The sequence below is a fragment of the Tetrao urogallus genome, assembly GCF_951394365.1.
Source record: "Tetrao urogallus genome assembly, chromosome: 3".
Classification (NCBI taxonomy): domain Eukaryota; kingdom Metazoa; phylum Chordata; class Aves; order Galliformes; family Phasianidae; genus Tetrao; species Tetrao urogallus.
Window position 1 is genome coordinate 33,287,309 of NC_136815.1, and position 71,724 is coordinate 33,359,032.

General features: G+C 41.3%; 3 protein-coding genes across 4 annotated transcripts in view; 2 read left to right on the forward strand and 1 right to left on the reverse strand.

Annotated features, from left to right (window-relative positions):
* Positions 1-127: 127 nt before the first annotated feature.
* Positions 128-12,114, forward strand: VCPIP1 (valosin containing protein interacting protein 1; the record flags this gene model as incomplete). The annotated part of the gene is made up of 3 exons (XM_079533507.1): positions 128-2,822; positions 8,486-8,572; positions 11,246-12,114. The coding sequence occupies 3 exons, from the start codon at positions 128-130 to the stop codon at positions 12,112-12,114; spliced, it is 3,651 nt and encodes a 1,216-aa protein (XP_079389633.1).
* A 15,404-nt stretch (positions 12,115-27,518) lies between these two features.
* On the forward strand, positions 27,519-49,642 carry MYBL1 (MYB proto-oncogene like 1; the record flags this gene model as incomplete). 2 transcript variants are annotated; one of them, XM_079533557.1, is made up of 16 exons in its annotated part: positions 27,519-27,718; positions 31,543-31,648; positions 31,767-31,838; positions 34,725-34,817; positions 35,854-36,074; positions 37,724-37,913; positions 38,126-38,200; positions 39,694-39,798; positions 40,961-41,194; positions 41,516-41,884; positions 42,319-42,461; positions 42,865-42,979; positions 44,659-44,775; positions 44,862-44,966; positions 47,841-48,020; positions 49,514-49,642. In XM_079533557.1, the coding sequence occupies 16 exons, from the start codon at positions 27,519-27,521 to the stop codon at positions 49,640-49,642; spliced, it is 2,454 nt and encodes an 817-aa protein (XP_079389683.1). The 2 variants fall into 2 exon arrangements, with proteins under 2 accessions (XP_079389683.1, XP_079389684.1); XM_079533558.1 differs by having other exon boundaries at positions 31,546-31,648.
* Positions 49,643-63,743: 14,101 nt separating this feature from the next.
* The window catches only part of VXN (vexin), a gene marked incomplete at both ends in the record, with an annotated part of 14,594 nt that continues 6,613 nt past the window's right edge, over positions 63,744-71,724 (reverse strand). The window contains 4 exons of the mRNA XM_079533102.1: positions 63,744-63,930; positions 64,169-64,251; positions 65,469-65,530; positions 69,327-69,471. Of these exons, the coding sequence (XP_079389228.1) occupies positions 63,744-63,930; positions 64,169-64,251; positions 65,469-65,530; positions 69,327-69,471 (477 nt within the window). The remainder of the gene's footprint in view (positions 63,931-64,168; positions 64,252-65,468; positions 65,531-69,326; positions 69,472-71,724) is intronic.

Consider the following 71,724-nt stretch of genomic DNA (forward strand, 5'->3'; position numbering starts at 1 on the left):
GTGGATGGGGCGCTGCGGCCGGCGGCGGTTCCGGCATCCGTCAGACGCCGGCCGGCGGTCGGGGAGGAGGGGATGAGCCCGTGAGGCGGAGGAGCGCGGGTGGGGCGAGCCCGGCCGGAGCGGAGCAATGTCCCAGCCCCGGCAGCAGCCGCCGCCGCCGCCGTCTCCTCAGCAGCAGCCGCAGCCGCCGCCTCCGGCCGCCGCCAAGAAGCGGGAGCGGCGCATCTTCTCGGGCACCTGCCCCGACCCCAAATGCCAGGCGCGGCTGTTCTTCCCGGCCCACGGGCCGCAGGGCGCCGGCAGCATCGAGTGCACGGACTGCGGGCAGCGGCACGAGCAGCGGCAGCTGCTGGCGGTGGAGGAGGTGACGGACCCCGACCTGGTGCTGCACAACCTGCTGCGGAACGCGCTGCTGGGCGTCAGCGGCGCCGGGCCGCCCCGCAGGAACACCGAGCTCGTCAAGGTGCTGGGCCTCTCCAACTACCACTGCAAGCTGCTGGCCCCCATCCTGGCCCGCTACGGCATGGACAAGCAGACGGGCAAGGCCAAGCTCCTCACGGAGATGAACCAGGGAGACATCTTCGACTGCTCCCTGCTGGGGGACCGCGCCTTCCTCATCGAGCCGGAGCACGTCGAGACTGTCGGCTACGGCAAGGACCGCTCCGGCAGCCTCATCTACCTGCATGACACTCTGGAAGACATCAAGAAGGCCAACAACAGCCAGGAGTGCCTCATTCCCGTCCACGTGGATGGAGACGGCCACTGTCTGGTCCACGCGGTCTCACGGGCACTCGTGGGCAGGGAACTGTTCTGGCATGCTCTGCGAGAGAACCTGAAGAAGCATTTTGAGGAGAACCTGAGTCACTACAAGGCGCTCTTCCACGATTTTATCGACGTGGCTGAGTGGGAGGACATCATCAATGAGTGCGACCCGTTGTTTGTTCCTCCGGAAGGTGTGCCCATGGGCCTTAGGAATATTCACATCTTTGGCCTGGCCAACGTGCTTCATCGGCCTATCATCCTGTTAGACTCACTGAGCGGAATGCGAAGCTCCGGAGACTATTCAGCAACATTCCTCCCTGGTCTGGTACCCCTAGAAAAATGTATGGGAAAAGATGGCATGTTGAACAAGCCGATTTGCATCGCCTGGAGTAGTTCAGGACGTAACCATTATATTCCTCTGGTTGGAATAAAAGGTGCTGCTTTACCTAAACTGCCTAGAAAGCTCCTGCCTAAAGCCTGGGGAGTTCCACAAGACCTCATAAAAAAATACATCAAGTTAGAGGAGGACGGTGGTTGTGTTATCGGAGGAGACAGAAGCTTACAAGATAAGTATTTGATGAGGCTGGTTGCTGCAATGGAGGAGGTTTTCATGAGTAAACACGGTATTCACCCCAGTCTTGTAGCTGATGTGCATCAGTACTTCTACAGAAGGACTGGGGTAATAGGAGTCCAGCCTGAAGAAGTCACGGCAGCTGCCAAAAAAGCAGTGATGGACAACCGCCTTCACAGGTGCCTGATGTGTGGAGCCCTTTCAGAACATCATGTGCCTCCAGAGTGGTTGGCTCCAGGGGGAAAATTGTATAATCTGGCAAAAAATACCCACGGTCAGCTGCGGCCTGACAAAAATTACAGCTTTCCCCTGAACAATTTGGTGTGTTCTTACAGCCCTGCAAAGGATGTGCTGGTACCAGACTACAGCCTGAGTAGTTTGACTACGTGTAACTGGTGTCACAGTAACTTAGTGCGTCGTGTCCGAGAAGACGGCTCTGTTTCGTATTTGGATGGAGACAGAACTAACACTAGGTCTACGGGTGGCAAGTGTGGCTGTGGATTCAAGCACTACTGGGAAGGTAAAGAGTATGATAACCTCCCCGAAGCGTTTCCCATTACTCTCGAGTGGAGTGGAAGAGTGGTGAGAGAGACGGTCTACTGGTTTCAGTACGAAAGTGACACCTCTTTGAACAGCAACGTGTATGATGTTGCCATGAAGCTTGTCACCAAACACTTCCCTGGTGAGTTTGGTAGTGAGATTCTTGTTCAGAAAGTTGTCAACACGATATTGCATCAAACTGCCAAAAAGAACCCTGATGATTATACCCCTGTAAATATTGACGGTGCTCATGCCCAAAGAGCTGGGGAGGTACAGCAAGGACAAGAGTTGGAATCGCAACTTCCAACCAAAATTATTTTGACTGGACAGAAGACAAAAACTTTGCACAAGGAGGAGTTAAATATGAGCAAAACTGAAAGAACTATTCAGCAGAACATTGCAGACCAGGCCTCTGTGATGCAGAAACGGAAAAGTGAAAAAGTAAAACAAGAGCACAAAGGGCAACCGAGAACTGTGTCTCCAGGGGCTGTTCGTGAGGGGCCATCATCTGCACCTGCTACGCCAACAAAAACCCCGTATTCGCCAACATCTACAAAGGAAAAGAAAATCCGAATAACAACAAATGATGGGAGGCAGTCCATGCTTACCCTGAAGTGCACTACCACTTTCTTGGAACTGCAGGAAAGCATAGCTAGAGAGTTTAATATTCCTCCATATTTGCAATGTATTCGCTATGGCTTTCCTCCTAAAGAGCTTTTGCCTCCTAAAGAAGGCATGGAAAATGAACCTGTGCCTTTGCAGCACGGTGACAGAATTGCCATAGAAATCCTGAAAGGTAAGGAGGAGAGCAGCCAGCCTGCTGCAGCACACTCAGCCCACGCCGTGAAACATGACGATGTGGCAGTGACCAGTAAAATCTCATCAAAGGAGCTGCAGGAGCAAGTTGATAAGGAGATGTACTCTCTGTGTCTTCTAGCAACACTGATGGGTAAGGCTGGCTTCAAGTTGTACTTTAAATTGCTTTTTTAAATAGAAATTACAATTTTACAAAATAGTGTTACATCCATCTAATCTGTAACTATGAACAGAGTAGTGGCTTTATTCTTCTTACTAGAACAACAGTTAATGTGCCATCAGTGATTTTTTTTTTTTTTTTTTTTTTTTTTTTTTTTTTTTAAGTGTTGTTACTTCTTAAAATGTGTACGTCAGATAGTTATTCTTTGCTATAAAATCCTCTTGAAACAGTTACTGTTTAGGAGATGGTGTATTTCCTCTTCTGACTGTCTCTCTACTTGTGATATCTGTTTGTTTTTCCAGGGTCAATAAAGCACACATCTGAGGTGTACCTGTGTGAGCTGCATACTGGCTCTCCTTATATCTCCCTCAGGTTACAGGAAATCAGAGCAGGTGTGAGAGGGGCATGTTGCCTGTCTGCTTGTGGGAAGTTTGAGGACTCAATTCTCACCTTTCTAGGATAAAAAGTCGTAGCATTTCTTCCCTTGGGAGTTGTGTTGATTTCAGCTAATCAATACAACATTTTCTCTGTAGCTGATGTGCTAATTTTGCATCAAGATCTGGTCTTTTTAAGAAGCTGTGAAATGTATCGTTTAGAATGCAAGCAGAGGAGAAACTGAAAGTAGCTAAATGCATATTTGAATCCCAAATGTAGACATAGGGTAGCAAAGCTATGCTCATAAATTGTCATTCTCGTAAATGGCCATTAATCATTCAAAGCAGATGAACTTCTCCTGGTTGCCTATGGTTTTATTTTCCTGTTTGGGCTCAGGAGACTTGGGCCTTCATTTGTGTGCCAGGCTCTCTGGATAACTAAATATTTTAATTTGGTGACTGACAAAAGACAGCTTTTCTTGGCTTTGCTTTTTTTTTTTTTTTTTCCTTCCTTCCCAGCATGTATGAGTGTGCTATTTTGAAATGACTTTTCTTTATTAAGTTGAGCAGTTCTTGCTGTTTAGTAACAGGAAGCAGAACAATAATTACCGTTTAGCTGTCTAAACAAGTTGAACGGTAATGTTTGTTGCAGTTGTTTTTGTTTAAGAGTGAGACTTCTCTTCTGCTGGAGGGATTTGGTGTGGCCAAAGCATGTGATGTTTTAGAAACAAAACCATGGCATAATCATAGAGTGACATGTCAGAAACTCATAATGCAGAACTTTGATTTTTTTTCCAAGCCTGCTTGTTCCCTCCCATACCTCTGGCAAGAAAGAGCATGCTGAGCCACTTGGCACCTCATCCAATGACGTTTGTGCCACAGTTCCAAAGTGCAGGAGAAGGCTAGGTTGGGTTTCTTGGTTTGAAAATGAAACTTAGAGTGTTTTCCCGTTCTCAAGAAATACTCTTGAAAATGTAGCTATTTATTGGCTTACAAAATACTCTGAAGTGCTTTAAAATATCTTACTGACTTCAGCATGAAGGTGTCTGATTTTTTTTATCGTTATTGTTATTTTTTAACGTATGCTTATCTATAAAGCGTGAGCTGGTCTTGTATTCCAGCGTCAGTTTTTGTTTCTGGCTGTCATTGCTGTGGGATTTTGCTTGGGAAACACAGGTTAGAATAGAGTTTACCTCACGCGCCCTTATCCATTTTGTGTTATTAGCACAACTAAAAGTGGCAGCAAACCATCGACCGACTAGTTGTAACAATGTGTGCAGCTATTGAGTAAGGTGCTATTTTTATGTAGTCGCTTTTCACATCAGGGCGTCATTTTCCTCCAGCAATACTTGTGGAAAAGATCCAGGCAGCCAACTACTTCCTATTGTGAATTTTCAGATGAGAGACAAGCTTTAAAAACTCCAAGTCATTACACTTTCATGATAGGATTCAGGTGCCAGTTCCTTAGCTGCTATATTCAGCCTTTCTGGGACAAGAAACCACAGTGTTCCTCAGTTGTGCTTTTGCACAGTTGAACAGTGCTGCAGAGTTTTGAGAGTCAGAGTATCCTGCGTGCTCTTGCTGTAACTTGTATTCCTTAAGTGTTCATCTAACGTGGTCAGATGAGAACATGCATTTCTCCTCTGCTATTGAACGAGCTTTGGACCAGACTAACTTTTTCTGTTTTGTTCCTCCCCCGCCCAATGCCCATAGTGAAAGTTTGTATTTGGAGTTCTATGGCTACTCATTCTGGATGTTTAAAAGATATGATTACATACAGAGCCTTCTCTTGTCTGAGTAGATGTTTCTTTCCTATTTTAGTTACTATGATTTTTCTTTTCTGGTCTCAGCTAGCTAACTCATTAAAATTTTAAGCCTCGGTATTTTGTTTTTATGCATATCTGTTGAAAATGAGCTTTGGGAAATCAGATACTGTAATTTCTGAGCTACTTACCATATTAATGCTGACTTTTTTTTTTTTAAGCTTTCTCCCCAGTTTTTGTTTAGCTCAAAATATACAGTCGTCAAGGAAATCAGTACAGGAAGTTTAATTCTGCATTAACATAGTAAAAACATAGTATTTTCAAACTGATGTAATTACACCCATGCAAAATTACCTGGATGTGTGCAAGCCAAATATGAATCTATTTTAGTCAGTTGTTTTTGCATTGATAAATCCATCAGTGCACATGAAATTCAAAGAACCTGGTTTAAATTAAGAGTATTGATTGATGCCAGGATTTGCTTGGATTGAAACAGCCTGTTTTAGAGCCAGATGTAGTTCCTTGTAACCTGTGATTACCAGCTGAATTTTTGGTTTGTTCTGCACTCCTGCATGTCTCCTCTGCTGTGCAAAGCGATGGTCTCGGCCATGGACTGGCAGAGGTTAGTGGGCACCTGCTCCTCAAAGCAGTGCATGGAGCACGCTTGCGGGTAGAATATTCTTTGTTGCCACTCCTCATGTTGTGGGGTTGAACTCTGGTCTGAGGGAGTGTGTGCTGTGGTGATAATAGCGTGGAGAACATCGTCTCTGATAAATGCAGCATCTGCAGGGAGTTTGTAATCTTAAATGATCTCCCAACTGAACTTGTGGCCTGTAAGCATCTTGCACTGTAGACAAAACCAAAACAAACAGTGAAACCCAAATGGGAGCAAAAATGTGTAGACCTCAAACACAGTCCAGTTCAATCTTACCCAGTAGTTACTCGAGTCTGGGAAAGTCCAGTTGCAATTGCTTTGGTTATTTTTGGTGTTCCAATCTCTAGCAAAACAGTGTAGGTTTTTTGTGTTTCTTTCGGTGGCTGATGCTTTTGTTTCTTGAGCCCTTCTCCCTGTACTTTCCAGCATGTAGTCCTTGTTAGTGTTGCATCAAAGGCTGTCTAAACAATGGTGCTTCTCTGGTGCAAGGCTTGAAAAAGCCGGCCTGCAGCACACGGATATCGTTTCTTCTTGGAAAATGCCTCTAATTTATAAAAGTGGGCCTTTACTAAAAGCCTAGTGGGGGTCTTGTAGGATCCCTGCAATAAAAATGAATTGCTAAACGCAGCAGAACAGGAGTCTGCAAATGGAGTCAGCTATTGTGGCTGCCGGCTGTGGCTTCTCCAAGCTAAAGCAGACTGAAAACTGTTTTACTGCTTATCAGTGTAGTGGTTGTTTTGGTTCCTGCGTACAGTATTTAAACTGACAGAAGGAGGACTTCAGGTTGCTGCTGCTTGAGGGGAAAGCAAAGGGCCACAGCTGTGATAGTGTGGAGCCACTGCATAGAGAGATGTCTGTTTCCAAATGTAATTGAGAACAGGGATGCAGGATAGCAGTGAGCCTCTTTTGAAATGGCAGAAAATAGGAAAATGTATTCTCATTGGTGAGTTCCCTCCCTCTGTGTGTGAAAAAGAGGGAAACTGTGGCAGTTGTGAGGAGGGCAAGAGACTGCTTCCTTGAGCTGTCTTTAGTGAGGTCAGTGAGAGCTTAGGAGGAGCTTTGAATTTGTGAGTGAATCCAGAGATGGGGGTTGTCAGGATAAGGTCAAAAGATAAGACACTCTTCTTAGTAGGTCAGGGAAGTAAGGAAGTAGCAGGTGCTCTCACTGGGAAGTGGACGTCTGACCGGATCAGTCAGCTGGTGAATCTCTGAGCTTGATGTGTGAAAGAATGGAATGAAATGGCATGTAATGCTTTAATGGAAAACGTTTATCATGAAGCAGATTGCGTAGGGCTCCTTTGTATATGATATCTAAAGGGAAAGCAGGAAGGTGTGCTGTCCTTTTTCGTAGAGAGCGGGGTGTTGAATAACGCCTGGAGAGTTATATCTTGAATAACGCCTGGACTGGAGAGGAGAGTAGCAGAAGTGTTCTGCTGGGGAACACAGCAAGCAGGGAGCGTACAGGAGGCCCTGCCTGGCAGGGAAGGGAGCTTGGGAAGTTGAGCAATGATTTAAAGGTCTCTGTAGCACAGGGCAGCACATAGTGCTGCTGCTGTGGTGGTCACCTGGCCTCTTACCTGAAGTGGTAGCTAACACAGTAGCTGCGGATACCTTGTGGGATGTGCAGTGAACAAAAGGGAAGAAAGCATTCATTCAGTATATTCAGCACGTGTAAGCTATAGCTTCTATCTTAACAACAAGCAAAGAAATTTGGATGGATGATATTTTGCATCCCCATGCCTTCCAACTATCTATATTCGATGTAGTAACTACATTCACTGATTTTAGTTGGTTATTTACATTTCCCTATTTTAATAGAAAACTGAGACAAATGGTTATTGAGAACTTAATGCCTACAAAAGGATGTAATTTGTATTTCAAGTATCTCAATACTTTCCCAGGAGGTTTGATATGAAGTAAGGAAAAGCCTTTTTGAATGAATGAATATCCTTTAATTTTTCTGCCTCAGGAGAATGGAACTTGCTAGCATTTGCACTACTTTGTCACTACACCATGTGTTGCCTCTGCAAGGCAGGTGAATGGTTAGCAAAATGAGCATAGGTTAAAGTGCAGCTCTTACCTCATTTATTGGGTGCTCTGTCAGGTCACTGCTGTTGTCATCATAGTCAAATTGCTCAGTTCTTTACATCCCTTACAATATTCTAGTGATTTTTTTTTTTTTTTTAATTTTATTTTATTCTTGTTCATTTTTTTTTTTTTAATAAACTTCCAGCAACGTTTAAAGTTACCATGTTTAAATGCCATTTCTGGCATCTTTGAAAACTGCAAGTTCTGTGGGGCTGGTGGGTCCCCAGAATTGCTGTTTCATTTGTATGTGCCCAGAAGAGCACAGCATGGCCACAGCTCCTACCTGGCTGCCTGCATGGAGACCAGTGCTGCAGCTGCAGGGTGAAGCCTGTACATCAGCTATGTAATGGAGACATGGTTTTGGGAAAGGTGTAGGCGTGCACAACTGACATACAAGGATATGTACTTGTATTTTGGGAGAGTCTTAGTGATTTTCTAGCATGAGGAATAGGATAGGAGGGGAATGGAGACTTGAGTTTACAGCTTGGCAAAGAACCAGGTGCTGCAGCTTGGATCAAATCAAATTTGGAACCTTTGTACTAGAACCTAAGAGGTTTGTCTGCAGACTGTGCTTTTCTTGAAAGCTGCTCAGGTGTCCTGGGTTCCCGTTGTATAAGTTGCAATAACAATTCAAATTCTTAATAGCATTGACGAGTGAGGATTCAGCTTTTACTCAAGCAGTTATGTTTTCCAGCCATTGCCTATAAACTTAAAATAAGAGCATTTAATTCTAATGATTGCATTTGACTTTTACAGGAGAAGACGTCTGGTCTTATGCAAAGGGCCTTCCTCAATTGTTTCAGCAGGGCGGAGTATTCTACAGCATAATGAAGAAAACCACAGGTATTTTTTTGTTTTTGTTTTTCTCCTTTTGTTTGTCTGTTTTCAAACCTTTAACACCGTAAATTGTTGTTTATTGTCATGGTACATCTTTGCTTTTTGTAATATTAAGACTTTTGTAATAATAAGACTCCTTGTACACTGTCTTGTACGACTGAGGAATCAGATTATGACTGGTTCATTCACCTTATCTTGCAAATAACCATGCATCTCCATTTAAAGTTACTGACTCGGATGAACAACATCAGCAAGTCAACTGGAAAGATAAAAAAAAAACAAAAAAAAAAACAAAAAAAACCAAAAAAAACAAGAAAGCCATGGTCTGTTCCTATTATGCATTTAAACACTTGCTGAACAGGGAGTTCATCTTTTTAGTCTGCTTCTTATTAGGTATTTTATACAGGGTTAGTGTGTGTGTTTGAAGTGGTTGGTTAAGTTTGTTTTTTGTATTCTTGAGATTGTTGTTCAAAAGGAAAGCTACCCCTGCACTTGTGTAGATAAATATCTCATTTAGAGCTGTATGTGGAATAATGTAGCAAACAATTACAGTATTTAATATGTTAGATTTGAGATGGCTGTAAAAGTGCTACCTACAAAGAGTAACATCTGATTCTTTACAAAGCATTTAGTATTGAGTTCTTCATTTGAAGTTTATTTTCTTGTTGAAGTCTTTGCAATTGTAGCTTAGCTCTTTTGATTTCATCTGTTATAAAGCTGCTTTTGCTGCTTTCTTACTGCCACTAAGCAGTTTTATCAACTGAACCTTGGTTATTTCTGGAAACAGGTGTTTTATCACATCATTTCTGTTACGTTTGCAATAATTAAATGTGTCATGTACTCACTGCATGCTGCATCTCACTGAATTACTAGTCTGAGAAATAAAATGGACCTGCAGGTGTCTTACAGCAAATCTGCTTTGTTTTAGTTCTCTTCCTATTACTAAGCTTGTGCAGTAAAGGTTTTATTTTTGTGGCAAGTGATTTAGCTTAAACGATGCCCAATTCTGGACTGATTAATAACTAGCTGGATCTGAGAGCCTGAAACAAATGCAGGAGATGTTAACCCAGCTAGTCATTAACTCACAGAAAATACCTGGCTTAAAAGTTATTTTTGCCACCTGACTTGTAAGAACTAAGGCCGTGGGAGGTGACGTGCTGTGTTTGAATGTTATTGCATTTCTGTTTGTTCAGATATCTTGTGCTGCTGACACTTTGGTAGGGAGAACCATGATTTCAGCATTAAGATACTGGCATGATTTTAGCATTTTATAAACTACTTAATTTCCACATCAAACAACGAACTGTGCAACTTTTTTTTCACATCAAGAAGCTCCTTACATGTTTGTAATGTTTTGTTTAATGCAGTGATGCAACTGTTATACTGAATATTTGGAGCAAAGCTGTCCATCCAGCATAGGTATAGTAATTGATTCAAGTTTGATTTAGCAGATACAGTTTGAGAACTCGTTTGGTTTTCAGGGCTGGTCACAGAAGCTCCTACGGGCTTCTTTTGCAAGTGAAGGTTGAATTGATAAATTAATGTTGTTCAATTTTGTTCTTCAGGCTAACTTAGGTGGTTGGAGTTAAAACTTGCTCTGTACTGTGTTTTGGCTGGTTGGCTATCAGTTCTCATGATATGTAAACACAGGAGCTCTGTCTGAAGTTCTTGAAATAAAGAAAATATCTGTAGATTTCCTGCAGTTGTAGGAATGTGTGAATTGGAAGCCTTGGAGGCAGAACTGGACTGATCATTTGGGTAATCAGCATAAAAACTGTTTAATTACATTTCATATTATTTCAGTGACCTTTTTATTGATGCTTAGAATATTTGTTTGGACTCCATTTTGGATAACAGAGAAAGGGTTTTGTTGACATCTACTCTGTGTAATTCCTGGTGTTTTTTGTTTTGTTTTGTTTTTTTAGTGATTAAAAAGCTGGAAAACTGATTTTTTATTTTTTTTTTTTTCTTTGAGACAGCAGTTTCAGAACTGAAATTTTCCTAGTGAACTCTCGATTTAAGCACATCTGTCGAAGTAGAATACTGAAACAAAATAATGCCTCATGTTTGTTTTGTAAAGGTTAATACTTACAATCTCTAGGACTACTGAGCATAGTAAGTTTGAAATGTTTTTTTTTTTTAAGCTAGCAGCACTTTCTCTCTGAGAAGGCAAGAAATAAGGAATACCAACTTGTTCAGGTTTAATTATAGTTGTACACACCCAAACCCTGCTATTTTAACTGCTACAGAAGGGATCTTAAACAATACTTCTCCAGATTTGAAATGTATAGTGATTTGAAATGTACTCTCTTTGGATGTTTCCCATTGGTGGGTTTTGGGGCAGCGAGCTCTGGGTGGTGATGGTTTTTGGCTTTCCTGGTGTTACTGCAAGCTGATACTGTTTCTTCAACTTCAGTTGCATTAGACCTGCTGGTCCTGTCAAGTTGGTTATTTTATTCAGTAGTACTGCAATCCTGTCAGTTCATTAGAATGAGCACAGAAAGCAGCACCACTGTGGATGGTGACATCATATGGCCGTAGTTGTTTTTCCCCAACAGCAAAAAGTTTGTTTTCTCTGGTTTGGATGCGATAATTTTAAGTACAGTAATTGCTGTGCATTGTGAGCATGCCTTTAAAACACGGCAACGTTTTGAGTAACTTTTTTTTTAATCCTTGTAGGTTTGGTCGATGGCAAGCACTGTACTTTTCCACATCTGCCTGGTAAAAACTTTGTGTACAACGCGGCGGAAGATCGATTAGAGCTGTGTGTGGATGCTGCTGGGCACTTTCCTATCGGTCCTGATGTCGAAGACTTGGTTAAAGAGGCCTTAAGTCAAGTGCGAGCAGAAGCTGCTTCACGAAGCAGGGAAGCAAGTCCATCTCATGGAATGCTGAAGCTGGGTAGTGGTGGAGTAGTGAAAAAGAAATCTGAACAGCTACATAACATAACTGCATTTCAAGGAAAGGGCCATTCGCTAGGAACTGCATCTGGTAGTCAACAACATGATCAAAGAGCCAGGGAAACACCACTTTTAAGAAAGCATAGTACAGAAACAGACTTCAGTCCTGCTAAAATTGAGCCTTCTGTATTCCCAGCTGCTTCTGGTAAGAGCGAGCTGATCCGAATAGCTCCTGGAGTTGTGACAATGAGAGACAGCAGGCAGCTCGACCCTACTTTGATTGAGGCACAGAGAAAAAAGTTGCAGGAAATGGTCTCCTCTATTCAGGCTTCAATGGATAGACACTTGCGGGATCAGAATACAGAGCAGTCAGCAGCAGGTGATGTATCTCAAAGAAAAGTAGAGGCAGTGAGTTCAACTGCTAAAACTGGGAGCTTTCAGGCTGGCTTGCCTGAACCGTTTTCTGCACCGGGTGGTACTGAACACTTGAATATTGAGTCAGCTGTTGATAACATGGTGAATTCTGTGGGAACAACTTTCCCTGCAAGGTCTAAAGCACAAAAGGGAAATTCTGTTGAGGAGCTTGAGGAAATGGATAGTCAAGATGCAGGAATTAGTAATGTAACTGAGCCAATGGATCACTCTTGATAGGTTAAAATCTAATAAGGATAGAAGAAATTACTGTTCAAATGTAATGTTTATTGGCTGGGCCACACAAAGTGATTAGTTATTAAATCTTGTACGTATGTCAAAAAAATTATATCATCTTATTCAGTGCATGATAAGCAAGTGTGTGATTGGCAATAGCTTTTAATATTACCATACTGCTACCCAGGCTGGCTCTGTTACCTGTAAATTAGTTATTAGGAAATGCACTGAGATGAATATCTGCTGTAATGTGGGTTATTGAAAGTTCTTTGTAATTTTTAATTCCATGTAAGTCTTAAAATTTAAGCCCATGCGAGATTCTTACTGTGCTAGTTGAGGCTACTGGAAAGGCTAAACCAGGCAAAACTAGAAACTTGACAAGGTTAATCCTGTCCCAGGTACTTAATTCCACTCAAGAATACACTATAAACATGAGCTACACATGAAAAGCAATTGAAACTAAACTTGTCTTAAATTTTACAGTTTGACATATACATTTCTTTAATTACATTGTACTGGCACTTCCTCAGATGTAAAAACGTTTTCATTCATACAGCTGTATACACTTGTCAGAAATCTTGGAATAAGTGTAACTGTAGTCAATTCTATTTTCTGCATATGTCAGTTTAAGCAAGTTAAGAAAGTGTATGGTGAAGATAAAGTGAACGTGGGGTGGTTATGCGTGGCTGTCTGAGCCAACACAGCCATGTTGATGCTCTGGTATATTTCCTCCCAACTATTGAGCTGGTTCAAACGTTTTATGACTTTAAATACAACAGCGGGAGAGAAATTGGCAATTGCAAGAAAAAACAAAAGTTCATTAGCAATTCTGTTTCTCTTAAAAGGCTTCAATTACTAGCATTGGTCAGTAACTGGCAAAAAAAAACCCAAACCAAAATAAAACAAGGAAATAACAAAGAACCCAAACAAATAATGGCTGCCCTCTTCAGAGCAAATTAGTGATTTATTGGAAGGAAACGACTCTCTAAAACACATTTTCCTCAAGCATTTGTTAGTAGTTGAGCTTTTGGAAGCTAGCTGTTTACTCAGTGGCAGCAAGGAATGTAACAAGGAATACATGTGTTTCATTGGCTATAAAGACTACCCACCTTGATTGGCTTCAGTTTGGGGTGCAGGTTTCCCTGTGTCTGTAATATTATAGCTGGTATCCACATAAGTAGTGTGTTCATCAGACCTGCAGTGCTAATTTTTAAGAAGGAGCCATTATGCTTGCTCCCTAAGGATGGAATGTTTATCTGATATTGCACTTTGCTTCCTATCTTCATAGTCACATTTAAGTGCGCTGTTGTTGCTTCTTCTAATGGTAAAATAACATTGAATGAATGAAAGATGTTAATACAGCTTCAGAGGAATTAAGAGCATTTAAGATATTGAAGTCAGTGTTTGTGCACATGTGGGTTTTTACCAGTTCAGAAATGTTTGTATTGTATATGTTTGTATTCAGAAAAGTCCTCGCTTTTTACATTTCTAATCACTTAAACTGTTCTGAGCATTAGTATGCAAAATGCCCCATGAAGATTTATTTTTGTATGTTTTAAAGAAAAACAAAAATTAGCTGATGTGATCCACTTAAAGGATAGGCCCCCCATTTTGTGGAAGTCAATTTGAATTTCTCTCTTGACTACCTTCTTATGCAGAGGGAGTGAATATGTTACAATGTATAGGTTTAGGTAAAATAGAAGAATCACATTTTCACAAATAAATGCAAAAACTGAAGGCCTCCAATCTGTAAGTTAGTGACTTGGCAACTTGAAATGTATAAAGTAGTCTGGCACACCAGAACCAACCTTGCTGATGCATTGATTAACTGGCAGTGCTTATTCAATGAGAAACAGGATGCACATGCAGCAGCTGGAAGCTTGCCACGACTTCTGAAAACATTTAGTCTCCCATGAATCAGTCTAGCTGTCTGAAGGCTATTTCTGTATATAAAATGTTGAGCAGAGGATTGTGCTTTGTCACAGCTTGAGGTTTAGAAAAGTCTGGCAGTGGAGCGTTCCTGGGAAGGAACTTAAGTGAGGAGGGGCTGAGGGGAAGGAGTCACCTGAATCTTTTGCGTTTTAGAGAAGACTGCTATCACTTTGACACTTTCAACCTTTCCTTTGCAAAAATCTTCCTTAGTTAAAAATAAATGAGCACTGTATATGAGAGAATTTTAATTTTGAAATAAATTGAAATATTTATTGCACATCATCCTTATTCCAAGGAAAGGTGCTTACTTTAATGCCTTTGTGGTAAGGGTGCAGAAGTTTGTGTGCCTTTTACTGTGTAAAGAGGAAGGCTTGGTTTGCTTTTGACACGCTTCCCATTTCAGCAACAACTCGATATTTTCAATCTTCACTAAATAGAAATAGACACAGATAATAGCTCTGCTTGACTCACACTTACTGTCATCTCTGGGATCCACTAATCTCACATAGATCAGAATTCTCCAGTTCCTAAAACAAAATCGTCTCACAAAGGAATGGTAAAATGGTGTCAAAATTACAACATCTGCTGAAATGAACTCTTTTGGTGTCACGTAGGATTGTGCATTTTTTGGTGCAGTGTTCTTATTTCACCTAGCTTTCTCACGCATTTAAATATTAGTGTTTTTGAGAAAGATGGCTTTTGATACTCTCAAGTAAGGCTAAGCTTCATCTACATGCTGGCAAGATGTGTAACTGTACAGGAGAAGTGAAATAAAGAACACTGAAGTGTAAATTTGAACAGATGTTTCCTTTAATTGCTTCCAGTGGATGCAGTTGTAATTTGAAGTGAATCAGAGTGCCTGCATAAGCACCCACGTGGTGTTAACTTCCCTGTTAGAGTCAGGAAAACTGGTGGGGCAAAAGGGCAGGGAAGGTGTTGACTCACTGTGCGTGTGAAGTCCCCTGTGAACGGAGCTTCTGAAATGATTTGAAACCTACACCTTTCTCTTAAACAGCAGCAACAAAAAAACATCCCGCCCAACTTCTTGCTGCTGTGTTACCTCTGAATTTAGGCTGTGGCTCTACGTTTTCTTTGAGCGTGCACCTTGCTTACTTTCTTGTCTAGGGGCCAACCACTTTCTAATACAGCATCTCGTGACAAAGATGATATCAATTACTTGAACATTATAAAATTTACCTAAATGAGAGTAAAACCTAAACGAGAGATGACTACTGAAAATACAGGCCCAGAACAGCAACCCTACCACCCAGCAACAGCCCAAAAAACAAATAAAAACCCAAATGGGAAACCCCAGGAGAACAGATCAGTTGTGGGGGCAAACGCAAGAGTTTTACTACTTAAAACGCCTTAGTTAGTAAGGTTGGTTTATTTTTTTATTTTTTTTTGTAGTCCTGTTTCTCTGAGAATTACTTGCATTTCAGCGAAGAGAAAGGAAACAGCAACTTGTTAAATGAAATAACGTGAATACCTTTGGGTTGTCCTCAGTGTTGCGGACATGAAGAAGCAGCGTATGTTTGTGGTTACAGTACGCACAATGTGAAGTAGACGTGGTCTCCAAAAGAACACGCCAGCAGCTTCACAAAGGCACAGTGCTGCAAAGCTGTCTGCTAACAGCCCTGTACGTATACAGCGGGCAAACTTTCCACAGCAAAATATTTCATTTAAAATCTTTGAAGAAGTAGAACCCATTATCGCTGTCGCGAGGCTAGCAGAGCTCATTGCTGCTTTCTCAGTTTCTTGTGGAAATGTCAGTTAATGAAATTTGGGGTATGCTTGCAGTTGGGAGAGTTATGCTGAAATGTAAGGAATCAAAATTGATCATTTTAAGAAGATCCCCCTCTTTTCTCTACATTTGGTTGGCTCCCATTTTTAAGAGAGCAAATTCACCTGCTTTTCTAAAAATAACATGAATTTTATCCCTCCCTTTAAAAAATAAAAGAAAAAAGAAACAGCCAACAGTAACAAAATAGTGATTTCTTTGTTTTGCTTGTGAATATCGTTTTAACTTCTTAAAATTGAAGAAGCTGCTTATGATCTTTAGAATGCAGGATTCCCTCTGAGCCCTTATGCCTGCGGTTGAGCAATAAAAGGTTGGAGTGAGTGGTATTTTCAGAATTATTTTGTTTAACGGGGATTACTGTTAAGAAACGAAAGAGTGCACTTTCAGGAGGGAATGCTATTTAAAATGTATAAATAAGAATTAATAGTGTATATATTTAGCAAACAAATCTTTTTAAACCGTAGGTGCTTTACGTGTTGACTTAAAAAGAAACTAGCATAGAAACGATACCATCTTCACAGCACTGGCTGTTATCCAGCTTACTTTGGTTTTGTTTTATTTGTGATTGCTGTACTAATTATATTTGATTTTTTTATTTGTAATGTAACAATAGTGTATTATAACAGTATATAGTGTATTATATTACACTTCACTGTACAGTATTTGGAATTTTCTTTGATTGCTATATTAAAACTGTAAGTTAAAACATTTGCTTTGGCTTTATAAGATGCAACTTCTATCTAGCCTTCCTCACAATAGCCTGTTTAATTAACACTGATTTGGCTACAAAATGAGTGAGTTGTAATTACTTTATCTTCCTCATTCTATGTATAAATTGTTTTCTACTTGCATTCATGAGTACTGGTACAGAGGCTGAAAAACTGGCACAGACTGGTAAGGTAAGCTTTAGTTACGTTTCTGATTAAAAGAGTTTTTCTGAAAGAATGACTAGAGAAAAGCTTTTTGGATTTCACACTTGCTCTAAATATTTCATTAAACACGTAGGACCTTTGAATTCAAGAGTCTTAGAAGTGGATTTTTATATATTTGAGAGTAAAATCTGAACCTTTTCACAGCTGTCACCAATAAGAAGGTGTAGAAAAATGCTGTACAAATGCTGCCATACTCCTATGGTTTGAAAATGGTTTGTTTAAAATACATCTCAAACCAAAATTTAAAGACATGCATTTAGTATATCAGTGTGAATAGTAAAATTTGGAAGAAGCAGACCTTTCAAAACTTGGCAGTGCTTAAGAATAACACATTGACAGCTACTTAAATTATCTCTGTGCTTTTTCATTTCATCTCTTTTTCATCTCTTATGCTATTTAATTTCAAAAATTGGCTGTAATTTTATCTTTCGAGCCTACGAAGAAGTCTTATAATCCATCTGTGAAACTTGTGCTGCTCCTTCCTTTATTTACTGAAAGACCTAAATTCAAAATGAGATAGCATTGAGATGTTCTTTAAAGTGATGGATTTAAATGTACTAAGCTAATTATGATTGTGTGTTGTATCATGAAAAATTGGTAATTATCCTTTAAAAGATTTGTATTTTAAAGGCTTAAATGCCTACTGCAAAACTAGACAGTTATTCATCTTTTTTTTAATGCAGAATTCATACTCTAAACTCAAACCGTATTGTATGAAGCAATCAAGAATGTTTTAAATGTTTTCATTTTTCTTTTATTAATTTTGTTTATCAGTATATGTCTTTGTTAGATTACAGCTATTCATTTTTTTCTCCTCCTCCTTCAGCCTCCTATATTTATACAGCAAATCTAATATAAAAATCTAGCTGCCAAACTTCATCTTCTCGCCAGAACAAGACCCTCACAACTGATTTTTTTCCATAGGATCAGGATGAGAATTAATCTTGGACGTTCATCAGCAGGTGTAGAGTGTCATGGAAGGTGTTCTGGGTACAATGAAGAGTCATTTCAAACATATTTTGACTGAAAAAGTTGATACAAACTGTTGCCTTGTGATGTAGAGTCTTTTTTTTTAAGGCTGGAATATGTTTTGGCTTCTACTGACTTGTGATGTTTTGAATATTTAATTTTTAATGATAGGTGAAGAAAAGTAATAACACTTGAATCCATAACAGACGTGGTGACATTATGGAAACCTGGCAGTCAGAGCTGGTATTTGAATTAAATAGGTAGCTCAGAAAGTAATGCCTCCTAGAATCATAGAATGTCCAGAACTGGGAGGGACCTATAAGGATCATAGAGTCCAACTCCTGGCTCCGCACAGGACGACTCAAAAATCACACCATGTATCTGAGAGCATTGGCCGACTGCTTCTTGAACTCTGGCAGCTTGGGGCTGTGACCACTGCCCTGAAGAGCCTGTTGCAGTGCATGACCACCTTCTGGTGAAGAACCTTTTCCTGCTACTCAACCTGAACCTTCCTTACTGAAGTTTCAGGTTCTTCCCTCAGGTCTTGACACTGTCACAGAGAGCAGAACTCAGCACTGCCCCTCTGCTCTCCATGAGGAGCTGCAGCCACCATGAGGCCTCCATTCAGTCTCCTTTAATCTGGGCTGAACAAACCAAGGGATTTCAGCTGCACCTTGTACATCTTCCCCTCTAGACCCTTCACCATTTTTGTAACTCTCCTTTGGACGCTCTCTAGTAGTTTTGTATTCTGTTTGTGCTGTGGTGCCCAAACCTGCAGACAGTACTTGAGGTGAGGCCACACCAATACAATGCAGAGGGGGACAATCCCTTCCCTCAACTGGTTATCAGTGCCGTATTTGATGCACTCCAGATATGATTGGCCTTCTTGGCTGCCCGGGTAAACTCATGTTCAACTTGCTGTCTACCAATCCCTTTCAATGGGACTGCTCTCCGGCATTGCATCCCCCAGTCTGTATGCATAGGCAGGGTTGCTCCTTCTTGGTCTTGTTAAACTTCATGTGGTTGCTGATGGCCCAGCTCTCTAACTTGTCTAGGTCTCTGTATGGCCTCTCCACCCTTGGTGGAGTCAGCAGCTCCTCCTAATTTAGTATCATCAACAAACTTGCTCAAAACATCTTCTAGTCCTACATCGATGCCATTTAAGAAAACATTAAAGAGAACTGGCCCTAAAGTGGAGCCCTGAGGAACCCCACTAGTGACTGGCTGCCAGCCTGATGTAATCCCATTTACTAAAATCCTTTGGGTCTGACCTGTCAGCCAATTGCTATTTATTAATTTCCATGGAGACTACAACAGCTACAAAGAGTACAGTAACGCTATTTGATAGAACAACTGTTCAGCTACAAAATGCTATTTTTCAATGCAGTCAGCTATGCATTTTTGCATGGTTTTGATGTATGAGAGCCTGCATACTGTGCTAGTAAAATTCTGCACCAGAGGAGGTGATCTGCTGTTGCTACTGCTGAAATGCATCACCCACCTTCTTACTGTGCTCGTGTTCTCTTTCCAGTCTCCATGAACATTCAGTGAGCACCAGTGAATGTCAGTGGGTGCCACTGTTTCTGCATGGGGGAATTCCACCACACACCTGTGCTCCATACTCACTTCCACGTCAGACGCCATTTTGTCAGACTGCCCCTCTGCTGCCATCTGTCACACAGCAGCAAAATGGAATGGAATGGAATGTTGGTGGGAAGGCTCAGCCTCTGCTGCCATACCGCCAACAGCCACCTCTGATGTCGTGGGCAAACATAATAAAATAGGAAATGTTATTTTCATGGCAGCCCTTAAACTGAGGATGCTGGGTGATTCTGAGTGTTTATTTAAATTTTCAAAGACATTAGGCTTCAATGTAAGCATCACTTCTGTTGCAGTAACTGACAGAGGCTTCAGAAGAGACCATTATTCTCTGTTCTGTTACTTTAAGGCATTAATTTGATGATTATGGCATAGCTGCACAAATTGTATTCGGTCTTTATCCACCTCTGTTTTTGTTTAAGACTACCTAATTTTGTTTTCTTCTGGAAATATTTTTAGTGGATTGTCTTGCTGGTAGCTAATCTAATTTCACTTCTAAAGCAGTCCTGCAGATTCTGTTGTAGGTCTGTGCAGGCTGGAAACTTGCATGCATAAAAAAAAAAAAAAGAAAAAAAGAAAAAAGGGAAAGAAAGAAAGAAAGGAAAGAAAGACGGTAGGTACAAGGAAACAGACAGAAATTAGAAGAGGGTTTGGGAGGTAATGTTGTGGCTTTTAACAACCAATTGTATGCATGGCTTGGCTGTGTGAAAGGCATGAAGCCACCTCCTATAACCCTTTGAGCTGAGGTTCAAGCAGCTTTCAGAATAAGATCTGATTTTATATGCTCTTCTGTCAACCCAGTATACAAGATCTTATTTCAAATGAAGCTTCTTCTGGATACTTACATTCTTATATAGAGAGATAATTTGTCCTTTTACCATGTTACCTCCTAATCCTGAACTTCCTTTTTTTCTCCTATGCATTTGTGCAGACTGAGAATTTTTCTGAGTTCTAGTGTCATGCTTGTTTGTTTTTCAACATTCATTTGAACACCCTAAATACTGAACCATTTTTATCAGAGATTTTCCAGTTCTTACTGTCTTCAGTTAGTACCACTGCTTTTAGAGACACAGTGATAATCATCCAATTTCACACAAACTGTCAGAAATTAAAATCTTGTTCGGCTTGATGATCTGTACATATGGGACAGGAAGGAATGAAGGGAGGTTCCTGAGAGAGCAGAGGGCTTGTGAGTGCATTTTTGGAGAAGGAAGATACTATCTAAAGATCTGTCAGTGGTTCTAAAAATCACTAGTAGTTCTGTGGGCAGCGGTGTTCCCTGTTGTTTCATCTGCAGAGTGATTAGCTTTGAATCCAAATCCGGTGATTTCCTTGATGTCCACCTTTCTGTTCTCCTAGGAGCTGAAGCTGCCAAATAAACCATTTTCTACCTAGTGGAAGGGAAGGGTTGAGGCCTAGCCAGCTGTTGCCACACCATAATGGTTTGTGGCAGTAAGAGAGAAGCCAAAGACAGAAGAGGACAAAGGCATAACTTAAAACTATGGTGTATGAAAAGGAGTTATTTCATAACTACTCACATGCTCAAATCTGCTAAAGCAGTGCTCAGTACATCTCCGAGTCCTACGCCTGAACACTGTGCTTACAGGAATACTAACTACTGTTCCCCCAGCCTCTATGTCTTTCTTAAAATAAGACTTCCCTAGAGAAATGCTGAGAATAGTAGTTACTGTTGCAGGAGAGATGAGGAAAATAATAGTAAAGAGTACCTTCTTCTTTCAAAAGAAAAAAATTCAAGGCATGGTACAATGGAGAAAGCTAAACACTAATACTTAGCTCTTTGCTACCTCTGGTCTTGGTCCTTGATCTAAGGATGAATTAACTTCTGAATTCATAGAGATGACTTTCTAAGGCATAATACCAAAACAGCATGGGAAAATCTGTACTGCTAATACCTGATTAACAAGTGACTTCCAAGGGACTCTTCAATCTTCAAAGTTGCATGCATGTCAAAGAATAATTTTTTTTTCCCTAAACAAACTGACCACAACTAGTAAAATTGTCCCTCCCTGACTACCAAAATAAACAAGTGGCAATTGAGAGATTAGTAAGGTCTGTCAATTAAGACTGATGTTGTAATCTGATCTTGAAGCACTGTGATTTTTTTTTACAGGGAATGTTTGATGGCAAGATCACAGGTAACGTATGAGTGTAAAATTGGGAGTGCTTTTTTCCCTATTTGACTGATACAAGGTTGTTCCACTTTTAACCACTACAAACTAATGTTTGCCTGTATAGTGTAAGTCTGGATGTGGCTCTGGACAGCCTGGTCTAGTGGTTGGTGACCCTGCCCATGGCAGGGAGATTGAAACTAGATGATCTTTTAGGTCTTTTTCAACCCAGGCCATTCTATGATTCTATATGATTCTATGCTCTGTGCAAGAGACAAGCATGAGGTCAGCATGACCTCAGTTTTTTTTTATCAAGCTAGTGATAGCTTGATAAAAGGATTGCCAGAAGCAAGGCTACAGAGCAGCTCATGAGATATGAAATGTAACATCCTCTCTGAGAACTACAGTTATTCTATGTTAAATAACTTCTTTTCTGAGCAGATTCTTGTGTAGGTCTCTGGCAGGGCTATACCACTGGACTTGCTACTAATCTGAACTTGAAAACTGTTGTTTTGTGAGAGGGTGATTGGTTTTGTTTGGTTGTTTTATTTAATCCCAAGCTTGACCCAAAGCACACTTCACAATTGTTAGAGCACTCATACAGCTTCCTTGAGAAACTGATGTATGTTGTTTGGGAAATGTGCAAGAGACTTTTTTTTTGTGCTCTGAAATGATCCATAACTGTCACAGTATAAATTCTAAGCACATCCAGATATACCCAATTATCTTGATATTTTTGTGATACAGTAGCCTTTGATTCTTACATTTCCACTCTCCTTTCACTGGAGTAAGTGATATAAACCTGTCAATATAGTAAAGCAAAATTCACAAAATCACAAAGTACATATGATTCTTCTATGTTGTGATTAACAGAACACAGGCTAATTGGCAGGCAGAAGCATTAGCACTTTTTCTCCTCTCTGAAACAGAATATAAATAGATTGAGTCAAAAGCACTCAAAACTTCATTCTTGCGAGTAGTGGTTGTTCCTTAAGACTTGTCACTTCAAGAAAATGTAAGGAACAGTCAAGAGAAAATTTCGACAAAAACAGATTGCTTTCAGCAGCCACAAAGAGAATATTGCCCTTCAGAATCTCTGATACTGATATTTGGTAAATATCTTCTGTTCTTCACCAGGAATTTCTCTACCCATGGGCAACAAGCTCAGCCCCCGCAAGGCCAGTGCAGTCAAGATTATCTTTGTTTCTGAATGAGTAGTGCTGTGAGACCAAACCCGGACAAAATGTAGCTGAGCTCAAATCCTGATGGATGCCTGTGCTTTTGATTTTGTGTTTTTGCCACTGAAGATCTCTAAAGATTATAGACTGTTGAGACTATAAGGCATTGAAGTCTACTAAAGGAAAACAGTTCGGCAAAAAGCTGTAAGCTCATTTATAGTGCCCTTCATCTTGATGTTAGCAATCGTGTTTCTTTCACTTTATAGGCCTAAATTCTCTGGGATTGGGAGCAGCTGTTTGTGAGATAGGAAACTTTACAGAGGAAATAACGCTCCTTGTTTTCACAACTCAAAAAACTGATTCCTGGATTTAGCCTGTAAAAGTTATGCTGGATTCCAAGGTTGAAGCTCTCACAGCAAAAAATCAGCTGTGTGTCTTGCTGACTGTCTGTGCAGAGATTCATCTTCCTAAAAACTTCAGGCTCCTCTGTGGTACAGCTTCCAAACAGCCTACAGACAGATCATGCACTGATTATTTTTAACTTCCTGATAGTGATATTAAGCTCTGTGTCTTCTGAGGTATAGTGTCCTTGTATTGCTTATCTATCCAGATAAATGTTTAACTGCCTGCCTGAATTCACAATGAGATTTTGTGGAGGGTAGCAGCAAATAATCGCAAACTTCTGCACATTACTTCGGAGTCTTTCCATCATTTCAGCTCTGTGAACCTTTGAAACAGAATAGTGACTGGTATTCTTTTTTATTCATTAAAGGCTTTCCCAGGAAATAGATGACACTGCCACAGAACTGGAGCTCAGAAATATACATGAGCTTAATATATTGCCTAATAATCTGGTAACTTTTTACCACTGCAGGTTGGTGAAATTCTTTTGAAGCATCAGCATTGCACAGAAAGCAACCTGTTACCCTGCAGGAATGCTATTGATCAGAGGCATAATTAATGCATAATATATATGTAGGAAGTATACATGATATTTTTCTGCACTTCAGCGGAAAGTTTAGCAAAAAGGCATGAATAACAGGGCAAATTACAGGATTGTTGCTGAATCTTTCTGAGTACTTTGGCAAATCATCTGGGTAAGAGTATGTATGTGTGTCCTATCTTTGGAATTGGGATGCCCACTGCTGCTAGCACTTCAGGAACACTGCAAAACCAGCCAACAAACAAACAAGAAAAAAAAGCAGAACCCGAATACCAACAGGTGGTTCTAGTGATGTTTGGGGTTGGTTTGTCAGGAGATCCCACCAAGGCGGTGGGAAAGTGGCAAAGTAGCACTGGAAGTAGATATACTCACGAGCCATGAGCATGCAGTGATGGCTGTACTTTGGTTCATACTGCAAACCTGAACTTGCAACAGTGTCTTAGCATTTGGTCTTGTTTGTCAGGTCTAGGTTGGAATGGACTCTTCCTTTGAGACAATGAAGGCAAGCAAAGATGTAAAGCAGTTCTTGCAGAATGGGACTCAGATATTGCAGACTGGGAAGTGTCCTGCCAGGAGTCTACTGAGGTTGTGTCTGATGGCTTATGCACAGTGACAGCCCAGAGAGTGCATTAAAATGGTGGCATGTGGGAGAGATGCTCTTTATCATATTACAGAGACAGAGTACCAGTCTGTATCTCTGTATCTCCTTTCTTATACATGCTTCTCCATCCTTTTTTTTTTTTTTTTGCTCGTGAATGAGTACAAGAAACTGCAAAATATTGGACCCTGTCAGACAGTAATACAAACAAGATTTAAAAATGTATATTATGTGAGATGCATATTTGCTTACTGATGTACTCCAAGAAGAGTGTCTGCTGTATGTCAAAACATATGGTGTTTATGTATACATATACACATTTAACAGGACTGTCAGCACTTACTAATTCAGCAGTTTGACTCAGCTCATGCTTTCATTAGGATCCATTTCCTACAAATTAAGAACATATGTGTTAGTATGGGAACATACAAGAAGGTACTTAAATAACAATATTTTTTATTTCAGACTCCTTTGACTTTAACATACATGAATTCTAAACATTTGACATTTCATACTGCATGATGCTGATGACACAAATCCTGTTCCAGGCAAGTTGAACTTTGTTCCTTTTTTTTTTTTTTTTTAATTACAGCTTTTGTCACAGCTTTGATGTGAGTAAGCCTGCTGTTGTCATCCCTGGATACTAAAAGCAAACCCCAGTGAATGTGGGTTGTACAAAAAACACCGAGAGAAAGCAGCAAGCAAAGACCATCTGCAAAATAAAAGATCAGAAAAAAACAAACAAACAAACTGCGAATGCACTGATATGAGTTCATCCTGGTGAGAGTACGTTTGTAATGTATGTTAGTTTCTCGTTTGCTTTTTGTCATTCCTCCAGAGGTGTATTATGGGATGTGCCAAGGGCTGAGGTTCTGGTGTGCGTGTGCAGGGGGCGCTGGAAGCCAAGGTTTCTCACGAGCCCTATTCCAGAGCCGCCTCCCCGCCGAAAGGAGGAACGTGACGATGTACGTCTGCAAACATACGTATGTGGGGATAGATGTACATCTAAATTCCACACCTGTAAGGCTTTATTATGGAAATAAATGGAATCTTATGGACTTTTGTGTAGGGGAATATCTGAAAAATGGACTACAACGCATCTTGGGAAGATTTTCCTCTCTTGAGCTGTGTAATAATTTTCAATAGATGAACCTGCTTCTGAAGTTGAGACGAAGTTGTATGAAATAAGAAACCATGTGCTGTTCTGATGATTTGTTTTGACCACTAAGCAAAAAGCACACTAAAATTAATAAAGGAAAAATATTGATGATTTGGCCCCACAATAAACATTCAGGAATGTTTATTCAGGATATTCAGGATATTCAGGAACCGAGCAAACACCATTGACAAGTATCTTCAAATGCCAATTCCTGGAATGCCTCATTCATTGTTGCAGGATTGCTCCATGGTTTGTTGGCCCAGTCACTCCCAACCCATAGCCTTAATGCTGATGATGACGCTCATTTCTCCTAAAGGCTGTGCAGAGTTCATGTTTCTGTAAATGCAGCCACAAGAGGATGCGGTGAGATGTTTGGGGTGCTTCCTTTTTTAATATGTAAGTGGGTAGTGGTTAGAGCAGCCACCCAACAAGTGGGATGGCTGGGCATGATTGAACCCGCATTTCTCAGTTCTCTGCACCTGGAACCGCAGGGCATCAGTGTTTCAGAGGAGGAAAAAAAAACAGGAGGGCACTTTATTAATTTTAGTGTCCTTGTACTTGGTATGGAGACTGTACTCCTCACGGGGCTGCCAAGGGCTGCTCCTGTATCCCTACCTTGATCCATCACTGGTCAGCAGCAGAGGCGATGCCTTGGAAATGGGAACCTCACTGCTTCCTCTCTAGGAACAGACACTGCTGCTTGCATTTTTACTTGCTCTTGGGGGGGGGAAAAAAAAAAGAAAAAAAAAGAAAAAAAAAACCACTATTATACACTTGGTTTGCCCTACACAACTTTAGAAAGAGGACGAAGGGTGTTTCTGGCCCATCTCATGCATACCCACTCCTGCAGGAGGCGCCCAGGGCCCTGTGCAGCAGATGGATATTCAAGAACCAGAGGTTTTGTAGGTCTCAACGACCTCCTCTTGCCAGGCCTGTGAGGTGCAGATGCCTCTAGGAACAGTCAGCCCTGGGGTGTTGTAACACCGTGCTCAGGGATGCAGGAGTTTGTTGTGCTGAGTAATTCTCTCCAAGCAAGCAGTGCCTGCTGTGCAAGTGTGTCCCTGCCTGTAGCAACACCTCACACCTGGGGAATGCTGTGGGGTCAGGATCTCTCCCTTTAGAATTTTCACAGGTTTGGGGCGTGTGTGCCAGGAGAGAGCGCAGGTTGGCAAAGTGCACAAGCTTGGTGTGTAAGTATGTGAGGTATTGCACGGCTTTTCACTTTTTCGGGTGGCAACTGCTTCTCATGTGATGCATGAAAAGCACTATTTATTATTATTAATATTAATAATAATAAAGTGCTCTCCAAAAGCAGTGTGATTATAACCGACCCCACAGTCTCTCTCCTTGCAAAGAATAAGGATTGCAGGCCGCATTCCGCCGAGCCCGCCAAGCTGTGAGGGGCGGAACGGCAACGACTGCCAGTTCCCTTCGATAGCTCAGCTGGTAGAGCGGAGGACTGTAGAGGCGCCGCCCGCGGGAATCCTTAGGTCGCTGGTTCGATTCCGGCTCGAAGGAGGCTTGATTTTGCCCCGCAAGGCCGCAACGGTTTTTTTTCCCTCTCGAGAGCGGTTAACCGTCTCTGCCGTCCTGCAGGGGCTGCACTGGCCTTGTCCGCGCGGGGTGGGCGCTACCAGACGGCAGCGGCGAGCGTTAGGAGGGGCCTCGCGGCCCCGTTACGCGCCCGCACGGCCACTCCTCCTTTCCCCCCACCCCCGCCTCGGGCTGGCGCGAGGATTCGCGCGGCCCCACCTCCCCCTGGCCCCGCCCGCTCCTGTGTCGCGTGCGGCGACAGCAGCCAATGGGGCGGCAGTCCGCCTGCGCAGATTCAAACGGTGGCTCGGGAAGGAGGCTGGGCGCGAGATTCGGCAGCAGCGACCGAGCCCGCCGCGAGTGTGGCGGTGGCGGCGCAGCCGGGGCCGCGGGGGGGGGTGGCTGGCGGCGGCGGGCGGGCCTGGGTGAGGCAAGACGAAGCGAAGAGAGACCGGGCGGCGGCTCGGGGCGGGAAGGCATCGCCGCAGCCCGTGGCGGCTCTGACAGGAGGGGGGCGGCGGGCGGGAGAGGAGCCGCTGCGCGCCCCGTACTTGCGGGCAGGGCCCGGCCGAGCCATGCCTGACGCGCCCGGGCCGGGCCGGGGCTGAGGGCGGCCGGCAGCGCGCTGCGGATGCCGCGGAGTTCCGCGGGCGGGAGAGAACCGTCCCGGGAACTCGAAGTCTCCTTCGGCCGCCGCCGGCCCTCTCCTCCCCCCGCCCGGCCCGAGCTCGGCGGTTGCGGGGCGAGGAGCTCGGGCGGGGGCTGGGGCGCTCCGCTGCCCTGGCGGCCCCCCTTATGCTGCGACCCGAGGATGGCCAAGAGACCGCGCAGGTGAGTGCACGGCACCGCCCGGCCCGGAGCGCTGCCGGGAGCCGTCCCCGCCTTTCCCCTCCCTCCCCACGCCGGGTGCCGCCCCCTCCCCGCGCAGGTGCCCCCCGCTTGTCTCCCCCCTCAGCCCACCCCCCCTACAGCCGGCCCGGGCGCTCCCCCGGCGGGAGTCCCCTTGTGCTGGGGCAAAAAAGCGTCCTCGGGTGCTTTTTCGCGGCCCGAAGCCTTCCTGGGGGAGAGCTTTCCTCGGGGGCTTCGGCAGCGGCCGCAGATGGCTCTGATACGTTTGTTGTTTACTGATATGGAGATGGGTGTGTCTTCGCTTTGAATTCAAACGTGGGTCTGGCAAAAGTACTTTATTGCTCCTGTCCTAAATAGAAAATCGCTTTTTGAAAAAATGATAAAACGACGTAAAAGGAGAACGAGGACCGGGAAAGGAAAGGATGCTCAGTGAGCAGCAGCAGTTATGTGTGTGTGCTACCCGGGCTGCTGTAGTGCTCCCATGGAGCTGGTGCCGTTCTCAAAGTCGCAGACAGTTTCTCTGGCAGATACTTTTCTTCTGAAAAAGGGCAGCTGAGCCAAGAAGGCGATATGTTGAGTACTTGTTGTGTAAGGAGCAATGGTGTGCTAAAGGCTTTGATAGCAGAGTCTTGTGTCTGCAGGAGCCAGGTCAGGGGGTGTTTTTGTTGCTTGTAGCATGCGTTCTGTAGCAACATACTTTCAGCAGCGCTCCTGCAAACTGTAGTTTCATCTTTACGAAGCTTCAGCTTGTACTCTCTGTCAGGAGTGTGAAGGACTTTGATGTCACAACAGAAAATGAAAGTAGCTGTGGTAGCAGAGAAGACTCTGGTTAGAGACCTGTAGCTCCAGAAGAGCGCTGTGGCAGTGAATGGTGATGATAAAGCTCAGAGTAAACCAGTGTAGTTCCAAGTTCCCATAAGGTGATTTCAAGGTCATTGACTGAAGTGTGGTGTGAAAAGAAACTATATGTTTTTTTGCACCAAATGGAATGAAGTTTAATTTTCTTAAGCTACAATTGTTTATTTGGTTGTTTTTTTCTTTTACTGTGCTGGGAAGTAGTTTTATTGTTTTTTCAACTAAGAATTACCAAATAAAAGAAGTCTTAAGGTAAGAGGTGTTTAAAGGTGGCCTGCACGTAGCTCATGGAATGCTTCATTGTTCCAGTTTACTCATTTGATGGAACTTGGTGGCTGTGCTCTATCCATGCCGTATTTAAGTCCACTTTCACAGCTGCTGTGAGTTGCCAGGTGAATGATCTAACATCTTTGAAAAATCTTTTGTCCCCAGTTGGAATCACAGCAATCCCCAATTGTCCCTCTGTGTTGGTTGTATAATCCTGTGTCTCAGCACAAGACCAATGATGCAGCAGTTCCCTGTGCTGAGCCAGGTGCAGGTGAGCTCACTGCCTGCAATGGAGTGCACTGGCTCCAGAACAGCGGGTGCAAGGCTTTCAGCTACCTCTAGCTCCATTTAAAAAAAAAAATATATATATATTATATTTTAATTATTTTTAAATATCCGTGGCTTTTCACGTAACCTGAGACTCAGTTCTTGAATCTGGTTGTTGCATCCTGGTTGAGCAGGGAGGTGCTGTTGACAGTGGGCTGAACTGCAAGGCCAAATCCTTGGTTATAAGTAGATTATATGGTATGAAATAGGATTATAATACCAAGATACGCTCCTGAAGTTGGTCAAGGGCCTGTGGGGAAGAGGGGGGGGGGGGGGGGGGGGAAGGAATCTTGTTGCTTGTGCTCCTAAACCTCGTTTTCTTAAGTCCTAAGATAATTAATGGAAAACTCTTATAATCGTTTTTTTTTCTTTTTCTTTTTAAATGGACTTCCAGCTTTTATTCAAGAAGTGTGAATAAGGATATTGATCTTTAGACAAGCTGACTGTCTTGTGTTTTATTGTCTGCACAAAGTTTATTAAATTATTTATTACTTGCCTCATGGTGTTAAGTTGGGAAAACCTTCCTGAGGAATACAGCATAGGCTGTAGTAGGCATGCTGAATGCTCTGGCTTTGCAGGAGTTGGGCACGTCCTATCCTGTAGTAATGCTTTCAGGTAAGCAGTGCTCTTCTTAAATGGCTGTGTGCTCGTATTAGCTGCAGAGGTGTTCACTTCATGTGAAGTAACTGATAGACACACTTGGCTGGTCTACGGGCTGTGTGGGTGAACTGTGGGTTCTAGAAATTAATTCAGAGCTTTGCCATCTAATAGTTCTTAGGACACCAGCACAGGTTTGCTTCATTTCTCAGAAAGGATTTATTTATCTTCGATTGAGGGGGGGCAATAATACATTTCTCAAGTGAGAAGGTAAATTTAGTTCTGAATATGAACTTGCAATATTGTGCTTTATATTGATAACAAAATGGGTGGAACTTAAAATGCTGTGTGAAACTCACTATAATGAAGGCTGCATAACTAGATGTGTCTCCTCTGTGTCTCTGCTGAAACTAATGCAGAGGAGCTGCCCTTCCTGCTGCTAGGCCTAGGTTTCCTCGCTTGTTTAAATTAGTGCTGTCTAGCATGATTCACTGACGTGTAAGTTTAAGTGTTTCCATGAAGCGTTTCCCTGTGCTTCCTATTTGAAAGGCTTTGTTTATCAAGGCTGTGAAGTATTCATTTCTCCAGTAGATGGAGTATGACCTACATGGAGCTGCAAACATTACCAGGTTTCCCGCTCCTTTGACTCTTTCCCCAGGGGGTCAACGCGTATACTGTACTGATTTCTTGCTGCGGTGTTTCTGTCTTCAAAGCTGTGATTTGTATCTGTAACTCCATCAGAAGAGGGGTGGCCAGCAGGGACAGGGAGGTGATTGTCTCCCTCTACTCTGCTCTTGTGAGGCCCCATCTGGAGTACTGTGTCCTGGTCTGGAGCCCCCAGCACAAGAAAGACAGGGAGCTGTTGGAGAGGGTCCAGAGGAGAGCCACGAAGATGATCAGGGGACTGGAGCACCTCTCCTACGAAGACAGGCTGAGGGAGCTGGGCTTGTTCAGTCTGGAGAAGAGAAGGCTGCGGGGTGACCTCATTGCAGCCTTTCAGTACCTAAAGGGAGCCTATAAACAGGAGGGGAATCAACTCTTTGAAAGGGTAGATAACAGCAGGACAAGGGGAAATGGTTTTAAGTTGAGGGAGGGGAGATTTAGGTTGGATGTCAGGGGGAATTCTTTACAAAGAGAGTGGTGAGGTACTGGAACAGAGAGGTTGTGGATGCCCCGTCCCTGGAGGTGTTCAAGGCCAGGTTGGATGGGGCCCTGGGCAGCCTGGTCTGGTATTGAATGGGGAGGCTGGAGGCCCTGCATGTGGCAGGGGGTTGGACATTCATGATCCTTGAGGTCCCTTCCAACCTTGGCCATTCTGTGAACACTGGGGTGGTACTCAAGGCAGGAGACCACTTAAAAACTCAAGCTGACACTGAATTCTTTGGTATCCTTGTTGTGTTTGATGCAGGAATTACAGTAGTGGGCCATGAATGGATCTTTTTTTCAGACTAGTGATCCTTTCCATTTTATGCTTTTTATTTTTAAATAAAAATTCACAAACGTGTTACAAAAAGATGATCTTAACAGCTTTTGCTTTAAACTTGCATCTTCACTTGGAAGGAATTATGTCTGTATCCTGGCATATGACCTGGAAATTCAAACTAATTCTGTTCCTTTGACATAGTGATTATGAAGTTGCTACTAAAGGCAGGTCTTATGTTCACGAGAACTTCATTTGTTATGCTAGGGTACATAATGATTATGGAGAAAACTAAAAGTAGTTAGAATAAATTAGGGTTGTGTATTTCTCTTGTACTCAGCAGTGAAGAAGATGATGACTTTCAGTACGCAGATCATGACTATGAAGTCTCACAGCAAAGAAGCTTGAAGAAGATATGTAACAGGGTGAAATGGACACGTGACGAGGTGATTTTTTTTCTTTGCATGCATTTCATTCCTATTTGATATTGGTTGGATATTGGAAGGTGTTATTCTTTAGTATTGGGATAGCTTTAATACTTACTGGCTGAGATTGTCTTAACAGGATGAAAAGCTGAAGAAGCTGGTGGAACAAAATGGTACAGATGATTGGGCTTTCATTGCTAGTCATCTACAAGTAAGTTGAATTTTTGTTTCAATTAAGTTTCCTTCTGATCTTTGTTTACTTTGATTATATGTTTAGTTTGGAGTTGGGAAGGAGCAAACCAGAAAAGCCTGGTGCATATGTTTTAACGGATGCCTGTAATTTGGACTTGAAGTCTAGCTCAGACATCAGCAAACTTGGGGCTCGTATGGTGAACTAAAATGACTTAAGTCATCGACTTTAAAAAAAAAAAAAAAAAAAAAAGTACATGTTTTTTTCATTTGAATTCACACCTAGTATTTGTTTTCATTATAGAATATATTTTAGTTTTCCATGCGTTGTTTCCCTAGTGGTGATTGCATCTACAGTTCACTATTTGCTTGTGAAGCAGGTAGGAAAGTGGATTGCACCTGGAAGATGCTTCAGAGGAGCAGGATTGATTCCCTAGCACTTTAGGAAATGGTATTTGTATGTTTCTGTTTTTATTTTTCGTCGCTCTTGTTACAGGGATGTCAGCTTCCCTATTAAATGTAAACCTCTCCACTCACTGATATCTTCAGTTGTTACTAATGGAACCTTAGCACATTTCTTGAAAGTTTACTATTATAATTTTTTAAATGTTCTGTTTTGGCAGACAACTGGAATGAGTAAAGGAGCTGTCAATTCAATTGCTAAATGACTCATCAGCTGTATGAGCTGCACTGGTAGAAAAAGCTTGCAACAAAATGGACGATGGTTCTTTCTATTCTGATTAAATGTTGTAGAAATACATAATATAAAAACATGGTTAGAATTTATTAAAGCTGAAATCACTACCTAGAAGTGGTACAGAGTATTCGAATGTTAGAAACCTGAAAATCAAGACCCTGTTTTTGATTCCTATAATATTGAGTGGGATTATATGGTTGCATGAAATTCCAGTGTGAATAGGTAAAAGTAAACTTGAACTCAAAATACTGTAAGGTTTCTTTGCTCTCACAGTATTTATGCAGTGTGCTTCTACAGACTATTTTTCTTAGATGGCACAGATCTTGAGCTTGTGTTTATAAACCTAAAGCTTTATAAATTTAAGAAGCTTGTAAGTAATTCACTATTTCTTACGTGTACGTTGTCCCCTACCAAGAAAAAAAAAAACACACAGCAAAATGAGTGAAGGGCAGAGGACGGGGATAATATCAAACACTGACACCAATTTTTTTATACCAATCTATAAGTGCAGAATGGAGTTGCATTATCTAACACTTTGATTTCATGTAAAGTTTTGCAGCTGAAAAAAAATGCTTCTTGAGACAGAAAGCTGTTGTTCAGGTGTGCCCAAGTGAAGCTGAAAAAAAGTTCCCCAACCTATCATGGGAAACATACACGGAGGATCTGACTGCCCATAACAGAACTGCTGAGGTTGGGTCATCTGGTGTGGGCCCCCTGCTCAAGCAGTCAGCTGGGGCAAGTCCTGGGCAGGCAGCCCTGACTGACTGTATTCAATCAGGTCTTAAATATCTCCATGGATGGAGACTCCACAGCCTCTCCAGGCAACCTGTTGCTATGTTCAAATTACAATGCCAAATAACAGGGATCAGCGTGAGTAGCACTTTGTTACTGACTCTCTTTCTCTAGGAAGACCAATTGAGTTACCAGCATGTTTTTAGAACTATTTCATTTTTGTTCTGGGCATTAATAAACCTTCCCTTCTATTCTGCCCAGATAAAAGTGAAGAATGCTGAAAGGTGACTCTCAAGGGGGAGAAAATACAACCTGTGTTTGTTCTCCCTCAATTTACTGTGGCTAAAGCCACAATGAAATTTTGTTTCAACATAACAGTTGAAATGACTTTGTTTTATCTCACCATATGTCTTGCTCCTCTACTCCAAATGTCATGATTTCAGAAACTGAAGGTAAGAATACTACAAGGCTCCAACTTCAAAATTTTTCTCCCACCAAAGATGGGAACAACTAGCATATATTGAAAGTCTATCTTTTACAGCTCATCTTTGCTAGCAAATGATGTGTTTATAATAATTAATTCCAGGGTGCTTTTAAACCTACGATGTCTATTTGTGATTAACTTGAAATTATTATGGTAATTTTAGATGTAACGGTGCCTTTTGTGGTCTGCAAACTGCCTCTTGTGTAACTTTTTGTTCACATGGTAATGCTTTGAAATCAGTACTTGCTATCCAGCAGCTTGCACTGAAGGCAGCAAATTACTGTGTGGTAGCATCATAAAAGGCATGCTCCTGTATTGTACTGGATCAGGCTCTTATCTGTATATTTCTAGGGATCTAGCCAATGTCTTGGTAATCCCAAATTTTCTTGCAGGTGCTTTTTAGGAGGTGAAGTGAAATCTTCTCTTTCATAACTGGGAGCAATATTTCAAAAGATCTTTGGTGAAGCTACAGAAAAGCACCATCTGTCCTGATCAGAAAAAGCCACGTTGTTTAATTAGTGTGTTAGCTAAACTTGATATAAATCTCTTTTCCTCGATGCTGTAGTGAAAAATTGAGAATGCATACATTTGAGGCTTAGAAAAATATTTTCATGAAAGAAGTAGTATTTCTTTGATCAGTAGTTTATATGGGGAAAAACATTGATGTCAAAAGAATTTTGACAGTTTCTTAAAGTTCAGAAAAGGTGTGGAATAGGATGAAATAACTAAGTTTTTCTTTAAAGGAAATTAAGTTATTAACTCCATTACCAAATAAGACCATTGCGATCAGATTAGAACTTCATGTAAAGTTGCTTTTTTAATCCTTTTTTCCAGAAATGTTCTTGCAAGGAAGAAATAATAAGGGAGAACTTTAAAAATAAAGCTTATCCAGATTTTTATTTAATTCAAAATAACTTCAGAGTTCTGGCTAACTAATGTTTATTGTCTTATGTGTTGTTTAAAAGTTTACCAACTGCACTGGTCTTCTATTTCAGAACCGTTCAGATTTTCAGTGCCAGCATCGATGGCAGAAAGTACTAAACCCAGAACTGATTAAAGGTCCTTGGACTAAAGAAGAAGATCAGAGGGTAATGAGCACTGATTGATACTGTACTTTTTTACTGTAATAAAATTAACATATGAACTGCTAAAAGTGTTTACCTCTTTCTTAGGCTTCAACCCCACACATGACGTCTCATACATCATGTGACATAGTGAATTACATTGCACTATGCTGTTTGTGAAGGAAAAAAATGCAGCTGCTCTTAAGCAGATGGAGTGTCTGGTCTACTCAAGTGTTTCATTTCCCTTTGCTCAGGCTGCTAGCTGAACTCTAGCTCACTGTGCAGAAGAGATCTCTTTATGGCATCAAAGATCTCATTTACATCTTCTGTTTCTCAAACCCACCATACTTAAAGGGATTGGGGCGGAGGGAAATTTTTTTCATGCTCTGCTGTTAAAGAAGCTAATAATGGTGTGTTGGATTCCTTTTCCACACTTCCGTTAATCTACACTGCAGCTTCTTGCCTGCAAAACCCAGCCTCCCCTTAGAGAGATGCACTTTCAGCTTTCACATACTGTATTTTAAATTGACTGCTTATTCCCACTGTTTAATATTTGTCAAATTCTGAATATGACCTGCCCAATCCATTATTTAACAGTTTTCATTAGTTTTTTTTAAGGAGAAACTTTGAATATATTTTAAAACCAAACAGCACAATCAAAAGACTGTAGAAATGGGTTGGGAGTGAAAGTTTGGTTTTTTTTTTTTTTTCATGCTGATGCTTTTGAAAAAGGATTGAACCAGACATCTTCACAGCTTCCTATTTCAAATTTCTCAATATCAGTTTATGCAATGGATGATAGGAATTCTGCAGCTTCCAAACATTTGTTTTCATCAGTATGCACTTATATTCTAAACCCAGTGAATTTGGAGTTAATAAATAATTTAAAGAAATTAAACCCATTTTACTGTCTACTTCCTTAGGTCTTATTTTTTATCAAATTGACTGTTATAATCCTTGTCTAAAATCGGACTTCACCTGTTTTTTTTGTTTTGTTTTTTTTTTTTTGATAGGAAATGTTAGGATTTGAAATTATAACATCCATCCATCTGTGTTCCAGGTTATTGAATTAGTTCAAAAGTATGGTCCAAAGCGCTGGTCTCTAATTGCAAAACACCTGAAAGGAAGAATAGGCAAGCAGTGCAGAGAGAGATGGCATAACCATCTCAACCCTGAGGTAAAAAAGTCTTCGTGGACAGAAGAAGAAGACAGAGTAATCTATGAAGCTCACAAGCGTTTGGGAAACCGATGGGCTGAAATAGCAAAGCTGCTTCCCGGAAGGTGCTTTTCAACTCTATTTATGTTAGCTATTGCGATGTGAAAAACAGTCATTGCAGACTTCTTTTCAATGTGATTTGCTTGTCAGAGTTAATCTGCTGTTACATCTCTATCTTGATAAATAGTGAAATCTGTATCATTGAAGATTTTTGCATATGATTATGTATTCTTAAAAAGAATCAAAGAAAAATCAAAGAAGGACTTCTAGCACCCTGCGGGGTTCTTTCAAAATCCTTCTGACCACTTATAATTCTTCTAATTTCAAAAAACCAAAAAAGCTTTTGCAGAGCTGAAGAGAGTACCTGCAGGTAACAGTGGAAGAATGTGTTAACAGCCTATGGCACAATATCAAAGTCTTTTTCCTGAAGATTTTGTGCAACATTTGCGCGATGCTAAGCTTGATGATCACTCTATAGTCTCCAAGTTAAGAATTAATTGTACGGATTGTTCTTAGCTTTCAAGTGTGATTGCCAAGTTAAATGCTTGTAGAGAACAAGATTTCAGTGTATTAAAAACTTTAATGAAATAAAATTTTAGCCTTGTTCTGTTAATAATTCAATGTTATGCTTCTCTCTGAATGTAGCGTGTGTGTTCAGGAAGTAACTTTCTAGCTGTGCATAGGGAATGGCAGTACCTGTTCTGGTAGGAGAAAGAGTCCTTTGTAATACTTGTCTAAAAGTTTTTACACTTGATTAAGCACTGAAATCACAAATTTCAGGAAATCATTTGGAGGAATGGGAGTGCATTGAATCTGAATAGAATTTCAGGGAGGGAGGGTGAGTTTATAAGGACAGAGGTACTCCTAATTTAGTCACATCCACTGAAAGCAAAGTCAAGATGGGACTCATCGCTGTAGACAAATAGACCTGGGAGACTGGTGAAGATTCTGACAGTAATGCAATGAAAAGGAGGGATGCATCTTGGAGCTGAGCTCATGTGAAGGATGCAACTTAAAGCCAGTTTTATTTATGCATGCTTCTTTAATGCTAGTAGTAATGGTGCTAGTATTTTAGACCACTGCATTCATCCTCAACTTTTGCCTTATGTGATTTCATCATGCTTGTCAAGCTGTGGGCTTTTCCTTGCCACAGGAGTGGCAGTAAGTATTCATCTTTGGCCATGCCTGCTTTCCCTGTACAAGGTGACACTATGAGGCATTGGTGCTTTCTTCCAGAAAGCTGCACACAGATTTAGTGTTGTGAATGCATGCTGTCACTTAAGAAAGTATGAGTTTGAATGATAAGAGCACCGTGGGTGGTATTTATCACAGTGCAGGACAGTAAGCCAAGTGTCTTAGCTTGAAGTTCTGCAAATTCAGTAGCGCAGGGTATCGATGGTCTAGTGATAGAAGTTGATCCAAAGACTCGAGGTTCTCACCTGTAATAGTTACCAGAAGCAAAGCCTTCTCTTTTGCTACTTGTAATATCCTGCAGCCTCAAAATTAAGTGGAAGGAAGTTTTGGAAAAAGCAGCTTTCTAGTAGTTCTTTGGAAAATACCTAACATGCTTGTAACAGAACTTCCAATCAAAGTTACTAGAGTTTCTGGATTTGAGGCCTTGCATTAATTTATGTGTGCAGACCCTGCGATCAATGCTGTATTTTAAACGTTCTGAGATATGGAAACCAGTTTTTGTTGTACGCTTTCATTTTAGGACTGATAATTCAATTAAAAATCACTGGAATTCAACAATGCGAAGAAAGGTGGAACAGGAAGGATATCTACAAGATGGTACAAAGCCTAGTTCTGAAAGAACAGGTTCCTCCTCACTTCCGCAAAAACCATGTGTGACTATGGAACACTTGCACACTCAGAATCAATTTTACATCCCTGTTCAGACACATGTAAGTTCTATATTCAGAATAATTAGTGTTTCCCAGTTGCAAATTGTATATTTGATTTGGAACTAGAAACTCATCTGTGAGAGTGAAGATCTATTAAACATTGTGGTAAGTTAGGATTTCTAAACTATAGTAGATATTTTATGCATGATAAAATAGAACTAATTTTGTAGACTACTTTGTTAAGGGTATTTAAAATGATGTGCTTCTTTTAGATCCCAGTGTACCAGTATGCCTCACCAGAACACAGCCATATAGAACATGCTTCTGCATCTGCCAACTTAGTTCAGGTAAACTGTTTTTGGGAATTGTAAATGAAGAGAGAGTACTATGTACTGTACTGTAAAACAAGGAGTAAATATGTAATTTCAAACTATTTCTAAGTCTTTATCATTCCTCTAAATTTATGTATGTTCCTCTGCAAGTAGATCTTCTGACTTGATTGGTAGTTCTAGGTAGAAAAAAAAAGAGCTGCCTTTATAAATACCAGTGTTGAAAGTGAGCTTGTTTGCTTTAGTCTCTTTTCTCTCCTTGGGAGAGCTTTATAAGGTGACAGTGAAGGGCATAAGAAGTTAGTTCTGTATGTAGTATGTTAATACAACAGTTGTGCTCATTTCTGACAAAAGTATGGCTTAAATCCTAGTTACTACCTAAATATTTAGGTTAAAATTATAATGTGTTAGAATTATCTGGCTCCTGTGAGATTTAAAGACATGATCTGTGAGTTGAAGGTGCTGTTTTGCAGCATTCTAAATACCAAAGTATATATATTGAGCGACTGTCAAGTATAAAAAAAAACAAAAACAAAACAAAAGCAGGAGGGAAAACAACCAATGTATCTTTTTGCTTGTTGTTATTACTGGTTTACTGCCAATGTATTTGAAATCGCTTGTGTATTGCAGACTAGATGGATTGGACTAGATAATCTCCAGAGGTCCCTTTCAACCCCTTCCATTCTGTGATCTGGGCTTATAGCATAACTTCCTGGAAGAGTTCTTGTGAATTTGAAATTAGTAAAACAATAACTTTGACAATGGGAAAAAAATATTTTGCTTGTGCTAGGTGTGTTAAAGTCACTCTGCAGGACTCTATGCCTAATCTTAAGTTTCCTTGAGCAGTTAACATGCTTTATACTGAATTTTCTTTGCTGATCTCTGTATAAGAATACAAATCACAACAAAGCTTTTTGTAGCATCTGATGCTATGAAATTGTTTTATGAAGAAATAAGATATTTTCTGCTCCTTTAAGTCCTCCAACAAGTTTACATTTCTGATAGTTTCTGATTGCCTACATGCTCTGTCTGGAAATGTTGATTTGAAATGCTTTCTTACACAGTGAGGAAAAAAACAAACTATTCAAAATTGTAGGAAATGCATGAAAATGCAAACACTTTTACAAACGTACCAATATTGTTAGCTCTGTGAAAGACAAAACAGAGTGACTTTTAGTTTAAAAGTGCTGTACTTATAGATTATCTAGATTTATAGATTTATAGATTTTTAGATTTATTTATAGATTATTCATAGATTTTCTTATTTATAGATTATCTTAGAAACCATATTAGAATAGTAACTTGTATAATATAACATCAGATCCTTCTGTAAATTTCTAGACTTGTTTTGCTTGCACATGAGTACCGTGTTACAAAATATGATTCAGTTGGTACAGCTTTGTTCCAGCAGATTGTTGGTAAAAATGTAGCTTAAATATCATGTGGAATCCTTGCTGTGGAGGGGTGGTAAAAGTGGAAAATAGTAACGGCTTCTTTCTTAAATTTTTCAGCAGTCATTTATTGATGATGATCCTGACAAAGAAAAGAAAATAAAGGAACTTGAGTTGTTGCTCATGTCAGCAGAGAATGAAATCAGAAGGAAGCGATTAACATCTGTAAGGACTGTGAATTTCTATAAATATTTCAGTAGACTTTACTGAGACTAATCTTCAGAAATGTAGACATGGATGTTGGATTTGCCTTTTTTTTGACCTTTTAAAATGGAAGCTATCGATCAGTTGTAAAACAAAGTCTGTACATTGAATTGAGGCAAAACACAGTTTTCTAAACTGTAAAAGCAGCGGAAATATGACCTGCAGTTTGACAGTTGTTCCTAATTTAAGAGCCAAGATTTTAATCCCTTTCAAAAGTCAGCACATGCTTGTTCATGTCCCTGCAATTCAGTTCTGTAAATCAGCAATGTCAATCAGCTGTTTGACAGAAAAGTGAAAGATGCATTATTATTATATTTCTGTCAAACTTTTGTGTGTGTTTGCAGTACTTAATATCCATATTTAGACATGTCAAGCAATATATAAATTTGCACTGTACGAAACTTTCATGAACTACAATTGAGAGTGAGAAGCTTGCATGTGATAGACATTTTCTCAAGAACAAAGGACTGGGAGCAACATCAGATACCTAAAGATCTCAACCTTACTGATCACTAATTTAGTTTACAGGTGCACCTCTGTTTTTTTGTGGTAGAGCTATTCCTGGCATTCTCTTGAAATGGTGTAATGTTCTGCTTGTACAGTAGAATAAACTTTTCTTCTAGATTTTAGTCCAAACAAAAATCTGTTTCTTGAGCACTAAGGAATGTACTAAAATAGGGTAACATTTAGAGGGTAAGCAAATTATTAGTGTAGAATCTTCATTAAAAATCTCCTGTCATACTGGGAGCATTTAATCTTCTAGAGTTTCTGATCTTAAAAAGAATCTTGTTCTTTAATGAAAATGAATTTATATTAAGGTGATACTGAAAAAACAGGAAACTTGCATTGCAGATGGCTTCCAATACATTCCTTAATTATCAGCATATAAGGCGTGAATGAGAGTTGAGATAAAAATCTGACAAGATTTGAGAATGTTTAGTGTGTTAATATAAGGAGAATACTAACTGCATTTAATTTGAACAGATAATTAGTGTTTGAAAAAGTGAAATTAATAGTTATGTTTAGTCTTTCCACATTCAACTCTTTTTCTCCCTTGCTTAACAATTGACTTTGCTCAACTTCTAAGCTAAATAAGCTCAAAACATTTTTTCAAATCTTTTAGCAAGCTGGAGGCTTACCTAGCTGGTCTGGAAGTTTTGTTATGGAAGACTGTGTGCCTAACACACTAAATAGCCTTGGGGAACAAACAAGTGAGTTCTACAGCATTGATGAGACCCAGGGCACATCCATTCAGCAGAATTCACCGACTAAGTATTTGGCAGTGGAAGCAAATGCAGTGTTATCATCTCTACAAACCATTCCTGAATTTGCAGAGACACTAGAGCTTATTGAATCAGTAAGTCTGTATTCATGCTATTTTTAAGAAAAGAAAACGAAAAAGTTATTTAGGGACATCAGAGCTTACTTAGTATAAAATATTTTCAAAATTACCTTATACTGCACTTGGCTGTAGTTACACTTATACCAAGTGATTTGTTTTATTCTTATTCCTTGCTTTAAAATGTTTTGTGTTTTAGTCTTGTTTGTAAGGTACAGGGAGTGTAATTTTTCATTACGTAAGCTGCGCGGGAAGAAAGTTGTAAGATTGCCTTAGTTGTTGTGACATAATCTTGGATAAACCTGCTCGTGTTTGAGTGTTTTGTATCTTGCCTCATAGGATCCTTTAGCTTGGAGTGATGTCACCAGTTTTGACCTTTCAGAGGCTGTTGCATCTCCTGTCAAGCCAGCTCCATTAAAACTAATGCGGATTCAACACAACGAACGGGCTGCAGAGTGCCAGTTTAATGTCAGTGTCATGCTTGATGGCAAAAAACACAGCAACATCAGTGGTGAGGAAGAGACAGTTTTTCCAACCACTCCAAATGTGACTAAATTTAGCACTCCGCCTGCTATCCTAAGAAAGAAGAAGAGATTGCGTGTTGGGCAATCGCCAGTTAATGAACTGAATGATGGCTCGTGTAACGATGCCATCAGTGTTGCACTAAAGCACACACCAGTGAAAACACTACCATTTTCTCCATCACAGGTGAGTTTATTTTTAAATGTGGCTAAGCTACGAAGACCACAGTGGCTGGTTATAAATTACAAGTACTTTCTTCTCTAGTAGTGCATCCCAACCTAAGCAAATACGTCCAAAGACTTCTTAAAACATGTGTTTCGGGTAGATCTGTTAAGAAATGTTAAAATAACAGATTTCCTTTGTTTTCAAGACTGACTATTTCAGTGGGGGACTTGCAGCTCAGATCACCCTTAATCATGCAAGCAATTGTAGGTAAAGGCCTGTTGCCTCTGACATAAACAAGCAGTAGGGATTTTAAGAAGTTTGAGTGATAAATATGGCAAATATCTTGATGTATAAATCAAAACCAGTTTATTTGGGTTTCTCAGTGAAAACCCTTCTGATACACATACAGATTTTAATGCTTGATACAGTGATCTCGTTGTCCTTTGTTTGCTTAGTTTTTCAACACTTGCTCTGGAAATGAACAATTTAACCTTGAAAATCCTGCATTTACATCAACGCCAATCTGTGGGCAGAAAGTTCTTATTACAACTCCTCTACACAAGGAAACAACACCAACAGATCAGAAGGAAAATGCAGGGTAGGATTATTGCATTAAGCATCTCTTGGTGTTGCTTAAATAAAAGCAAGTTTTTTCTAAACATTGAGAAATCATTCTACCTATAGTCATGCTATGAATGAGTTTTAGAAACTGCAATACTTAAATGTTTGTATGTTAACATAAACTGGCCTTCTATTTAATTTAATAGTGACTTGTACTCAGTTAATTTTTTTCCTTTTCTAAAAAGCAGAAATTAATTTCAATTTTTTATATAGCTAGGGTAGTATTATTGTGATTGTAATACTTATTGATTAATGATGGTGATACCTATTGTGTGAATTAAGATATTTTAAAGTGTTTGGCTTGTAGATTCATTTTATGAAATTACTGTTGATAAAGTAAAATATTTAAACACATGTGAACACTTTTCTATGTTTAATAGCTTTCGGACTCCCACAATTAGAAGATCCCTGCTGGGTTCAACACCAAGGACACCAACTCCTTTTAAAAATGCTTTGGCTGCTCAGGAAAAAAAGTATGGCCCTCTCAAACTTACGGTATGTGATGACATAATTTATTATCTTGTTATTTAAATTATAAATACTCCCTTATTTTTTAGATGTTCTAAGCCGTAGCGTCATCTTTGGAAGCTTTTTCTAACAATGCTAATGTTTCAGTGAATTTCAGCACTATCCTGCAGAATTGCTAGGCTGTAGATAAAACATTTCAGTTCTTTTACGCCGGACAGACTGTAGACTTTCAGTGTAGTACGGAGGCATTGCCTTTTGAATGGCATTCAGTACCTGTAAATCTAGGAATACTGACAAAGACTAAAACATTGCTTCTACGTTTGTCAGTTAATTTAGATTGATGTAGCCATGTTAACAATGTACCTCATATTAGGTGGTAGCATCAGTGTCTGAGAATTTAGTTTTAATACTTCAGCATTCTGATTTTTCAAAAAGAAGAATCATAAGTGAGGGAGTGAATGGATTCTTCAGTCAGATACCTACTGACAGCTATCTGGTGCAGGTGAATATGAACGACTTCTTTATTTTGAGCAATATTCACATTTAACTTGAAAAAATGTGCTATCTTTGGATCTTCTGGACCATGTAAGAGCTAAGTTGTTTTCTGGTTTTGGTTCTTTCAAAACTGTTAGAACGGAAACTTGATGTTTACCACAGCATGCTAGTGTTCTGAGCTCTTTTGGATGGGAAGATGCTTAGAAGTGTTCTACCCTTCTTACTTGAAGTTTACTTGAGTGAAGCCTAGAATTTTCTTCATCCTAAAAACAAAACCTTAATTTAGTGATTTGTGACTCCTTTGATTCTTCTGGCAGTGACAGAAGGCTTTTTTTTGGTTGACTATGAATAATGCTACATTTTTTTCAAACAACCCAATTTTTGCTTCCTTCTTAACCTAGCTTAGGTATGCTAATGCATAATAACTTTTGGAATCCAGCAGACACATGCTTTTCAAGTTCTGAAAAAATTCCAGCCAATGTATATTGACTGCTTTTTTTGCAGACACAGAAGGTAGCTCAGACTTTGCCACAGGGCTTGGCACCATCTGTGTTACCCTATAGATTCACAGTCTCTCACTATGCAAATGGAGCGGTTTGGCATGACTGTTTCTGTCCACTGTTAACCTCCTGTTCGAAATCAAATTTTGAAGGCTTAAGGGAATTCTTCTCCTGTTGGTACACAAAGGAGCCATCTGTATGGCTTCTGTGAAATTCTGTACCGTACTGAGGACTATCGATGTCTTATTCAAAGATTTGTGTTAAGACTAATATAAATTCCTTTCCTAGCGAGAGTCGTACTTCAGTATTACAGTTTTTAGTATGTTTGTGTCCATACATGTGTGTACATGTGTGTGTTTGTGTGTACTTTGTGTATATAAGGAGTTTGTATTCCTTTTGTCAATGATTAGCTATTGTAAAAATGTGAACAAATAGTTTGCATGTCTTCTTCAACGCTAACTGGGTGGGTTTTGGGATTTTGTTCTTGAGGCACTGTGTGCGTGTATGTGTTTTATCAGGATAGAAATAACATGGAGTAATATGCATAGCCTTGAAATGTTGATCCTTAGTAGCAGAGAAAGGATTTAAGCTACTGTTATGTTTTGCAATATCTCTTATTTGGCAAAAGTAAAAAGTGAAAAAAAGTAAAAAGTAAAAACTAGCAGCTAATGGACTTCCTGTATTTTCTCCTCTAATTTTTAATAAACTTAGTCACAACCACTTGCCTTCTTGGAGGAAGACATTAGGGAAGTTTTGAAAGAGGAAACTGGAACAGATATATTTCTCAAGGAGGAAGATGACTCTGTGTATAAAAGCTGCAAGCAGGAGGTAACTTCATAATAATAATTTCAGCTAGGCAGTAACAGCTTTTAAGTAATATTTTACAATCCTTCTCTGCAAAACATTTATTGCAGCACAGTTCTTCTAAAAAAGTCAGAAAATCACTGGTCCTGGATGCATGGGAAAAAGAAGAGCTTGGTGCCCAGCTCTTCACAGAAGACAGTGGCTTGGATGTACAGGTACGTATTAATATTAATGCAGTATGAATGTAGAATTGAATGTCTTTCACTGTAGCAGCTACAAGAGTTTGGTTTGAGGTTAGATTCATAAATCTATGAAGTGAGAATCACTTTTATTTTGAAATATTACTTCGAGTACTTAAGCAGCACTTGAACATTGGGCTTCCATTGGTTAATTCCTCCTTTCAGACCTTCAGGGCACAGAAGCAGGAAATTTATGGCACATGAAGCTCTCTAAACCAAGTAGATGATGTTTACAGCTGTGTTTTGCATGCTAGACATTCTGTTGGACGTGATATGAGAATAACTACTTGCATACTAGGCAGCACACTTTTCCTTTTCCCATTTAATGTAATAGGAAATATAATAAGAAATATCAGTCATGTAGGAGATAAAATCGGTGACATTTCTCTTCCTGAAACAATCTGAGTACCTCTTCCTCAGTGATCAAGACATCAGAAGTTCAGATATGAGGCTGCCTTGGTCCCGCATTCCTTTAAAAAGTAGCCTCATATTATTTCAATAGAATAATTAAATAGCTTAATCTTTAGTCTTGCAGTCTGTGGGAAAACTAATATAAATATTACAATAATGCACGCAGGTGTTTAATTATGAGAGTAAATGTTTTTGAATCTTGACCAGTTGTTAAGCCCTGTTTAAGTACCTAAAACAACATGTGCTTAAGACATACCCCTTTCTGATTATTGTAGCTGGTTTTCTAAATTCCCTTCTTAAATGCCTCAGACTCCACCATAAGTGTTTGTGTCTATTAGGTGTTAGGTGTTCTGCCACCTAGTGGAAATTCCCTGCTTCCCCAAAAACATCACTCTCGTGAGTATTGCTCATAGCTGCAGTTGTTCAAAACAGGAATAAAATACTGAGTGTTCTTTTAGTAATGTCTTGTTATGGAATGCTGTATTGTCCTTCACTTATGCTCAAGTTATTAAGCTAAAAATGAGGTGCACCATTATGTACTGCTACAGTGGATTGGGAGGAATCACTTTTCTTCCTTTCCAGTGACAGACAGGTGCTGGTGCAGTAGAGTGCTCAGCTAGGAGGAGAGATGCTAGTGATATCTGATTTTAAAATGTCTTACGTGCAAATTGTGCCTCTATGGGGAGGTCAGCTAGGAGTAAGGTCCAAGGTAGAATAAATACAGAAAGGTAGTTTAACACATTTTAATGGAGTGTTTTTGCAAGCAAACAAATACTTTTGTTGCAGTTGTTCATGACATCATCTAATGTTATTCTCTAACACTGCCATATACCTTTCTTCTGCTTTGCTGTAGTAAAGCTGTATGTTTTTCTTTATTTCCAGAAATTCTATTAGCGTATAGAATTCATCTGTGGAATGGTCAATCCAGTGCTTATTTCAGTTCTTAAAACAGTTCTTTCCTTGATACTATTAAGGCAGCAGAAGAAATTGAGCAGAGAAGGTGGGCGTCCGGCATGGCTGAGCAGGGACCTGCAGCTTAAACTGGGGGAAAAGGGAGAAATATACAGGAAGTGGGAGCAGGGCTGTGTAGCCTGGAAAGAATATAGGGGCATTGTCTGCATGTGTAGAGATAGGATTAGGAAAGCCAAGGCACAGATAGAGCTGAACTTGGCAAGAGATGTGAAAAATAACAAGAAGGGGTTCTGCAGGTACATATGCAGGAGGAGACAGGCTAAGGAGAGTGTTCCCCCTCTGATAGATGAGAACAGAGCAGTGGCTTCCTCAAATATGGAAAAACCTGAGGTGCTCAATAAGTGCTTTGCCTTGGTTTTCACTGGTGGTCAGGCTCCCATGTCTGCCGGGACCCTGAACCTCTAGGTGTGGGTGAGAGGAGTGGATTGCATTCCACTGAAGCAATGGAACAAGTCCGAGTCCTCCTTATGAAACTGAATGTATGTAAGTCCCATGGGGCCAGATGATATCCATCCTAGGGTTCTGAAAGAGATGGCTGGTGTGGTTGCTGAGCTGCTCTCCATCAAATCTGAAAAATCACGGCTGTTCTGGTGAAGTCCGGGTGACTGGAAAAAGGGAAACATTACTGCCATTTTTAAGAAAGGGAGAAAGGAAGACCCGGGGCACTATAGGCTGGTGAGCCTCGCCTCTGTGCCTGGGAAGATCATGGAGCAAATCCTCCTGATAGTGATAGGACAAGGGGCAATGGTTTTAAACTGAGACAGGGGAGGTTTAGGTTAGATATTAGGAGAAAGTTTTTCACTCAGCAGGTGGTGATGTCCTTGAACAGGTTGCCCAAGGAGGTTGTGGATGCCCCATCCCTGAAGGCATTCAAGGCCAGGCTGGATTTGGCTCTGGGCAGCCTGGTCTGGTGGTTGGTGACCCTGCCCATGGCAGGGTGGTTGAAACTAAGTGGTCTTTGAGGTCCTTTTCAACCTAGGCCATTCTATGATTCCATGGGCTGTTTTTTTTTTGTTTTTTTTGGGAGGGGGAGGGGGGCAGAGGGGGGAGATAGGGTGGGTGTTGGTTTTTACTCTAATCTTCTTGTCCTTAATTTTATAAGGCTTCAACTAGAACTGAACTACAAGCTTTTTTCCTTAGCATTGTTCTGTAGTTAACACTTAATAAAGTCTTGCTCTTAACAAAATATCGTCAGCTGTAGCATGGCTCCATATGGGATAGAGAAACTGTCTACTCAGTAGTGCTGAAATCACGCTGGACGCTGATCATCAGAATTGACTGAATTGTAGTCACCAAGCCAGTTCACTTACATAATGTTCATCACTTTTCATTTCAGCTTTTTTCTAAGGGTCTATCTGATAGTATTTGTTTTGTTTACATTTTTACTTCTTTGATCACAGCAGTTGAATATTATTTTTATGAAATACTAATTACTATTCATGTTCCCTATCCTTTTTTTATTTATAGTCAGAAAATGCATATACTACATCTTTATTAATGATACCACTGTTGGAAATACATGACAACAGACGAAACTTGGCATCAGAAAACCAAGACACAAATTCATCAAACAAAGCAAATGCAGTAATTAAGAAGAAACTGAATGCATGTTCTTCAAAAAATGTCAAACTGGAGAAATCCCTTCAGGTCTGGTTTCAAACTGTTCTTTTAGTTTGGTTAGCAGGTTATTCCTTTTCCTTTTTCCTTTTCCTTTCCTTTTTCCTTTTCCTTTTCCTTTTCCTTTTCCTTTTCCTTTTCCTTTTCCTTTTCCTTTTCCTTTTCCTTTTCCTTTTCCTTTTCCTTTTCCTTTTCCTTTTCCTTTTCCTTTTCCTTTTCCTTTTTCATTTCTGTCTTGTTGTAATGTCTGTCTGGAAATGTTCTATTGAGCTTTATATGGAACCTAGTTTTTGGGTGTGTGTTTTGACCACCAGGTTTCAGGAGAGATTCTCTTTGACCTGATTTGGCACCTATAGTTTTGTCCCATAGAAGTTAATGTATTTCTGCCTTCTCATAACATTCACTTATCTGAATAAATTCTAAAAGTTAAAAAATAGGAAGACAGGGCACTTAGAGCCTTATCTTCCATTTTTCACTTAACTGTTATAACAGTGCTGTGTTTTTAAGTACAAAGACAACGATATTGTTTGCTGATCCTTTTTAATGATAAGAAAGAATAAACGCCACATAACTTTGTGATTCCAAAAAAGAATTATTAAATGCTGTGAATTGTACTAAAGGTCGGTGTGTCTGCCTGGCTGAGAACTGTGCACTTCAGAATGCTTGAAAGGGGACTCAGCCATACTGTACTCACCAGTATTCTCATTGAACCAACTTCCTCTTTTCCTTCCTTCCTTCCCCAGTGGAATTCAGTTTACTAGTTCTTCTAATCATGAGGGCCTTCCATGAATCAAAGTTATGCTAAATTAATAGTGAAATTCAAATGGCTGATTTTCTCTGTGATTTTAGATGAGTTTTTCTCCCTCCTGCACAAATGAGAATCTTGAATACTTCCTTATGCGACAGACTGCTAGTGTCAGTTCTGATTTTGAGCTACTAGAAATCACTTTGAGATTCAGTGACTCATGTAAACGTGCAGGATTTGCTTCCTGGAATAAGCAGGAAAGTGGCTCTTCCATTCATTATTTTTGCTTCTTATGCCTTTACCATGTCTGGCTGTCCTTGCACAGCTGTCAGCTTGGTTCATTTAAGTCCTTTACAGTATTTCTTTCAGCTGCCAAACTCTTTTGCCTTCCTTGATATCACCCAGACAGCTGTCAATAATGCTTTTTGCTTCTTGTTCAGCTTAGCATATTTAAAGGAGAATATATCAAAAAAGACAACTTAATTAACTACCCTTTTGTGTTTCAAATCTTGTGAACGAATCTGTTTTTAAGAGCATTTATCGTATGTTGTAGCTCACTGCCAATGAGATGGATTTATGGGAGGATGAAGGAGCTTTGTCACAAGTTTTGGTATTGTTCTTTCTTGCAGAAGACAAATCCTTCCCAGTGAAATACAGTATTGCTAGAATTTCATAATTTATTTCTACTCTAGAAAGCTACATGAGATTTGCTTAATTCTAAAGAAGAAATATTTTTGTTAAAAGAATAATCTTTTAAATTGAATTTCGTTTTATGCAGCCAAATTATGAATGGGAAGCTGTTGTTTATGGAAAAACAGAAGACCAGCTTATCATGACTGAACAAGCAAGAAGATATCTGAACACATACACAGCTACCAGTAACACTTCAAGAGCTCTGATACTGTGATGGTCACTGCAACTGACAACCATCTCTTTCTATTGAAATGGACTCAGTGTTGAAGGGGATGCCAGCACAATGCTCGTGAATTAAGTCTTTACTTTGAGACAGTATGCTAAGGGAAACCTTCAGACTTTCTTAAAGCTTCCTTTCTTCTCTTGACTGACAAAGAATGGATACAAAACTCCTGTATTCTCTACAAAGGGATAGTACTAACAGTTCTGCAATGCGTTTCTTAAATATTAAAAAAGTAACACCTTTAAATACTATAAAGAACATCAAAGAGCACTGCAGTACATACTGAACATACAGTTTTTAGGTCTATTTTTCATATTTATTTTTTTTACTTGCATTGCTTTTTTTTCTGCTAGTGTATAGAGTAGGTTCATAGGTTGTTACTGGTTTCTGAATGAACAACATACATGACTGAATGTGCTTTTGCTTATGTAGCATTTTCCTAGTATGTAAAGAAACACAACGGAGAGGTGTATAAAGGAAGGATAGAAAGTTGCACTACTAATTTTTTGGTATGCTGCAAAACAGTGAAATTAACTACAGTGTTAAATATATTTATTTGCAAATGGTACTAGAGGTAGGCAGAGAGGGGTGAATTAGGTTTTAGTGTAAAGCATCAGTATTTTCTTCATAAATCTCAAAATGAGATGATTGTTGAATGTATTGTACAGTGTGTAGTAACAAGGAAAAATCTGTAAATTGGAAAGGAGCCTTTTTATAATTTATTTTCATTTTAAAGCTTAAATGTAGATATTTATATGTATGCAGGTTGTCTAGAAGCCAACGTTGTTTCCTGTTAAAACAGCTGAAACGAAAAAAGGACAAGTTTAAACCTTTAATCTTAAAGTATGGTATAGCAGAAGAATGACAGAGCTGAAGTGTACAAATCCATACTGTATGTTACATCTACATAAAGATTGCACTATACCCCTTAAATCATGTTGGTCTACGAAATAGTTGCAAGGTATACCTGCAATATACATCAACTCATCCCATACCTTGTTTTAATATATTTAGAAAAGAAGGCTATGGTCCTTTACGTGACCTAGAAGTACTTTGTCCTGCATAGGTACTAAAAACTAATGCATTTTATACCTTATTATTATTATTATTATTATTATTATTATTTTAAAGAAACTTGGCACCTTGAATCTCAAAACAGTTGTATCTGCACTTAAGTTTGACCATTATATACTTACTAAATGTCTGAAGAGCAAAGAACGCTCTTTTATTTATGAAAATCTTGGTCCTTATTTAAAAGTATACAGGTCACAACAGTTGCTTTAGTTGCCTATTTTAGGTATTTGCACTTATTTTGACTTTTTCTTTTTGAAGGAATGTTTGCATTTGGTTTTGTTGTAGAAATTTTTGTGTAGTTAATTTCTAGCAAATGGCAATGGTGTGTTATCAACAAATACTGACAGGTAAACAGAATTGTACACTGTAGTTTTAGCTATTTATGATTCAGACACTCTTCCTCTCCACTCCCGGGTGTGCTGCTACAGGTGGTGGCAGAATCGGCTTGCTGCTATGAGAGATGGAAAGAGCGAGCATCATATGCACTGTACGTAAAGTTACAAAAATGATGTCAGGTTCTCTAGTTAACTTAATGAGATCAACCAGTACTATGCAGGGTGTGGAAAGTATTCCTATCATTTTAATATCAAAGATGGTAGAGAGTAATGTATTGGTGGGGAATTTTAACACATGATGAGTCGACACAAAGAAAGTAATTGGTTATTTAACTTTTTTAAACATCTCAGAGCTTATACAATCCTTATTTTTAAGAGTTTTTTATTTTATCTTAAATATTAAATATTCACCTGGCTATGAGTAGTAGGCATAAACATTTTTAGCAGTTTTCAATTCAGACCAAAATTTTAAGGAGGAGGACAGAGGGGAATCCTATACCTAATGGGATCAGAAAAGATCCATCATGCCAAGATTACTCACCAGTGAGATCCAAGAGGAGGGAACTGGAATTCTTGGCAGTACTAGATGTAGCTGTACATTGTCACAGTGGATTTAACAAAAACATTTTATGCTGGAGGCTGCATTTAATTCTCCAAGGACTAAAGAACTTATTTAAAGAGAACGAATATGCAGAATATGGATGATATATTTCAGCAGAAATGGTATCATAAAAGCTCCCTATTCTGAGTTTAAGCATAGATTTATTATAAGTAGTATTAATTTGGTTTGGTATTGGTTGGATCATCTAGTTAACTCCTATTTTGTTTCTTTAGCAAGAAGGTTTTAATCTTTGATGTCGGGCATCTTTTATTATTTTTTGAATGTTGTGTGCATTTGCATTTCTTTCAGTTTGTAAGTAGACCACATGCAGCAGCCAAACTTGCATGAAAACTAAATACATATTACTCAATCTTTTTTTGTTTGTTTTAAGGTTTGACATAATGTACAACAAACACCTTGTTTATCTTAGTTTTTGTTGTACTACAAACTTTTATGTAAGAGAATCTCACATACAAGGCAGACCATATTAATGTCAGAAATAAAGCATCTATGTACCAGGTTACTGTATGTCCCTTTTGTTTGAGAACTTAAACACTTGGTGCTGTTTAAAGCAACACTTATGCATGCACGTAATGCTGCAAGTCGCATAATATTTTCTGGGTTGGGTGCAGAGAAACATGGATCACAAGTTCCACTGAGTTACACTGCAAGATGGAGTCCTGTGGCAGTACATGCTTCAATCCAGGCTACATGTAAGTCTCCTTGTATTTGGTTAATACTTTTTGTCTTTCAAGATTTCAACACAGATATTTACACAGGGGAGGCAGTCAAAGGGATAAAGAATATTGTTATAGCTTTTTTGCATTCCTACCATTTTGTATGGTAGAAATGGTATTTAAGTGTACATGTTTGGGTCTTGAAAGTTAAAAGCAAGTGTAAGTTGTATTGTGTGATTTTTTTTTTTTTTTAATACACGTTAATACATGTTAAACTGAATTAGACTTTATTTCTTCTTGGCTGTGGCTGTGCTAGCCAGATTGCTGTGTGAATATCTCACAGACCAGTCCACGTTTGCATGCTTGAAGTGTTCCATTGCTTGGGACATTGAGGTGGGCAGATTGTGCTCTTGTGGCTGGCAGAAATCAGGGTGAAGCACAGGTAGGTGAGAGTGAAGACTCTCCATGGATGTGGCTGGCTAATCTGTTTTTCCTGTGACAGCTTTGATCAGTGGAAAAAATGAGAGCCCGATTTCCAGAAAGCCAAATGTGGAATAAACTGTAACCTATACAAAGACTCTGGGAGCTTTACTCAAAGGCTTTGTTTTATTTAGAAGAAGTGGTCTTTAGGGAATTGATTAGTTTGAATGAGCCCAATTCCTACTACTATTAGTCTGGTTGTACACAAGAATAATTCCACTTGAGCTGTGTCAAATCAGAACTGATCCAATGTTATGAATGATAAAGCTTCACGAAATGAGACTTCTAACACTGGGCATTGACATGACCATAGCTGCACCATATATGTGACCAAGGTCCAACACAACGTGAGCAACAAACACTTAGAGTGAAATTTATTCCAGCGTTTAGTTTTGTAGCAAACATTCAGATAAGAGTTTGGTATACAGGCAATAAGCATACTAATGTCTTCTAATGCTAGACCTCACTTTAAATATTTTTTTAAAAGTTTCCTTGACCTTGGATAAGCTTAAGCATCACAGGCCTAAATGCTCACTTTCATTAGGGAGCTGAGGATTATTATTCCTGTGCCAGATGAGCCAAAAGAGAGGTCCCTCTTGGAGCTGCAGCTTACTGGTCTGTGTGGCTTCCCCTAGAGAATGCCAGCCTATCCCTCCGGTGGGTTGGACTCTTGCCCTGCAGCTGGGGCAGAATAGGATCCTTGTAGTTCTGCTAGCATCATGTGCTAGAAACAGCTTTGGAATTTAAACGTTATGTTCATTTTATATGAAGTTAAAACTTGAATACTCATACCCACTGTAGTCCACCTTAGTGATTATGAAGAGACCTCAGTGCTACAGCTTTTGTGTTTAGAGTTAGAGACGTACAATATGGCATTTCTCATGATCAACTTGGGTTGGTCGGTTGCTTTAATTCCATTTTTTCTTCTGTTTCATCACTGTTTGTGTTTTCAGAGAGGTGTGGAGCTGGGTAGACTTCCTTGCTATTAGACTGCTCGACTCCTGGATACAATTGCAGTGGCAAAAGGAATTAGGAACCTGCTGCTGCCTTTTATGGAATTTCAAGTTTCTTCTATACAGTCCCCGGGATTGTTTGCCTTATTCCTGCTTTTCTGTGTTTTCTGACAACAGTGCACATGGAAAGAATAGATATTAAAACAAACCAGCTAGTCCAAAAGGAGCAAAACAAAGCAAGCTGGCCACTGAAAGAACATATTCATAAACAACGTGCCTCAAAGATCTCTGCAGGAACTCCATGAACGAAGTGAGCTGTGCATGTGTCATCCCAAGGTAGTGTGAGCACAGAGCCGTACCTGTGCCTGTCCTGCCCTGCCGTGGGTGCTGCTTGGTGCCAAGCCGCTTGGTGCCCGACCAGTGTGCTGGCTGCATGGGCGCGGGGCAGAGCAGCCCCTGAACCCACCGCTCGCAATTTACAAGTGAATGCCATCTTCTCCGGGGCCATACGGAGGGAGCCGGTGTCTGCACGGCCCACAGCACCAGAAGTAGGCCAGTCTGTGCCGAGCCCCTGCGCTGGCAAACGGCCAGGCTTTGTGTACGCCAGACACCAGATGGGAAGCAATTATGAGTGCGACAAGCGGGTCATCTGGCAGACACTGCGCGGACCTGCTGCTGCATAATTTTTGGCGGGAAGGGGAGAGCTTTCTCTTTCCCTTTTTGTTGCTCACACAACCTCTCTTTAGAGCAGGCTCCTCGGGGAGCATGCAGGGGTTGGGCGCAGAGCGTCCTGTGTGTGCCGAGTTTGTGCTCCCTTTGTGCCCTTGCTGGCACTGAGCAGAGCACAAGCATTTTCACTTGGCCAGCAGCAAGCAGTGCTGTTCTGTGGCGCACACTTGGCAAATACCGGCCTGCAGTGCTGGCACGAAGGCCTCACTGGCCTGGCAAAACACATGGGAAGGAGGCCCGCGGCACAGGCCCGTGGAGAAGCCATCCCTCTTCCCTCCAGCACCCTTCTCCTCCAGTGGGGGAGCCAACATGAGAGAGCAGCCTAGCCCTCCCCAAACCGCCCTGCAGGGAAACTGGAGGGCTGGGCAGTGAGTTTTGGGAGCAGCCCTGGAGCAATAAGGGCCACAGTGGACACCAGTCTGTGAAGAGGAGTTTCGCCAGCCTGTGCAAATCAGCTTAACTGCATCCAGCTGAGGCTAACAGTGCAGCCCCTCCACTACAGTGTGTGGATAATTGCATTGGGCGAACGTGTAAAATGCACTCCTTGCTCCCCTGCTGTTGCCTGGTGGGCTGGAGAAAAATTTGAGAGGGGCCTGGGGTCCGCTGGTGTCATGCTTTTGGGGAGGCTGGGGTGCTGCCTATGCTGGGACAGAGTTACTGCAGTGCAGGGCTGAGCTGCCAGAGCTGGAAATGGTGCTCAGCTGGGTGACTGGGTCCAGAGGCTCAGTCCAGCTCCTGGCAGACACAGCACTGTGGTTTTCTCAGTGATTTTCCTCCGGGTGTTTGCCACTGGAAGAGGAGTGGAGCAGGATTGGAAGGGCAACCAAGGGGCCACCACCCACAACCTCAGCAGCGTCTGATCCTACTTTGGTGTTGGGCTCTGCAGTGAGTACATCCCTGCTCTCATGCACCCAGTCCTGACAGCAGCTTGGTTTACCAGTGGGTCCATTGCCTGCAGCAGTCCTGGCCTCCTGCATCTGCCCCGTTCAGACTCCTGGAAAGAGACAGCATTCACAGCAAAGGCATATGCTGCAGAGTTGCTTGGAGCCAGCTTAAGTAGTCAGGAATTAATATAAGAAGCTGAAGAAAAAATACAATGAGCATGTAAGGTAATAGGATGGGAAAAAGAATAATATTAATTTAAGTCTGCAGAGTTAAATGAGCAGAGTCAGTGGCATACTTAGATGCTGGTGTCACTGTATAGCTCCAAAATGCTGCTAGCTGCAAGGGCATGGATCTGCCTGTTGGGGAGAGTTCTTAGGTTTGAAGCCAAATCTATGTACACCGGCCCACCAGACTCAGGTGGTGGCTGGTCGTGAGTACTTTCTGTTGTCCCCTGGTATCTTTTCCACCTTTGACTAGCTTCTTATGTTGAGAACTCAGTGAGGGTACTTGGGAGATACATGTTGCAGCTCAGAACAGAGCATTTGCAGACAGTGCTTGTTGTGAGATTTAGGTTTGCAAAGCGAGATAGACAGAAGGATGGAAGTGATTGTGTTGCAGTATGGATTTTGGGCCTTGGTGTTTCTCCTGTGAATAGCCTCAGAATATACTCTTTGCTGAATGTGAATAAAGCTGTTGATTTACTTAAGCAGTATGAGGGCTGCAAAGCAGACCCCAAAATCTGCTATCTGTGGCCACCTGGCAAGCTTGGCTATATAGCACCAGCCTGCATTAGGTGGGATGGCTGCCAGTCACGTTGCTGCTCAGGACTGCCTGGCTGTGGCAATGTCTCATCTTTCCTCCAAAGCCCAACCCTTTTTACCAAGTAATACTCAGACAGTGATGCTGAAAACCTCTATTTAGGCCTGAGGTAAGTGGAAAAAGTGAGGGATCCATAGGGGCAGGCATGAGCAGAACAGTGAAAGGCACAGGCCCAAGGCTGGTTTGTCCACCTGTGTGGGACATTCCAATTTGCTGTTTAAAGCCACCTAATGTAACACTGTTGGAGAAGGTCCAGAGGAGAGCCACGAAGATGATCAGGGGACTGGAGCACCTCCCCTATGAGGACTGGCTGAGGGAGCTGGGTTTGTTTAGCCTGGAGAAAAGAAGGCTCATTGCAGCCTTTCAGTACCTAAAGGGAGCCTGCAAACAGGAGGGGAATCAACTCTTTGAAAGGGTTGATAACAGCAGGACAAGGGGAAATGGTTTTAAGTTGAGGGAGGGGAGATTTAGGTTGGATGTCAGGGGGAAGTTTTTCACAGAGAGAGTGGTGAGGTGCTGGAACAGGCTGCCCAGAGAGGTTGTGGATGCCCCGTCCCTGGAGGTGTTCAAGGCCAGGTTGGATGGGGCCCTGGACAGCCTGGTCTGGTATTGAATGTGGAGGTTGGTGGCCCTGCATGTGGCAGGGGGTTTGTAGCTTCATGATCCTTGAGGTATCTTCCAACCTTGGCCATTCTGTGATTCTGTAACACACCAAGGGCTTGGGAGCTCAGTCTTCCCCTGGCCACCAGCGCTGGGACTTGTCTGCGTTTTTCCCTCTCCTGTGGCACTGGTGATGTCAAGGCCCCCATGGCCTTGCGTGAGCTGTGTGTGGCTGAGCTGGGTAGCACCGCTGACAAGGAGAGCACTTTCCTGCTTCACTTTGGGTGGTGTGGAGTAGTATTTGTCCAGGTGTCCTGCTGGGACATGTATGGAACAGTTGTAGTGTAATGCCCTTTGGATGCTTTGCATGACTATTTCTGTGGAGAGCCATTTTGTTTCAGGACCCCTATAGCTGTGTCCGTTACCAGAGTGTGGTACATCTTGACAGCTGTGTGAGTCTGCTCTGTCTGGATGGACATCAACATGCTTTCCTGTGGTAAATAAAGGGAAATACAGTAACGACATTTGCAGTGTATGGTGGTGACTGGGTGATAGGATCGATCAGGGTGCACCAGCTGTGACAGGGTTTGTGCATGTGTTACTTTCCAAAACGCTCTGCTTAAACCAACGCTGCATAACTAGATGTGCGGGAGCTGAGCTGCGAGTTTTCCCTCCGTTATGGGGCCTCTGGGAGAACCTGTGAAGGGATTCTGGCTGCCAACCTGATGCCTGAGGTTTCTAGAGACAAAAGTGACCACTGTAGCCATCTGACCTGGCACCATGGCCTAAGTTATGTTTAGCTTTACCATACACTTCTCTTACATGCTTCATTCAAACGCATGGAAGATTGGAAAGCAGAGGGTGTGGCTCCTTTGCATGTCAGATGCTGGAGGAAGGATGTGTCCAAGTCATCTTGAGGTTCCTCCAAAACCACTGCATTTCATGGAAAGTTGCAGATGTCTTTTTTTTCCAACACTGACTGTAGTTACATGCCTGCTGTGCCCAAGGAACTTTGTGTTAGCATTTATACCCAGGATTTTGAATTTGCCTTTTCTCTGTCTGTTATTAATAGTCATCACTGGGTCCTGAGTGAATGGCCTGTGTTCTGGCCAGCAGGTAGGATGGAGTTGGGACAGTTTAGGTGCTGGTGCAGCAGCAATCAGACTGAAACTGCTTTGTAAGATGTGGCTTGGTGAGTCCTCAGTCACACTGGAGGAGTTCATTTTACATCCTTAGAAGAGAAAAGGCATCTCCTGAGGTGCTGTGTGGCCTCTGTGCATCTTTGCTTCCCACTTGAAGACCTGGTGAGCACCCCATCAGAGACACAGCCACCTTAGTGTGCTGCTAGCACAAGGAGTGGAAATTTTCCCAAATTTCTTGTCTGTCTATTAGTAAAATCCTGGGGACACTTTGTCTTTTCTGCCAAAGGGCCTGCCCATTGAGGAGAATATTAGAGGCTTATTTCTTATTTTTTCTTTTCTGTTATATTTCTATCTCCTCCTCTATTGAGATAACCCACCTCAAACATGCTGTAGTCAGCTAAATAGCTTGACATTTCTATTTATGACATAAATTAATAAAAGTAAAGCTTTGATATTAGCTGTCACCATCTCAATTAAAACAGGCACTGAAAGAGCCAGAGCACTGGTCAGCACCATTTTTAAGGGTTTGTTATAAACAAATCTTCCACCAACTTGCTTCAAATCTGGTTGGTAAATCTACTTGCATCCTAGCTTACAGAGATAAGTGCGAGCTATACAGTGTGAACAGAACTCTGGGCGGGAGTTACAGAGAAGCAGAGCTGCAGTTTTCACAGGAAAGACTGTCTTTACTCCAAAAAGTCCCTTGCAGGGCTTTCTGCCGTCTGACAGTTGTGGATAGCCTTGCTATGATTAGTGCTGAACTTCAGGCTGAAGTACCTTGAGATTGAGGCAGTTTTTGCTTTGTGATTTTGTTTTGTTTGACAGACTTTGTTGCTGGGACGACTGCTTTGATGACGGCATCGTTGCTTCCTGACCTCTGCCTCGCCCTCCATGGCACAGAGCAGCAGCAGCAGCAGGCTCTGCAGCTCAGGGTTTTGTAGCGTCAGCTCTCAGCAGGACTGCGCCTGAGCGAGTATGACTGTGCTGAGAGCTGGCTTTACCCAAAAGTGCCCGCTCAGTTGCACAGGGAGGCACCGGGCACGTTGCAGGGCCTTTTGCATGTCTTTTCTGCTTTATGGTCCAGTGCATGCCCCTCACGAAAAGGGGAGCATCAAGCAAACTGACTACGTGGTGTCTTTTGCTATTTCACCGCTATGCAAAACGTGACTGTGCAAGTAGGAAAACGTTGGTCTAAAATAAAACAGAGTAAGCTGTGAGGCAGGTGGGTTTTGGGGTGTGGGGCTGGGCCCCATGTGCAGAGTGCCTGGCCTACATTGGCGTCAGTGGGGTGTCAGGGCCTCTTCTCTGCCTTTGCATCAGTCTTATTTGTAAGGCTGCTAAAAATGTTGCTGGAGGGGGAGCCAGCCTGACCTCTGAAAGGAGGGACATCCAGTTCATGCTGATTTGTTCTTGTTTGAGCTCAGCTGCTAGCTTTATTCTTCTGGGCCTTCAACTAACTTTATTAAACATTCAGCTCTCTTTCCCTTCTAAACTCTAAGCTCTGTTTTTAATTTTAGCAATCTATGTACCCATTCATTTAAATGATAGTTCTGCCACTTAAAAAGAAAAAAAAGAAAAATGAATTATAGAGTTGTGCTTCTCACTTGCGAATATCTACAGAGTTCACGTTGAGTTTTTAAAAATCTCTCATAAAATATGTATGGTTATTTGGCATCTGTATCATTTATGGAGTTTGCACAGAGCTTTGTGAGTTGGGATTTCGTCTGAGAGATCTGACTTGTTCCATTTTTGTTTGTGTGTGAGAGTCGAGACGTCGTAACTCTTTTGGCTGGCTAACTTAGAGATGTGAAGTTTGTCATGCAAATACCAGTGTTCCATTTAAAAATGTTTTCTGTAAAAAGTGTATCCCCTAAATCAGAGACGTCTGTGAGTGGCACTTCTGGTAAATCCCTTTGCTACACAGTCTGTAGAGTGAATGCAAAAGGGGAAGGAAGGCAGGCAAAGTATATCTGAGATTTTTTTATGCATCAGTAAGAATTATTGTATATAGTAGCCTCGCTTCAAATTCATTACAGTTTATTTAAATAAAGTGGTATGCAAATAATTGATGGATATTTTAAGGAGTAGCTCTGTCGCAAAGATGTTTTTGAAGCGGTGAGCAGAAATTAGAAGCTATTTTTGGAAATGAAATACAAATTACTGCAAGCATGATGCTAAATGTAGTGGGCTATCCTCATGCTATTTTAGTCATATGCATGCCCCAGTTTGAATCTCTGCAGTGCTGGGGAACCAAAAAAATTGTGAAATGACAAGAAACGTGTCTGAAAAATGCATCCTCCCATAGATGTTGTGAAGTGTGACAGCATGCATATGCCAGGCAGTGCCAGCAGCCATGCCCTGAGCTGCTTTTCTGTCTTTGGGCAAAATGGCACGGTTTGCTTACTTCATGATCACTATTTCACATTTTTCTTATGATGTGCTGGAGCTCATCCAACATTATTTTCTGTATGGGTTCATCTGGAAATGACACTGCCCTGCCCACATCCCGTACCCATTGCATATCCTTCTTGCCCTGCTCATGCTACTGGTTTTATAGGCTGACAGAGTGTCCAAAGTCCAGGTTGGTGAACGATGCCAATCCCATACATTTTCTTTTCCTACTGTTTCGTGAAGTCTTTCCCTTCACAGGCTTGAGTCAGCTCCTCCAGCCTGAGCTCTGGTGCCCCTGTGTCACTCACCTCATCTTGGGCCTTGTGCTTTCCAAGGTGCAGTGTATGATTTCCAAATGCTGTGCTCCGAGGTAAGCTGAGTGAATTTGCTGAAAATAGAGAGTGCTTGGTTTTAGTTTCTACTAGAGCCTTAAATACCCTTGAAGAGAGTCTCTTCTGATGCTCTCATCTAATGGGAGGCAGGTGATGCTGCTCACCTCCCATAGCCATGGAAACTAGGAAACTAGAGGAAACTAGATACCATGTCCATGGTGCACTTGGATCATATGAGCAAATGTCTGTGTAATCAGAGTTACAGAAGTTGAAAGGGACCTCAAGAGACCATTGAGTCCAACCCCCCTGCTAACATAGGTACCCTACAATAGGTTGCACATGTAGGCATCCAGCCAGGTCTTGAATATCTCCATAAAAGAAGACTCCACAACCTCCTTGGGCAATCTGTTCCAGTGCTCCATCACCATTACCATAAAGAAATTCTGCATGTAACATCTAACTCTTGGCAGTGCCAGGGCTGTTCTCTGAGTATCTAGTAAAGAATGACTTCTCCACTAGTACAATACTGGATCAGTTCACAAATGCACACTTTTGGGCTCTTCCTTGGGAGGAACGAATTTTGCATTCTTTGCCATGAGCTGTGTGTGTTCCTCAGTATCACAAAACCTGCCTTTATTTCCAACTAAACCCTTCCCAATAATCATTGAGACACATATGTTACCTTTTTGGTTTTATTGTTTGTTTGTTTTGTATGAACAGGACACATTTTATTTAAATCAATAAAATAGTAGCTACTACAATGCAAGAAACCTTCACAGCAGTTCCTGCAATACAGAGAAATTTTGTCCTGTAAAATCTTTCTTCCACTTGCAGACCCAAGTTATAAATTAAATAAATAAGGAAACCATAAATACACATGTCAAGATACAGCAACTGTGACGTAGAAATATCAATTATTTCTTCTCCATCATTGTACTACTTAACGCTATTAATTAACAGAATGAACTACTAAGATACAATTCTCAGCAGACAAAACTCTTGCTGCCCTGGACTATGCTCTTCAGGTCACGTTAGCTACATGGGCAGGTATCACGAATGCTCAATCTTAACTATCCCAAATACAGTGAATGGGCACTTCCCTCTGTCTGCTTTTTAGTTTTGCTTTGCTTGGGGAATGAGACCAGTTATTACCATCTTCCTTACTCCTTGTCTATAGTGTCTATAGTGCTGTGCAAGTGAATAGTCCCACTGACTTTACTCAGTTTACCTGTTCACATTAAAAATAGTAGGTGCCTACAGGCTGCTGACAGGATTTCTGGGAGTAGGGGAGGGGGCAGCATGGTTGGTGATATTTGTAAAAGACATTTCAGGAAAATCTTGGGGTGGCTGCAGCGCTGTTCAGCTGTGGAGGGCTTGATGTTGGCAGGGTTACACATTCCAGACTATTGCACAGGGGCAGCGGGTCAGGCTCCAAGGTAAAGGTGTGGTGAACCCCTGTGATGGGATAATTGTAGTTAAAGAGGAGCTGCGTGCTGCTCTGCTCCCAGGAGAATGCAAGGAAGCAGGAGAGGAGCTCATCCCTCTGGGCTGTCTCTGTCAGGCTGCTGGGCCAGAGCAGGACTTCTGCCTTTGGTAAGAAGAAGGGGAGAGGTGGTGTGCCTTCTAGCCATGGTGCTGTCTGATGGGCAGCTGATGTAGTTTATGAAAGCCTAATTCCTCACTCCTCTTGGCAACCTCTAGACTGAGAGACTGGAGCTGGCATGGTATGTTGTTAAACAAGGCCTTCTTGCCTGTCCCAATACCTTTTCCAGCATATGCCTGCTGGGTATGTGTGCTCTCTAAGGCAACCTGGGTACCAGACTGCTGCAGTTGCATTCACATCACACAGACTTTGCTTTCTTAGGTTATCAAGCTGCGAACCTTTCCTGTGCACCTCTCCCCACCACACAGAATAAAGCCAATGGACCTGGTTGCTTTTGCAGCCTTTCCCTCCTGCCTGGGCTGCAACCTCTGGTTTGGTGGCCCCTGGCTGTGGATCCCTGCTAAAGTCTGTAGGCTTAGGCAAACCAAAATCCTGTGCAGTAAGTGCAGGGGAGCACTCGTGGGACAAGTATTGTTCCTGACTAATATAATATTGTCTGTAGTACTGGTGAAATCTTTTTATATGATCTTCTTTTGAAAGAAAAAAAAAACCACGGAACTGTGATCAGTAATTTCTAAATTAAAAAAAAAAAAAGAAAAAAAAAGGATGAGATTGAAATTCTATTAAATCCACCAGTTCATAAACAAAGATCTCCTATGAGCAAATATTTCATATTTCATATGTAGTTCTTTAGTTGCATCATTTATGTATTTTCTACTATCATTTGTGCACTTTTAGAAATACTCTGTACCACACAGACAGTAAGTTGCTGATTTAATATATGTGTTCTATGGAAGAGTGTATTTGTTGAGGTTATTCAGTTCTCATAGTTTGATCTGGTAGGGCACTAAAACACCAATCTCTGGCCATGTAGATAAGTTTGGTAAGTGCAAACTTACTCAGTTCTGACTCACCCATTCTTTTAAAATTTTTCCATCTTTTACTCCTTGAAACATCAAAACTGAAGGAAAAATATGTTTAGCGTATGTTGTTGATCTAAGCATATCATGTGATTTTTATCTCATATCTCTAAAGAGTGGATATGTGAAGGGGAAGGAGGACTAAAGTGGTACACAGTGAGCAAAGCCCTGGCACTTAGTGGCACTCAATAACAAAAAGAGAACTGTAACCTTACAGAAGAACACAAACATCTTGGTTGGCTTCTCTTGTGTGTCTGAGACGATTCAGACAGGATGCATACAATAGGTCAGCAATAGTTTCAGCATCGCTGAGTCAAGATGTGAATGTGGTGAGATATTTGGGATTCTAGTGTATCGCAACAAAGAAAGGCTGACACGTTGCATCATACTCACCGTTTTGACATAATTAGCCTTTCTCCTACCATTCTGAGGCAATGGCATCAAGTAATGAAATGGATGGGGAGCTGTGCTGAGTCTGTTCCTTCATCAATCCTAGAGCACCTCGTCCTAGCTAAAGGAACTTTTGTCTTTTTGAGTGATGTTGAGACTTATCAGTCTGCCTCAAAGGCACTGTTTGTTGCCCCCAGGTACTCCGACTTCTTCTTGTGCTTCATCCACATCTTCCTCAGCAAGCTGGGCGTCCCGTACAGGCTGCCTCCCGTCAGTGGCAGAGAAGCTTCTGCTCCTGGTGTCATGTTCAAGTCATACTCTGCCATCTTCCTCAAGCGCTGCCTACGGCTGGCAAATAGAGCACAGGAGGTTGGCATAAAGCATTTATCTCTGTGGCTTGTGCCCATCTTTACAATGATCAACCACTGAAACCCAATGGTTATCACTGTCCCTGTGACACTGTCGCAATGAGTTCAAATGTCACCCAGATCCACTCCTGAGTTAACCGTCTACTGATGAGATGCATTTACACTATGGTCAAACTGTTCCTTAATTACGTTTTAGAGAGAAAATGGCATGGACTCACTCTTCTGCAAGTGGGTGGTCATCCGTGCTTGATCCTATGAGAGCCGGCTTCGCTGTGATGGGGAGGGCTAGTGATGTCGGAGGCTGCTGGAGGGAAAAGCAACAGCACGGATGAGTGGAAACCCAACGTTAGTCTGAGGAAAGAGGCTGTTTTTTACAACAGTGAATTAATACTGTACATCTCTTAGCAGGAGAACAAAGATTAGATCCTGACTGCTGTACCCTTGTCCACACAAACACCGTTTGCTCATGTGAATGGTCACCGCAGCTTCGACACAGTGTTTGTATGAGCATGAATTTCTCCTACCAGAATAAAGTGGGAGCCTTGCAGAGATTTATATTCCTTATTTTTTATGCCCGGGTTCCTGAGGAACTGAGGCTTTCATACGGTTCTCTAGGGCTGGGCAGGAAGCAGCTTTCCCAGCCATCACCATTTCTTGAGCCTTAATGGACATTTCCCCTGAACTGGATACTTTTCGGTGTGCTCTGTAAGTATTTCAGGACTTCAAGATATTTGAAATTACTATTGCAAACATCCTTGGAAATTTGACCAGGATGATTGTTGTGAGGTGCAATTAGTTTAATTGCACAGAATGCTGTTAATTTTGACCATCCTACAATATTGAACAGCCATTTTCCTTGTGCATAGCCCAGCTACAGGCTAGCTCATACATTGTAACCATCTGAAAGGGCATTTTAAGGCATTAACTTTCTGTAGTTGGTCAGAAACTTTTCGGAAGACTATTTTCTGCTTGAAAATCTGTGTTTTGTTTTGTTTTTAAATGAGGGCTTTTGAAAATTGTTTCTGTAAGGAAAAGAGGAGGGGAGGAAAATATTTTACTGAAGCTGAGTCATTCTGAGCCAAAACATTTTCTCACTACTAAAAAACAAATTTTCAGATTTTGTACAATGATTTTCCCATTGATGTTTTCAATTGGTCTGTTCATCTTTTCAGCATTACATTCTGCAGAGTATGAATTGTTTGATACTTCTCCATCCTAGAAATCCATGTTGTCCCAATTCATGTGATTCCCTGAGAAGCAAGAAGCTGATTCCTCCCAGGTCTTGCAGGTGGCTAGGCATGCAGCAAGGCAGCCTGCCTGTTCCCCCCCCACAGGGCAGCTGTCCTGCTCCCAGCTGTGCAGCCCCTGGCATCAGTCACCTTTAAAAGCTGTAAAGAAGACTTGGAAACCTGCAAGTGCTGATGTAGACCAACACACCGTTACTGTCGGACGTGTTAACAGGTGTTAGGCTTTAAGATCCATCAGACAGTGGTATTTCATATTGCTATATTTACTTACCAAAGGTTTCCCATTTGACTGGTGATTACAAGGTTTGGATGTTTCTCGTTCAGTTATTCCCACTGTCAAACATAAGAAGCAGGGTATTATCAGTGTAAGTATCCCATTGGCACAGCTGGTAGTAAAAGCATCCTTCCACATGCTTAGGTCAAGCATGAAAACAGCCAAGATTCAGATTATAGTCCAACCAGATTTGATTATAGCCAAAGGTGCAAAAATTTTCTTTTTTTCTGATCACATACTGTGATGTCAAAATGAGTGATATTGAAACTGCTTAGTAATTACAGAAAATCATTTAGCTGCCCCTAGACTTTTCAAATGAGACAAGGAACTGTGCTTAGACCAATTGGAAGCTCTCCCCTGCTGCTAACACTTAATGTATGTTGCATGTGTATGTGTACACATATGTATGTATTGGACTCAATGTTCTTTAAGGTCTTTTCCAACCTGAGTGATTCTATGATTCTATAATTCTATGTATGCACTTTTTTACATATGTATATATAAAGTGTGCACTGTGAAGCTCCTCACCAGGTTGTCCTGTGTAGGAGCAAGGGGTCATTCTCCTTTCTGAATTGATCCAAGCAGTCACAGACAGCAGGCTGTGTTACATCCAGCACATCACGGGGAGGGATTTTAACCTCTCTGTCTGCCTGTTGCTGAGCGGGAAATCTCTGCTGTCCTCAAGCCTGGAGGTTAGCTTGCTGTCAGAGCGAGCACCCAGCCAAGAACTTATCCACGTGGAAATGTTCACTGCTATTCCTGCTGGTTGTGCCAAGGAAATAAATCAAGGAGGGATTCCAGACTTATTCCCATGGAGCCAAATTCTCCCACGTGGCTGTGGGACTGTGGATTGCTTTTTTTTTCTCCTCTTTTTTTCTGTTCCTGGCCATTTTGAGTTGTCTGCTCTTTTTTAAAAATAGTATTCAAGTAAGAAAAGAGTGGGGATTTACAGAAACACCAGGATTCACCGAGACAGACAATACAATGAGACTCACGTTTGCTGCTACCAATGCAGTATAAACAATGACTGGAAGCATGAGAAATAATAAAGATGATGCTTATAGCACTGTCCCCAGCATGACTTAACAGTCAGAATTGTCTTGTCCTTCCGGGGGCAATAGTTGACTGTGATAAACATCTTAGCTAACCTTTCTCCTCCCACTTTCCCCCACCAGTAATTCCATTAGGTACCTAATTCCATTAGGTACCGTATCCCTCACATCAAATTTTAATTCAATAGCTTCCTCTCATCTTGTGTATTGGGTACTAACAGTATTCAGAAAGTGGCTCCAGGCATCAGTGCTCCAGCTTTTTGTTTATTTGTTTTATATTATCTGATTCTTCCCCTCAGCATTTCATTTTTATTAGACCCAGAAAAATGTCCTGGCCAAGTTCTGCAAAATATTTAAGCAAAAGTAAAGCCTTGTGGCTTCTGTTTGGTAAGTGCTCATCAGGACAGTGGTGGCAGGGTGCATTGTGAATGCCACTTCCAGAAGGTGCTATGGAAAGCCAAAGCACGGGACGAGAGATTTCCACCACTTCTACTCTGACTTTGCTCTATATTTCCAAGATGAGCACCTGTACAAAATGGAGTGTTTTTTCCCTGTAAAACAAATGCATATTAACACATATGTAATTATTTAATCAATAACCATGTGAAGCAAAGCACAGCTTTGGGTCCTGTAAGGAGTTCATTGTTCTGGCCTTCTACTCTTGGCTTCCTGCATGCTAGAATGGAGTGTTCTTCTGCTTTTATTTTTGTATGTTGTTACTAATGCTAGCAACAAGCATGCTGGTGTTCTCATCTGTACTATTTGCACATTTCTCACCGTGAAAAACTATTCACTCTATTACCCAGATTTCAATTTGTACTTTACTAAGTCTGAAGTCTCCTTATATTCAACACTCTCTGTTTTGGGACCAGAAGCCATCTTTCCACAGACATTCTGCCTCATCCAGTGCACCATACAGTGTTCACTCAGAAAGTAGCTATTTATCCTTGGCCTTTTTCATTGTTCAATACACAGTCCTATACCTTGTTTCTCCAAGGGCAGGACAAGTAATATTTTCATGGGCTTTTCTGTATTGCAGGCCATTGTGGCCATCATCTTCACCAGTATTAAAACAAACAAACAAACAAACACAGAGAACTGTATTGTAGCCTCCTGGAGGATAAAAGGTTGTAGTGGGGAAATGGAGTACTGAGTTTAAGGTTAGAAATTCCCAGGATGAAGCTTTCAGAAGACTACTGTGGGATGCAGCCCTTCTTCCATACAGTTTTTGTGGCAGCTAGAAATGAGTGCTTCTGGGTGTCACAATCTGAATTGTGAAATGGGCACCCAGAAAAAAGGATATGTCAGCTGTACCAGCTGTATGCGCATCACCGAGGATGGTGACAGACAGAGCTTAAGGAGCTAGTACAGGAACCTGGAGATTCACTGCTGAGTTCCCTGAGTATCTTCTGGGCCAGGATCCTACAAACGACTACGTTATGCTACACACACCTAGGGAGACCTGGAGGAGCTCTCGTGCCTTGAGCTCCTGATGAAATTGTCTTATCCCATGCTCCTTGCTTCCTTCTTCCACTCCTCCAACAAACCTCTTTGCCTCCCTTTTGTTCTCAGATCTCTTTTGCTGAACACAGTCTAACTTATTTTCAGATTCTTCCCATTTCACGTTTGGTATCCCAGTTTCTTTGCCCAGTCACAACTTTCTCCTGTTATGAGAACTGTTTCCTTAATTTTTCACTTTTATTTTTTGATCCCTCCATCCTTTCTCCCATTGGTGCCTATTTGTCACCTATTCCCCATTGCTTCCCCTCACAACAGACAACTTCTTCCCCCCTCGGTACCTCTGTGCCACCTGCTGCTCCTCAGGCACTCCTTCTCCACCCCCACCCCCACCCCCTCTCCCCTCACCCCAGGTTGTTGTTCAGTCACCTTTAGGCTCTGTTCCTGGTTTCAGATCTTTCTCCATGGTTCCAAACTCAGTTTGTTCCTTCGCAGTCATGCAGGCCCTGCTCATGTCTACTCTGTTCAGAGCAAGTGCCTTACAGGCATGGTGGCTGCTTATTCGTGGTGTGAAGACCGTGCTCATTCATGGTAGAATCTGTTCTACACATTTAGCAACTTTTAACAGACAAACCAAACTTCCTATATCTCTACCGAACACGTGCTATATGGGATTTTTCAAAGATTTATGGTTTAATTGCAGCTGGGTGGTTTTTCATGGGAGAAAAAAAGGTGTGGTTTTGATTAAAAGGCCATCCCATGCCAAACTCCATGTCCTTGCTTGAGTTTCTCCTTCCAAGCATAACACATCAGCTTTGAACATACTGAACAAGCAGCCTGTGTTTGTTCATTTCCTTGTTTTTGCATTGGTAAATCCTATTTTTTCTTTCACAGGTTCTCACAAATACAATGAAAAAGTTTTGGTTGAAAAAACAAAATCATGTCTGTGGCTGACATCCAGAATCTAAAAATTCATCTCAAATAATTATGTTCTGGCAAATTTTAAGTATCTGAACAAAATAAATAAATAAATAAATAAATAAATAAATAAATAAAAAGATGAGTCAGGCAAGCCCAGTTATAAGCAGTCTATCATCTCTACAATACTGTCAGCTCTTAGAAAGGGAGAGTTTATGCATTTGAATAAAGCAAGCACTGCTTTATTAGCTTGCTTTTGCAGGCAGCAGGGCTCTGCAATGCCATGGTCTTAAATTCCAGTGAGCGTTTTAAGCATGGAAATATTTTTCTGTACGTAACAAGTCTGCTTTGATGCAGACCAGAAGACTGCAATATCTAAAATTGTTCTGAAGCAGTGCAGACCGCAAAGCCATCACTGAGGACTTACCGTGCTTGGGGCTGCAGGGTCCCTGCTGCCCACCCTGGCCCAAGCTGTGCACCTCTTCTTCTCTGTAGAGCACCTGGAAGAGGTCGCCGTGGTGGGGCTGCAGCTTGTCTGGCCGGTGGGGGCGACAGTCAGACACTGCTACCACCTGTGGTGAAGATGCAAAACCATCTTATTACAGCTGGCCAGGGAGCGGGCCGCAAGCTGTCATTGTTAAAGTCACCTGGAGTCAACCCGGGTGAGAGCAGTGCAACACTTGTTCTTCTGATTGCTTTCCAGTCACTTGAGGGGAGTTTGTTGCTTGGAATTCATTGGGGGCATGTATGTCAACATTAGGCTCTGTGTAACTTGAACAGCATTCCTGAAAATGAGTCCGAACAAAATCAGATACTTTTCTACGTTGTTGAGTGCAGTGCCCCAGGTAATGAATGGGGGAGGCTGGAGCTAACGTGATCTTAAGGAAAACAGGGTAGTCACCAAGCAGATGGACCCACTGGTGACTGTTATCCAAGATGGTCCACAAACAACTGTCTCAAGAAGATTAAAGTCCTTAAATCAGTGAAAGAGAGGTTTAAACTTTGTTTCTTACATTCTTCCCTGAAGACCTGCTGCTGTCACTCAGAGAAGTTAAAGGAAGCAAAGATCCAAAGCAGTGAGGAAACAAGATGCATGGCAAACCTTCAGACTGGTATCAGATGTGCACCTGCTGACTGATAGTTGCCCTATACCTGCTTTATGTATAAATACAGTTATTTTGTTTTTATGACGACTTAGACCAGCAAATTTACCAGCTTGCTGCTGACAAGGAGCAGAAGGCCTTATTCCATCTACTGGTCTGCCTTCTAATATTCACTTGAGATAAAAACAAAACTGCATTCCGCTATGTCACCCTTGCGTTCATAAAATTGTTCATTTTCTTCAAATAAGTTTGAATTCAGTTTACTGTCAATGTGCCATATTCTGTGCATGATTTTCCAGGCAGATTTAAAAACTCATGCAAACAGATGTTTCCCAAAGTAGGAAAAAAAGCCCAAATCCGATGATATTTTACTTTTTTGATTCCACGTGTGCTCAAGAGCTTGGAAACTACCTATCTAGATCCCACCAACTGTCAGGACAAGGAGCAGGCAGGGCTCAACAGAAGGCAAAAATGCTGCTGAAAAGGTGTGGTGAGGTAACCAAAGCCTAATCTGAGCCCTAAGAGGAGTTTTCTTCCAGTTCGGCGAATCTTGGCACACAGCCTAACGCAGCGCTTTCTCTGTAAGCTACTTAAGGATGTGCCCAATGTTAAGTTAAAGCCAAAGGCACCACTGACGTCCTTGAAGATAAACATGTGCGAGAGGTGGGCCCAGCTCTACTGACTGTGAATCTGGCGACGCTAGATAGGGCCAGGCTTCAGCCCTTCACTGGTCTTTCAGGAAGGAGGGGATGCTGGTGGTGGGAGGCCTGCAGGAGGCCAGGGAGGTGGCACCTGCACGAGCTCCCCATACAGCTCCTGTGCTGTCTGGTCAGCAGCCGTCTGCATTGCCAAACCTCGTGAGCTGCTTAGCAGGGACATCTCTCTGACACCACAGTGTCAGCAGTGGAGACACCTGTCCTCATTACAGGTATGGCGCGGCCATGACCAGAGGGGCATTTTTCATGACAGACCCACTGCTAGAGAGGCTGCCTGTGGAACCAAGCTCTTCTGGCTTTCAAGGAATGCTGCAAAGCTCAGCTTTCCCACCAACTCTGGAAACACATGCAGTACTTTTGCTCACACTCAATTTCCTTTGGTGCATGGTGGAAAAGTCTGCAGCCTTCTCCTACCAAAACACAAGCTTTTGCTTGCATGGAAAGAGAATTTTTGGTAAGTAGGATGCTGGCAGCCATATTCTCTATTCCTAAAAGTGCTTATTTGATTAGCATAAACCACTGATTTGAAACCTACCAATCTGCCTGTGCATTGCAAAGGATAACATTTAGTTTGAACTCTGTTACTTGCAGAATTATTTCGGCACATTATCTGTGTTTCTCCAGGTGTCTTGTTACATACCATTCAACTTCCAGCAAATTTCAATGCCATTTGCCATTACAGTCATGGACAGCAGCCCCATCTCCACAGCACATCTTCAGTTAACATTTTTGTTTGCAGCATTTGGCAGTAGTACACTTTGGAAGTTATTTATCTCCTAAGTCAAGACTTCACCGTGACTTTGACCACCTCACACATTACTATAATACATAAAGACTTATCTAGGTCAGGAATCTAAACCTGCTGCAGCACAGTTTTGATCTAAAGTAGAGCTGACATTTCTCTAGGGTACCTGGGGTGAGGCAGAAGGATCAGCAGGAAGTCACTTTTCTTTTCTAAATGTACCAGGAAATTCAAATCTTGTGTGAATGGCAGAGTCATCCAAAC